Raw genomic sequence first — 72,089 nt, 5'->3', positions numbered from 1 at the left:
TTGAATAAGAAGACTAAGGAAGGAGCATAATGCTATCCATGTATTCATGCATGTTGGGCGGAAAAAGCACTCTAGGGTGGGGATCCTTGACGGTTCTATTTGACGATTCATTTGACACATTTGAATTTGATTTGAAATTTTGTGGATTTGTCAGCTTTACGGAGCTTATTTTATATTATTTATTATTTATTCTACTACTGATAGTTGTGTAAAGGTAGTAAATCTAGATGGAAATTGTGGCAGAACTTAAATTAACAGTGACACTATCGCGATTTATCGAAAAAGACTCTAAAATAGTTGGTTGTGTAGCGTGCGGTAGATCTCGGCAAAAATTGAGTGAAATAATGGAACAACTTTTCGCTAGTAAGTGACTATATAATATACATACGTGTAGTAAACCGATCATTTATGAAATTCACTTAAATTAACTAAATTATATATTTTTCTTGCATTTTAGCTTTTATTTATTACTTGTCAAACATTAGATGTCAAAGAATTTAGATACGTTAATTTGACTTACCTGCTTCAGTAGCGTATCGGACTTATCTATTTTTATTAGAAATATATATTTTTATAACAATTTCAATAACTAGCAACATTTATTCACAACGTAAAATAAAACAACGAAATTATTGAGTCTACCCCACGTCAACCCTACATCATAGTTTTATATTTTTTAAATAAAATTAGAACGACACTGATAAACCGGAATTTAAGTCGGCCATATTTGAGGCCCATCGCGGTGTACCTAAGATTTTTGATATGCTCCTTCCTTAGTCTTCTTATTCAAAGGTTACCGGTACCAGTGGTTGTTATAGCGCAAACCGTCAACAGCAAAACAAACAACTAAGTGACAGTTTTGAATTTCTCGTTCGCTTTTTCAAGTTTATATACCATAGAAAGCCAGAATGTTGTCGGAAAGCTCTGATAATGAAGACTACTTTAATATTGGTACTCCACCAGAACTTACAGAAGCTCCAGAAAGAGCAGAAGCCAGTTTACTTCCAGAGAAAAGTAGGGGGCGATATCAAATATAGCATTGAAAGTATACGAAAAATGGTGTGCCGAAAGAAATGCTAAGAATATTGCCTCGGAGACAGTCTCGATGGCATATTTTAGCGACATGGCAAGGCATTAATAATAGCCATCTACTTTTTGGGCTACGTATACAGCATGATACTTAAGGGAAAAAACTGACATATCAAAATATGACAAACTCGTCACTTTTTTTTAAACGCCAGAATGTAGGTTTTAAGCCAAAGAAGTATAGCATTTTACCAGCAAAACTTGGATGATTTTGTCACGAAAGCACTTCAAGAATTCCTTCCTATTAAAGTAAGGCTTTTGTTTTAAATGTTTTCTTTTTCTGTTAACAATATCGATTAACGCGTATAATAAGTCAAATTTGACCATTCGTTTCAACAAATAAATGTATTAAAATCTTTAATTATTATTGTTAATCTTCTTGTTTATTTTTGTTGATGTTAGATAAGTATTTAAAAAAGATATTACAAGAATATTTTGCTTAATTAAATGAGGCGAGAAATAAGAGAAACCGAGTGAGGGAAATGGATGAAGGAAGTGCGCGAGGGAAACCAACCCGTATAGCAATATCGAACAAAAGTAATATCATTCAAACAGCAGAAGGGCATTAATTTCAGATAACGTCATAAAGAAATACTACTGTTATTTATACTTATTTCAGATAAATCACCTTCGCCTATAGGACGAATAAATCTATCTTAAAGTATACGAAGTATCGGAAGTTACACTCTTTCTACTCACATTTTTCACAATTCGTTAAATTTGCCACGACCGATAAGGGATGGAAAACAACAAGAAAGTAAAGAAAAAAAGGCGTGCCACACTGCAACTGGAAAAGCAAATCGAACAGCGAGAGGAAAAACTTATTTGCAGACGGGAAAATTTCGAAGAGATTTTGTAAGTTAGCTTAAAGTTTCCCGTTAAAAAATTAAAAGTTGAAAAAGTGACTGGCAATGATTTAAACTCAGTTATAATTACGTTTAAGTCAAAAAATCTTCATTTTATACAGGGTGGTCCGAATTGTATTCCGGAAACTTCGGCGGCATATTCTGCACCATTTCAGAGATAGAGGGTGTAGAAGTTTAATTTTTATTTTGACTTTTTCCAAATAATTTCTGAAGTATCCCGTGTTTGGGAGTTTTTTGACTTGAAAAGTTTGATTTTGATGTCAATATGACTCCTATTTGTAGGGGGCGCCACCTACATATTTTTAACTGGTTTTAAGAGTAATAACTTTTCTCCGAACCTGCCCAAGTAGCATTTTCACGACTTGCGACCACATGTTTCCTAAACACAACGTTGGATTAGTTACAAAATACAGTTAGCTCCGTACCTTAGGTATTAAAATAAATGTAAACGTTGTTGTAACGTTGTGCCGACGTTGAACTAGTACTACAACAAAGTAAAAGCTTCTGCGACGTCGAATAAACGTTGTCTTGTAACCTTTTTTGCTTAAGTGATCTTTACGTTTTCCAACGTCACTTTCAGGACCTATTCCAACGTTATGCAAACGTCGTCTGTTTTACTAATTCCAACGTTGTTTAGATTTCCTTATTCTTACGTTGGTAGGACGTCGAGCCGCTACCTTTTTGAAACTGTATTGAACCATAACCTTAAATCTTAAATTTTCACTTCATTCTTTTGTTCAGTTAGACAGTTCAGGGCCCGTATTCAGTAACTTTGACATCAAAACGTTACGTTTTCAACGCATTGAGCGCAAGGATTCGATCAGCGAAACGCAAGGCAGTCGATTTTGGTATTCTCGTCGCCATGCGAATCGTGTTCTGGATACGCGTTAAGCACATATTGGCAACATCACATTTTCTAATGTAGGTAATAGTCAAAAGTTGATAACTGACGGATGTAACAATGAAAAATGTCAATGTTACGTGAATTTCATAACCTATTAGCTTTTTTCGTTTTCCTGTTATTACCGATTCTGAACCGTCCTAGAATTGTGATGCGTCTGCGCAGAAGGAAATATGAAGACATTATTTCATTTGCGCATGCGCTGGAAAGTTCTAGGACGATTCAGAATCGATAATAACAGGAAAACGAACAGACCTATTGTTGCGTTATGTCAAGCTATTTTTCTATGGATATGTCATTATTCTTATTATACGAGGGAAGTGTTGAAGACGCTTCTTAGTATTTTCGATGTTTTGAACAATATTTATAGCTGCTTAAGTTGTAAATTAGCAATTACTTATAGAGGAATTTATAGAAGAAGTAGTAATTGAATAAGAAAATGTTTCGTTCCTAAAATAGCAAGTCCTGCTTTTTGAATACATTAACTTGAATTATTTGACCCTAAACAATACGCGGAAACAATTTTTTCGACTGCGAATAAACTATTCTCATTTTACTAAAAGAAAAATTCAAGAAATTTTTTAAAACTTCTTTAATTTTAAGGCCCATATTAGTATTTTTCAAAGTAGAAACAATACGTTTATCAATAAAGTTGTTTGCGTTTAACTTTTTTGCCTTGGGTAACGAGTTACAGAGTCGGTTAAAGTGTTTCAATAATTATGATCTTCAAACATCCTCCACACTTAAATACTTTTGTTTTGTTTTCCTTTACTGCCATCTGACATATGTCTCTAACTAAATCATAAAAATAATATTTTTACTACAATTATTCCAATTTAGGATAAAACGTGACTTAGACGCCATATTATTATAGTTTTGTATTTCTGTAAATTAGGATTTTAAACAACGTTGCAGTTTGTACTAAACTGGACTGCTAGCCAACGTCGGTATCCAACGTCGTTTCGACCCAAAAATTATTCTCCAAACTAGTGCAGACTAGGGTTGGCACGAGGTTGTGCCGACGTTGCGCCCCGACGTTTGGTCGCGTGACACAACGTTGTCCCGACGTCTAAATGCTGCTTGGGTGTATAAAAGTACTGACTACTTTTCTGTATTTTTTTTAATGACGACTTTGAAAGGTTATAATTTATTTTCATTTGGGTCAAAATTATTTTTAAATGGTGTAGTTTGAAAAAATAAGTCTAAAAACGTTCTATTCTTTTTTAATCTTTCTATAATTATTAGTGTTAATTTTGGTCAAATTTTATAAAATAAATTAGTAAATGATATCTAGAGATTGACTTCGCCAAAATTATTTTCGATTGTCATTCCGCAGCAGTTTTTGAGCCGTTTTTTTTCTCGATAATACGGTACTATCACACACAATGCGTAGTATAATTTTCATATACAATATGTCCCCGGATTGTCTTTAGTAGAGGAAAATCTTTTTTATTATTGACTTCTGCTTATTCTAAATTGGTTAATCCCGTATATATACTATTACAAATTTCCATACTGTTTTAGAGAAAACTAAAAAAAACATGAAAATGTAGTAGAATTTTTGCTAAGTCAATTTCATTTTCATTCTTTGATAGATTGTTATTCATAAAATTTTAATTAAAGTCATATTTTCTGCTGTTTTGAAATATTAAAAAAGCACAAAATTTATTTAGTTCTATGCTACGTAAAAGGTGATAATGGTTATTGGAAAATATCCTACTCTTTGATCCTACTTTAACAACGCAAAAAAATATGACAATCAAAATCAGGGGTGGGAAAGTGAAATAGCAAAAGCGGTTCCACCGTTTCCACGGAAATCTCAAATAAAATAGTTCCAGCCCTAGCCACTAGGTGGTAGTGCAATTAATTTTTAGGTTAAGAAGTTGCTACTAGTTATTGCCAGATGGCGTTAAATCAGAATTTTTTTGTAGCTTCCATAGTTTCCAACGGCCATTGTCATATTATTGTCAAATTCTCAAAAAATATTGTCGTTGTCATAGCGCCAATCATAATATTATCAAATAAATGATTATCAAAATGTTTTTCGAACTATAATTTGTTATATGTGTTTTAATTAGACAATTCCTTTTGTTTGTGGCCCTAAAAATATAATGTAAGTCTTTTATTTTTGCCATCATTTAGGTACCTATTTATATTTACTCCATTTACAAAACTTTGGGCGTATTACGTTGGTCTTGTTTTATTATAATAGGCGATGTTTAAATATTTGACTTATAAATAAAAACTTTAAATAATAAATAATATTTCACATGTTTGGCTTTAATTTTATTTAATAATTGTATAAATTATACTGTTAAATCTTATTTTTTACACATCACAACGATACTTGTTATTAGTATTGTTGAATTTGTGTAAAAAATAATATTTAATAATCAAATTTAATTATTTTAGAGTAAGATTCAATAAATACGCTCATTTAAAAAACCCGCGCTTCGATTCATTTAAAACAAGCCCTACTCAATAGATGGCGCCACTTCTGTAGGACAACTTTTCAGTATGGCAGAGTCCATTCTTTTACTAGCTAGGTATATTCTTTGATCAAAATTAATAATAACCATCTATCACAGAATGAATTCGAAATTATATTACCATAGAAACGCCTTTTGATTTTTAGGACAAAAGGCAAAAAATCTACTACATTTTTATGTTTTTTTTTGGTTTTCCCTAAAACAGTATGGAAATTTATAATAGTATATACGGGATTGACCATTTTAGAATAAGCAAAAATTTTTATGATATATTTTTCTGAAAATGTCAATAATACAAAAGATTTTCCTCTTGTAAAGATAATCCGAGGACATACTGTATAGACTCTCATTTTAATGAAAAATATATTGGATTTTGAAGCATTTTTTTTGGATTTAACCTCTCAAAACGTCAGTTTGACGTCAGGTCTCAAGACGGTCCTTATATTTTTACTTTGAAAATTTCTAAAAAATGATTTTTTGCTAAAATTTTGAGAACCACTGGATCTTTTTTGGATTTTCTTTCTTGTAAATTTAATTTATTACCTATGTTGCCATATTATCAACAAATTATGTTTTTTTAACTAAAAACTAAATGAATTTCTAAAAAAATCAAATTTTCAAAAACATATTTGCAAAAAAAACATAATCGTATATCTGAAGTCACCTTGTATACATAATACTCTTTAGGAAATCGTACGGTATCCTCCATCCCTAATCACATCTCAATTTACACCTGGTGTAGTGCAATTTTCGCACAATAGCAAATACACTGTATATTCGCTTCTGCTTTTGTCAATACCTAATTTCATATTACTCAAATTACGTTGCAATAGATTCAGCTGATGTTGCAAATGCCCAATCGTCAATCAGATATCAAAGAACCACTTAGATTATTGTTTACTGTAAATGTTATATACAAACCTACCCCCCGTAGATATTACTGTATGTTATAATACTTATTTGGGAATAATAGTTCACTAAAATAAAGACAATTACAGAAATAAACCGTTTTTTTTCTGGTATAACATATTCAAATTACCAAAAAAATCCTTTATGGGTATTTCGTCACTGCACTGCAAGAAAATCTAACAAAGAAAAAAATATGCTTCGGAAAGTTATCTCTTTCCGTCGTCGGAAGCAAAAAAAATACAAAGAATAAAGAAAAATACTATTTGAAATATTTAAATTCAACTATTCGAGAAGACTTTACTTTTTTAAAACAGATACGTCTACAAGAAACCGTTGACGTTCTGTTAAACTGACATTTTTAACTTGATATTTAAACTTCAAAATTAACAATTACTACCTGATAACAATTACTTAATAAGGTAAAACCAAAAAGCCCCAAACTTTCTGTACGATTATTTTTAAATTTTACGTATGTTATGTTTATTTATCTTGTTGTATCTATTGTCTTTTAAAATCAAAGAAGCGATTGCCATACATTACTAACATCTACAGATGCATGAGCAATACATTTATTTTTGGTAGATTGAATTAAAAAAGCCCCTTTTATTTTTCTTTTAGAGGCTATCGCTTCTTTCATTATAATTTTGGACTTATTAAAATTTATTCTGTGCCCTGTGTCCCAAGAATGCTGACAAATCTTAGATTTGTGAAAATCTCCCTTTCTTAAATAATCTTTATGTTCTTTAATTCTGACACTTAAGGGTCGAGATGTTTCACCAATGTAAAATTTATCGCATTCACAGGGTATTTGGTATTTTACATTTTTTGTTTGTTGGTCTGTATTCATAGGTTTAGTATGTGATAAAATGGATCTAAGTGTATTTTGTGTTTTGAAAGACGTACCTATGTTATATTGTTTTCCTATCCTTCTTATTTTTTCCGAAACGCCTCGTATGTATGGACTTGTAAGTTGTATATATTGTGCATATCATTGTGTCTATGATTTGGGGTTTGTATTTCGTTTAATGTTTTGTCAATAAAATATGGTGGATAGTCGGTTTTTATTAATGTATTTTTATGTGGTTTATATCTCTATTTAGTGAAATGTCGTCTGTACATATTATTTTTGCCCTATCATATAAACTTTTTATAACACCTTTTTCACACTTATACTCTGATTAGATGTGAAATTTAAGTATCTATCTGTGTTTGTGGGTCACATCATAATACGACCACCAACAAACTCCATAAGATTACGCTTGGTGTCATTGATGACGTACAACGAAAGTTGTTTTAATTTCTCTTTAGAACAATAATTGTATTGTATAAGCCATTTATTGGCATAGAAGTGTTATCAATCACATACCATACCTTACAAAAGAACTTAAATAAAAGCTTGTAATAAAGATAGTATTTCGTCATAATCACAATAAAAATTGTCTCCTTTTCAAAGAAAATATAAAAAACCGTTACTGGAAATTTACCGATTAAGAGCAAACCAGAGTAAATCAAATAATGATTTTTATTGAGCCCATAAAGTTAAGGGTAAAGGATGGCCAAGGCCTGTATACGAGACCCCGAAAGATATTAAATAGTTCTTGTATCGGTTTAATGATGGATATTTTATTAGGGCGGTAAATCTCAGCGAAAGAAAGAAGCTTTCCATAGAGGTATCTGAAGGAAATTTAAGAGAGAAATAAATAAAATTGGGTCTCACAATGCAATGAAAAGTTACTTTTAGGCTTTTCTTTTATTCCCACTCCAATTTCCTTGAATACAGGGTGGTCCGAGTTGTATTCGTGAAATTTTAATTTTTTTTAAATTAATCATAAATTTTTCTGCAAAAAAAAGGATGATAAAAAAGTTTCTGTTGAACTTTTGCCACAAAAACATTTCAAATTTATGATTTCAGTCTAATAACTATTTAGTCAACAGGTTTAATTTATGTCAATGATGACAAGTATTGATAATTTTGATTCTAAATATCTCGAGAACCATTAAATTAAATTAAAGAAAAATATTTGCTCTGCTTTTTCAGAGGTTAAAATTTTTTGTGACTTACGGGAATCCATTTTTAATTAATATGTAAGACATGTTAATCTAAATAAACAATTCTATTCTATAAATAAAAAGCGACAACAAACGGCAAATGGACAGACCGCTTCCGGGTCGGCATGAGCCAATCATAATAATTGTAATAAAAATACCACACATTTGCCATCCAAAACATCGGCCGGCGCGGCGTCAAGTCAACACTTTAAACATAAACATATTGATAACAACTAGACCTACGTCGAAGTAAGGAATATTTAAGTATCGAGTTTCGAGTCTGCCGGCGCAAAAGTAACGAATTAGCTTAGTAACGAGTAACGAGTGCTAAATTCAAATAGTAAGCGTTACTTCGAGTCCTCGTAAAGTAACTGTTACTTTGTAACGATTACTTAGAATTCTTATATCACTAGTTAGGTGGTCTTGTGTCTCTGTACTCCTTAGGACCACAGGCGCCACAGTTATTAAATAAATAAATAAATAAATAAATGCCTTTATTGTCAAAAAATTTTTCATTTTGTAGACAAAGGTAAACTAACAAACAAAGTAAAAAAACAAGGTACACAAACAAACAAACAAAAGATAATACAAAACATTATACAAATAATACTGTCAGTCTTATTGTTAAAATAAACATTTATAAATGTTTATAATGTCAAAGACCAAAAAATGAAAATAATATTCAAAAATATTTAGCTAGTTTATAGTAAAATATCAATGACCTCTAAATAAATTCATTTCGATGTCATTAGTAAATATAGCAATAGTAAACATTAGACCAGTGTTTACAAGATCAAATTTGATTTTCAAAATATAATTCATTTACGGCGTAGAAAGCCTTGTCTAGTAAATAAGAGTTCAATGCTCTGCGAAATGAAAAAAATGATGTTATGGATTTGATTTCAAATGGCAGGTGATTGTGCATTTTTTTCGAGTTGTATAATATTGAACTTTTAACTAACTCTGAGCGTGGGGTAGGTAGATAAAGATCTTGCTCCGCGTTCCTGAGTGGATAAGTGTGAGATGGCCTTTCTTGAGAAGCTGATACATGTTTACGTATTAGGCAAACGGATTCAAATATAAATAAGGAAGGAAGAGTCAATATTTTTAATTCTCTAAAAAAGCCCCGGCAATGAGTTCTGCTGTTTAGTCCCAGTGAATATCGAACAGCTCTCTTCTGGAGCTTGAAAATGCGGTCAAATTGAGCCGCACAACACGTACCCCAGAATGGAAGGGCATACCTGAGGTGCGACTCAAAAAGTGCATAATAAACAGTTCTAGCCACTGACAAGTTAAGCTCCTTAGAAACAGACCTTAATGCAAAACAGGCAGAGCTCAATTTTTTCGACAAAGCTTCGATATGTATGTCCCATTTCAGAGAATTGTCCACAACAAGCCCTAAGAATTTTACGGATTTTACGACGTCAATGGTGGTGTTGTCAAGTACAAAAGGCTGCAACGAGTTTTTATACGACAAAGCCTTAGTTTTAGAAATGTTGAGACTCAGGAGGTTCGAATCGCACCAAGATTTAATGGTGATTAAGTCATTTGATATAATCCTATGAAGTGCCGCGATGTCCTTGTTGCTCCAAGTGAAGCTAGTGTCGTCCGCAAAAAGACATATTTTGCCACTGATGTTTATGTTAGCATGTCGTTAATAAAAAAGAAGAAACAAAATAGGGCCTAGTACTGAGCCTTGTGGTACTCCACATTCTATTGGCTTGCTAGAAGACAACGTGGTATCCACCCTCACAAGTTGACTTCTGTTGCTCAGATACGACTTAAACCATTCGAGAGATGATCCCCTGAACCCATAGTGCTGCAGTTTATTAATTAAGATCTTATGATTTACACAATCGAACGCCTTAGATAAATCACAGAAAATTGTTGCTGTAGAGTGATGGTTGTTTCGGCTGGAGTAACAGTTAACAGACAATACCTATGTCACGTGTTAGTCACGTATCTTCAACCAATTTTATACTGCATGTAATTAACATAGTAAATTCCACCTATTTCTTTTACTGAAATATTTATTGGAGAACCAATTTTCAAAGGACAAAAATTATTGTCGAAGAATCAGCTTAATGAAGCAGGCAGCTGAACTTTTAGATTTATGTTCGTAAACTTCCCCAAACATCAAATAACCACGCCGTATACAAACTATCTCTAATTTAGACATAAATTTCCGCAAAGTTGAAGAAGAATTTCAACGAGATACAGCAAAGTTTCCGAAGTCGCAGTTTAGGGGTGTGTTTCTTGGGTCGTCGGTCGTTATCTCTAACTGGGAATTTTTCTGCTGTTCGTTTGGAATTTTAATGCAAACAATACGCATGTATTACAAGCTGTAAATGTCTAACTACCACAATACAGCATCACTGTCTTACACGTTAAACCTCAAGAGGTCGCGCGCGGACTCGCAGGCCGCAGGTACCTATTTTTCCCGATAATTCGAAAATCTGGAAACATCAGATGCTGCGCTGCCTAGTATCTTCCTGTCTCCCTTAGGGTAGTTAGTATCATTTTATACTCATATACAGTGTCATTCCGCGCGCCACCTTTTGTGATACTATTTTTACACCAATAATTTTATATTGTTGAATAAGGAAAGTTATTTTATTGATTTGTTTTAATTGAAAATGAGCAAATTGTAATAAAAAAAATAAATAATCGATTTTTTTTTTATTAAATGTAATATAATTTATTTTTTAGATGTACTCTGCAAGAAATATTGGCAACAGCTCATGCAAAAATGTTTGAACGAAGATGAAGAATTAACTATTGAACATGGCGATGAAAAGGAAGAACGAGAAGTGAATATTATAGAAAGGCAAGGGCCCAAAATAAATTCTGATACTGAAAAATAAATTTCAGATTCTGAAGCACTAATTACAGTATTACCAGTGGATCGGCACTACAGAATTGTGATAGGCGGAAAAACAGACCAACTCTTTACTCTTTGTACAGTGTCACAATTTCGTATGTTTTGATATTTTGTGATCACTGGTTACGGATTGATTTTTTCATTAATATTACTTATTTTTGTTTTTGAATAATATTTATTAATTTGTTTTTTTTTGTGTGTTTTATGTTATATATTTTATGTTTATGTTTGCTATTCGTAATTAAGCAAGTCAATAAATAATTGTTATTTTGATTATCATAAAACTGCACGATGCAGAAAAATCTTATTATTTCATATAGACATAACGTAAGGCACTCTAAAAGGCAACACATAAAAAATCTTCTTCCCTTTATCCCGCCTATATACCATATTTTTGATAAAAATCGAAGAAAACACTATTAATAGACAATGTGAAGTCAACAAGTCCCTTAATGACGAAGAATTTAAAATATAATAAAGCATTGTGTCAAGTTTCCTTCTCCAGCTTGTTTTATTTTAATTAAGTAACATTAAAAAACTTTAACTCTCATTTTCTCCATAATTATCTTCTAGGACTTGATCCAGTTCACTTCTGAACCCCTCATATATTAATACTAAAATATCTTGAAAATACTAGCAACAAAAAATATTAGCTGTCCTTATTTCTTGAAAGTACATTTGTTGTTTGTTCACTTCTGTATTTTTTTTTTAAAAAGAAGGAAAAGATTAAACGGCTCAGCCCTCAACAACTCGCAACCGTATACACCAGTGTACACCAGTGCAGACACACAAACACACCTACACTAGTGTGGCGGAAGAACGCCAGCGACAACACCGTAAGAAGAAAGCCGAGCAGCGACAGGTCTTCTGTGAAGAAGAGAGGCCTGAAAGTCATCGTATCTGGCAAGTGAGATGGGACAGCTCGAGGAAAGGTCGGTGGACACATCGGCTAATCCCGGATGTCACCAAATGGATCACCCGTGTGCACGGGGAGGTTGGATTCTACATCACCCAACTCTTGACTGGGCATGGATGCTTTCGAGCATACTTGCACAGATTCAAGAGAAGTGACTCTCCGAACTGTCACCATTGCCGCGTGGTGACGAAGATGCGGAGCACGTGTTCTTCCGATGCCCTCTGTACGAGGAGATAAGGACGGAACTCGAGAGAAATCTAGGCTTGTCCATCAGCCCAGAAAATATAGTGGACTGCATGCTGAAGAGTCAATCGGCATGGAACAAGGTAGCAGGGTATGCTGAGACCATACTCAAGGATTTTCGCACTACCTACGAAGAATAGACAGCAGTAACACCAAATAAGAACGCCCCGGCGAAGTAGTATTTACAAAGAGTGCCGCCGGGGAAAGAACGTTCCTGGAGAGAGGACAGAGGTGCAGGTTAGGTTTTAGTGAGGTAAAAATCCCACATAACTCGTCTGACACATAGGAGGTTTTACCAGGCGAGTACCTGTTGCAGGTTTCCCCCTTCACCTCTTAAATCTAAAAAAAACCTACACTAGTGTACACTGATGTTACTGCCTTCAGGCCTCATCAGTACGGTAAGGAATCAGGAAGCGATGAGACCGATCCCAAAACACAAAATAAACCAGGAAGCAACCGATGCAACGAGGCACCGTGTGCAACCCAGGAGATGGAAAAAATGATGAAGAAACGAAAATCAATGATGGAGATAATAAAAGAAGCAAACGGGAGCCTAAAGCCCCAATTTGCAGCCCAGAACCAGAGTCGCCCAGGATTGTGGGTTTCGTCCAGAACTGAACAAGAAAGAAATAGTGAGGGAAATGTATAAAAAAGAAAGAAAATATTAAACGACTCAGCCCTAAACAACTCGCAACCAACTGGTTTTTTTGTGTTTTGGGATCGGTTTCATCGCTTCCTGATTCCTTACCGTACTGATGACGCCTGAAGGCAGTAATATCAGTGTACACTAGTGTAGGTGTCTGCACTGGTGTACACTGGTGTATACGGTTGCGAGTTTTTGAGGGCTGAGCCGTTTAATATGTTCCTTCTTTTTTATACATTTCCCTCACTATTTCTTTCTTGTTCATATTTATTTTTTTACACAAGACTGATGTCAAAGCTCTGTTACTCAGCATTTTTGATTAAGAACTTCACTTTCTCTATCAATAATGTAATAGGATAATATTGTGATTAACTAAATTTCCTAAATATTGATATTTTTAAATGTAGCATATTAACAAATTACAAGTCAATTAGACTTTATAAAAATATAAAAATAAATAAATAGTATACCCTGTGTGTGTATCCCAAATAGTGAGAAATATTCTGCATTTCAGTCACGTATCTTTCTAACAGATGTTCAGTTTACAAAAGTAACAGAAAGAGTTTTTCAGTTATTTTTCGTTTTGTTCCAAAACTAGTCGATTTTTTTAGAGAATATGTTACCGTTGGACAGAGTGTTTTACTTTGGCAGTTTATTTTTTAAAATTTCATCGTGTATTTATTTAAATAAAACACAATACAAACTTTTGAAAATATTTATTAATTTTAATGATATAGTATACCAACTTTTAGAGTGGGCATGTTATACAGGATTAATCGAGGGGTTGTTCTTTTACCCAAACTTTAAAACACCCTGTGGAATAATTTCGTGTGTAAATTTTCCTAAAATAAAATTTTACGGTCAGAACCTTGACTCCTGAGCATTTTGTTTTTTTGATTCATGTCAATACATGCTTTGGTTAATTTTTAAGAACGAAATGAACTGATAACGATAAAATTACATTTTTTTTTAATTATCCTTACTTTTTGATTTAATTTTTAATATGACGAGATGGTTTTGGCATTTTGGTCACTATTGTCGTAATGTCATATTACACTGCATTGGATACTCCTTTGAATAAGAAGACTAAGGAAGGAGCATAATGCTATCCATGTATTCATGCATGGTGGGCGGAAAAAGCGCCATAAAAGCACTCTAGGGTGGGGATCCTTGACAGTTCTGTTTGACGATTCATTTGACACATTTGAATTTGATTTGAAATTTTGTGGATTTGTCAGTCTTTACGGAGCTTATTTTATGTTATTTATTATTTATTCTACTACTGATAGTTGTATAAAGGCAGTAAATCTAGATGGAAATTGTGGCAGAACTTAAATTAACAGTGACACTATCGCGATTTATTGAAAAAGACTCTAAAATAGTTGTGTAGCGTGCGGTAGATCTCGGCAAAAATTGAGTGAAACAATGGAACAACTTTTCGCTCTAGTAAGTGACTATATAATATACATTCGTGTAGTAAACCGATCATTTATGAAATTCACTTAAATTAACTAAATTATATATTTTTCTTGCATTTTAGCTTTTATTTATTACTTGTCAAAGATTAGATGTCAAAGAATTTAGATACGTTAATTTGACTTACCTGCTTCAGTAGCGTATCGGATGTTTGTGGTAATAAATACTTATTATAACTTATCTATTTTTATTAGAATTATATATTTTTATAACAATTTTAATAACTACCAACATTTATTCACAACGTAAAATAAAACAACAAATTATTGAGTCTACCCCATGTCTACCCTACATCATAGTTTTACATTTTTTAAATAAAATTAGAACGACACTGATTAACCGAAATTTAAGTCGGCCATATTTGAGGCCCATCGCGGTGTACCTAAGATTTTTGATATTCTCCTTCCTTAGTCTTCTTATTCAAAGGGATACTCTATACTAAATTTAAAAAAAAACGTTAAAGACCAACTCATATTGCGTTATGTTTTCCCGTTCAGCTTTAAAAACCAAGCGAAGTTCATTTAATGAAGCTGGTACTGCTTCGCGACCTCTAGAAGCATTTGCCAAACGTCGAACATAATGGGCAGTTCTTAGTAGTATATAGCTCACAATAATCACCAAAGCCACCTTGGCACATTGAAAAATAACTTCAAAAAAGGAATAATAATTGAAAAAATTGCAATTTGTCGATGGCAAGCTCATTTCGCTCTTAAAAATTAACCAAGGCATGTATTGACATGATCCAAAAAACAAAATGCTCAGAAAACATAGTCCTAACCGAAAAATTATATTTTAGAAAAATTTACAAACGAAATTATTGCACAGGGTGTTTTAAAGTTAGGATAAAAAAACAACCCCTCGATTAACCCTGTATAATATGCCAAATACTGAAGTTTATAAAAAACTGAGATTACGAATTAAAGTTGATATAATTATATACAGATTGCTAAAAAATTCATGAAAATTGGGCTAAAAATAACAAAAATATAACACTTTAAAAAAATTTGACCAAAATTTTCTCCGTTGCGTTTTTTTTTGTATCTGAGTATATTTAAATTGCTTTCTTTATTTTCATTTCATCCACGAAAATATCCTCAGTCGCATATTTTGAAAGTTTTATCCGAAATAAAAGGATAAAAGGTAAAGTTATTCCAGACCTACGGGAAATATTTTGGCGTTTCTCTAAATCCCTATTCGAGTCCATCCGAGTATGAATTTTGGCTATGTCTATGCTCACGTATATTACAGATATATAAAAAATATTGCTGCCAGATTTTATATTAAATAAAAAGAAAAAAAAAAGTCTGCAATCCGGCAGCCCTACAGAAACAATATTAAAATACCATTATCATACAGAAAACTTTATCTTTCGACCTTTTCCAGACATTTTTTCGAAAGAAAACAGTTTTAAGGAATAATAAAAATGTTTCCACAAGGAATTAGATATGAAAAGAGATTTGCACTTTTACATGTATCATAAAAAAGAGTCCTTTTATAGATGTAATAAATCTCCGTCATAAAAATGCCATAAAGCTATTTCAATAAAACCATCTATGGGTCATCGAACAAATAAAGCTTGAACCAATGCCCTCTATAAAAGATCAGCCTACGGGCGGACTTTTGTTTACTTCATCAGCTGTACATACTTAGATATTGGGTTAGATTCTGTATTCATATTTTGTCGGTTGATTTTTGGTATTATTTGTTATTGTAGTGCAAACAACGAATTATTTTGGTGTTTAAGTGACATAAAGTACTACCAGATATATGGTTACTATGATGGTCAATCTGTTTCTCATAAAAAAACACGAAATATTACACGTTTTGTCAAGTGCTTTAACCTAAAAGTGCCCATAAATTTTTTATTTATCGTGATTTTTGTGTGTGTTTTTTAAGACTCAACAATTCATCAATAAAGCTTAAGTGGAGTGTGTTTTTGGTGCTATGCCTCATCTTTGTTGTGTTCCTGGTGGAAAGGATAGTTATACTAGGCAGCTTAAAGTATCCGGAAGAGCAAGAAAAGTGGGTACGAGTTATAAATCAAGACAATTCTATTGAAAATATCTTTAATAAATTTAAAAATAATATTCTCCCAGAATGGTATTAAAGAAATCTGGACAATTATGTTTATTTTATTCATATTGTGGAATCTCCACTCCAAGTGTTGTTGGTTCAGCTTCGATAGATTCAAACACGTAAGATAAACACGTAAGTAGGTATTATGATCTAGGGAAAAATAAAGAATATGTGTATTAAAGATCACGAAAAAGATTATTATTTTGAGTTCAAAATTAAAAAAGATTTTTGTAAAGACAAGAATGATAAAGTTTAAAAGAAGAATGTGTTTTTGTTTGATAATATAATGTATGTAAGACAATTCAATTGAAAATATCTTTAATAAATTTAAATATAATATTCTCCCAGGATGGTATTAAAGAAAACTGGACAATTATGTTTATTTTATTCATATTGTGGAATCTCCACTCCAAGTGTTGTTGGTTCAGCTTCGATAGATTCAAACACGTAAGATAAACACGTAAGTAGGTATTATGATCTAGGGAAAAATAAAGAATATGTGTATTAAAGATCATGAAAAAGATTATTATTTTGAGTTCAAAATTAAAAAAGATTTTTGTAAAGACAAGAATGATAAAGTTTAAAAGAAGAATGTGTTTTTGTTTGATAATATAATGTATGTAAGACAATTCAGTTGAAAATATCTTTAATAAATTTAAATATAATATTCTCCCAGGATGGTATTAAAGAAAACTGGACAATTATGTTTATTTTATTCATATTGTGGAATCTCCACTCCAAGTGTTGTTGGTTCAGCTTCGATAGATTCAAACACGTAAGATAAACACGTAAGTAGGTATTATGATCTAGGGAAAAATAAAGAATATGTGTATTAAAGATCATGAAAAAGATTATTATTTTGAGTTCAAAATTAAAAATGATTTTTGTAAAGACAAGAATGATAAAGTTTAAAAGAAGAATGTGTTTTTGTTTGATAATATAATGTATGTAAGACAATTCAATTGAAAATATCTTTAATAAATTTAATTATAATATTCTCCCAGAATGATATTAAAGAAATCTGGACAATTATGTTTATTTTATTCATATTGTGGAATCTCCACTCCAAGTGTTGTTGGTTCAGCTTCGATAGATTCAAACACGTAAGTAGGTATTATGATCTAGGGAAAAATAAAGAATATGTGTATTAAAGATCACGAAAAAGATTATTATTTTGAGTTCAAAATTAAAAAAGATTTTTGTAAAGACAAGAATGATAAAGTTTAAAAAGAAGAATGTGTTTTTGTTTGATAATATAATGTATGTAAGACAATTCAATTGAAAATATCTTTAATAAATTTAAATATAATATTCTCCCAGGATTGTATTAAAGAAAACTGGACAATTATGTTTATTTTATTCATATTGTGGAATCTCCACTCCAAGTGTTGTTGGTTCAGCTTCGATAGATTCAAACACGTAAGTAGCTATTATGATCTAGGGAAAAATAAAGAATATGTGTATTAAAGATCACGAAAAAGATTATTATTTTGAGTTCAAAATTAAAAAAGATTTTTGTAAAGACAAGAATGATAAAGTTTAAAAGAAGAATGTGTTTTTGTTTGATAATATAATGTGTGTAAATTTAAATTAAAATAAAACTATTTGTTCAGTAATTTTTACTGAATAGTGTCGATTATTTATAATACCAAATTAATATCAAATATTTAAGTGATGGCTGAATACAATATGAATAAAATAACAATAAAATTGGTATATTTGCAATACAAAATTAAGTTTTAAGAATAAAGGTGTTACTAAAAATACTAAGAAATTCATATTTCTTTGTTTTAATTGGTCGAATGTTATTTACATTTTATTTAAGGATTATACCGTATCATCGAAAAAAAAATCGGCGTCTAGTTGGCTTGGAAATGAACATCGATGACATTCCCTAAATAATTGTACACATAAAAAAATTAACTAGAATTTTACAATCTTGAAAAATTTGATATTCTTGAACCTTGTTTCTAAATATTCATTATTTTTATTTGGTTTAAAAAAAAAACGTTTCGGCTAAGATTATAGCCTTCATCAGTGTTGTGTCATATGAAAAAAATAGTGTAGAATATAATCCAAAAAATTACATATAAAATATTCACACCACGCACCACATAATGTTTACTGCGTACTCCATAGTCTCCATAGTCAATGTAGATAATTTTACTGTTAAGAATAATGATTCTAAAAAATATGTGGTCATCTTTTGATAATTTTATATTAGTTTATTAATTGCAGTAAACATTATGTGGTGTGAATATTTCATATGTAATTTTTTGGATTATATTCGACACTATTTTCATATGACACAACACTGATGAAGGCTATAGTTAGCCAAAACGTTTTTTTTTAAACCAAATAAAAATAATGAAAACCCAAATGAAAACTTAAATCAGCGCTTTTCCCGAACCTAAAAATCCCAAGAAAATCAAAAATTTTAGAATAATTTTACATATAAAATGCCAGCGATCTTCATTTCATAGCCATCGCTGACGCCTTTTTTTAGATGATGTTGTATTATTTGTAAATATAATTTTTCGGACATTGATACTTGCAAAATATACATATAAATTTTGTGAATGCAAATAATAATACATCACTATTAGTAGATATTGAATGTTTTTTGTTAAATTAGATCGATTTTCAAACCCCAAAATTTAAAATATATTTACATTTTACCCAATACCTTATGTAATACATTATTTGTATATTGTAAAACATTTGCTGCATTTGTATGGTTCATAGTTTATTTGCCAAAGTATTTATTACTATAAATAGGTATATATGTTGTAGTTATTAACTGTATATTATGTATATTTCATGTGAACTATATAATTTTTAAAATACAAACCAAAAATCTGAGGAATAATTATGTTTTTCATGTATTCTACAACATATTTATTAATCCGTAGTATCTAACTAGCGTGACGTCATAAATCTCGCCCCAAGGCTGCTCTATTAGAGACGGCATTGCTTGAACGACCTATCGGAAAATGGTTAAGTCTCGCATTAAATATGTAACTATACAGGGTGTTCCTTAAGAGTCCGAAAAAGTAGCAAAATAAGCGTTGGGCATTTAACGTTTTATGTAAAACTGGCTCTGTATTTGTAAACAAATGAGGAAGGAAATTAAAGATAAAGGATTATACAATATTCGCATTGTAGCACATTTTTTGACAACTTCTTTATTTTTAAGATTTTGATGGACAAACACTAACAAAATATTTTTTATGTTTGGACTAAATTTTCTCGAAAATATAGACATAATTTAAAATTCCGTTACAATACGGAAATAGATTGAAGTTTTGTGATTACAGTGATGTATAATTTATGTTTTTTTTTCTTGGAATAGGCTCAAGGAGTCCGAGTAGACCGAATGTTTTTCTCCAATTTCTTTTTCTGTCTACTTCTACTGGATAAAAGTGTCGATGTGCTACAATAAAAATATAAGTGAAAAATCGTGACCTGAGTTTCAGGACCGTTTCAGATAATAACTTGCTTAGCAGATGATCATTACGGAAGATAATAACGGGTAGGGTTGCAGCTGAATAAAAATACACATTACATACACTATCAGGAAAAGTAGAGAAACTTTTTAAAACTCGTCGGCTTTCAAAAACCTCCAATATTTAAAATAATGTTTGTTTTAAACATATTTCCTTTTAGTAATACCATCATTTTTCGCCACATTCCAAATAATTTATCTTATCAGGTGTTTATTTATAATATGGACACAAATATTTTGGAAGGGACATAAATAAAGAAACCAACATAAAAATTGGCCATACTTAGTAGTTATTTGTTTAAGGTGAAAACTGTTGATATTGTGATTAACATTTTTACTAAATATACCACGCGGAAAATATTTGCCTGAGGATCTTCGCGAAAAAATAATCAACGCACATCGGAATGGTGTACGGCAAATTTACATAATCAAAATGTTTAATTTGCATAAAAAACGATTTTCAATTTCAAAACTCGCAATTCCTTAAAGACTATTGAAAAAAGTGGTCGGCCAAGGAAAACAACGAAAAAAATTGAAATGATAATTAAAAAAATCGCCTTAACTAATCCGCGTAAATCGGCAAATCAAATTTTGAGTGGACTACCTAGTGTCAATATAAGCTCTAAGACCATATAAAGAAGGCTAAGGAACGCAGAATTATTTAGTAGAAGAGCAGCCAAAAAAACACTCATCAGAAGGCCCGACTTACCTTTGCAAAAAAATATTTGCACTGGTCGATGAATGACTGGAAAAAGGTCCTGTTTTCAGATGAAAGCAAATTCAATACATATTCGGATTCGATGGCATATTGTGGATACATCGCCCAGAAGGGAATGTATTTGATCCAAAGTATACCAAGGCCACTGTAAAGCATGGTGGTAATAGAAGGAGCAATGGATCGGTTTATGTATTTGGGCATCTTAAAGAAAGTGATGATTCCGTTTGCTGATGATAACTTGCTTTTAACCTGGATATTTCAGCAAGATAATGATCCAAAGCATAAATCGAAAGTCTTACAAGAATGTTTTTTGTCTGAACAAATTAGGATTATGGACTTTCCTGCCCAAAGTCCAGATCTTAACCCCACTAAAAACCTGTGGGAAGAACTAGATCGCCGGGTAAGACGAAGACACATTAGCAATAAGAAAGATTTGATAAGAATTTTGAAAGCGGCCTGGAATTCCGTTGAACCAGATACCATAAGAAAACTATATAGGACTCCATGCCAAAGCGATGTCGTGAAGTTATAGCAAATCACGGTTACTTTACCCATTATTAATTTGATTAGGTTAGCAACATGGATTCTCTATTTTTGCCCCTAAAGTTTTTTATCTAACTGAATAAAATCTTAAGTTTCCATGAGACATGTTATTAGTTCATTTAAAAAAGAACTATTTAAATATCTTTAATTTTAATAATGCATAAAATGACCTCAGTCTCTACGTTAACAAAAAAGACACAAATTTAAAAAGTTTCTCTACTTTTGTCTGGTTAGGTACCTAACCTAACCTATCAATGTTTTTTCTTTAAATATGAGTAATCATTTTCCCAGCAATAATATTCATCGTTCTGTTACGTACAGTTTGACACAATGACTAAAGAATATAAGGACATGTAACGCCCCTGTACGGGCTGTAGTAGAATTTGTGACGTTAGACGCCATTCGTTTGATGCCAAACAGTGAGTCATCATCCAGTCACCAGCGACAATTTTAGCGATTTTTAATAGTTTGTTGTGTGTAGTGAACTTTGTATAAACTTTGTTACAATGGTGAATTGTGTAGCTTTCAAGTGTAAAAGCCACAGCGACAAGAAAGAGCCAGGAGTTACGTTTCATAGGTAAATAAACAGTCCACTCCAACTTTTTAGCGTTTTCTTATTGAATTCGATAATTATTCTTCAATTTCAATTAACATCTATATGTACTTGATATGTGCTATACATCGATACTAGTTTTGTATCTTTTATTAACATTTTAGTACGTTTTTTTCGTAATTAGTTAGGATGATACACCATAGGCGTAGTCAAAACAATTATCAAAAAATATAAATATTGCTTCAAACAGCTAGGTTAAGAAAAATATGTGCCACGGCACTGTTTGATGCCAGCGTCACAATTTGCTGTCGGGTGTTATTTGTCCTTGGATTCTTTAGTCATTGGTTTGACAAATATAGGAAGAGACTTGGGGATAGCACCGGTCGCGCACACGATAGAGAGAGAACGCATTCGGCGGAAGAGAGATGCAGTTACGCTACGACAAATCTGATTAAAGCAAACTTGTGTGCTGTCCACTGCGCATCGAGGGGCGTCTCTTATTTTATATTTCTCACGTCTCTAGCTATACTTGTTAAGTTGTACATCTAATGCTTATTTTGTTTGGTAGGTTCAAAAAACAACAATTGTTTTAAAAATTCAAACTATAAAATATTTATATTCTAAACAACTTAAAAATGAAGAATAATGATTCACCTAAATTAAACTTCCATATCGATCTAGGTGAATGAAATCATTAAGGTTAATTCTCACTATACCTTCCGTATCAGCTACCTTCCGTTTACTTAAAATATTATATCATGTAAATGAATAGGACAATTCACGCTATCCGGGAAAATTAGTAGATCTCCGTCAGTTAAAACATCTACCTGAAATTTAGAACTTAGATGTGCAAAAATTATTTATTATAAAACTGCATTTATTATTATATTGCTGTTTTCCTTGTAGTAGGCAACTGTAACTAGTCCCAAAATATAACTTTATTGCTGAAAATATTTTATGATATTTATGGCATGGTATTGTCAATGTTTTATTACATCCTTGTTTGATGTACAGGGTGGTCCGAATTGTTTTCGAGAAACTTCGTCTCGGAAATACAAGGTGTCGAAGTTTAATTTTTATTAAGGGTTTTTCCAAATAATTTCTCAACTATAGTCGATATTTGGATAAAAATTGTTATCTGGGTGTTTTTGACATGAGAAATTTGATTTTGGGTGTCAATATGGCTCCTACTGGTAGGGATCTCCACCTACATGTATTCTAACTGTTTGGAAAAGTAATTACTTTTCGTCCATAGGTACCTGTATAAAACTACTGAGTGAAAAAATATACATTTTAATACATACATATCTATGAACTTTTTTTACTTAATTGTTTTTGGTAGAACCTAACACCACTGCACATTATCGTCGGTAGTTATGCCAATGCGACAATGATTAGAATGGTCATTGACTTTTTGTGAGTTCCTCTTTTGAAAAGTGGAACTCACAATAGATCTGTAAGGTCGCGGTGATTAACTCTCCTCCTAAACCTTCTACATTGTAGATTTTCTTTAAGTGGCAAAAAACAGAATCCTTTTCAAGAGATAATAACTTATGCTAAAACGAGAAAGAAATATATTACATAAAATGTTCAGCACCAACCCTGAAAAACTCGATGTATCGCCTATTGGAAAACTAAGTCAATTTGCCATACGCAGCACAATCGAAGATGTGTAAATGGATCCAGACCTCTGCTCCCTGGACCACGTCCTAAAACAACACAATAGGATTAGCTGATGGCATGCTCCTTAAAATCGCTAGGCTCGACAACAAATTGGGCACGGTTTTGGAATGGAAATGGGCATCGAGAAGAAAAAAAATATAGAGAAACTATTTTTGTTTGTCTCTTTTTTTTCTATCAGTATGGTTCATTTTGAATTAGCTTTTATAGAGTTTGCACAAAAATCTGCGTGTAATGGGATTGTTTTTGACGTAACATAAATTAACTGTCAAATCTTACATTTGTTTTTAGAACTGTTCTTGATTTATTAAACATTTGCGAATAGTATATTGTGCAACTAGTGCGAAAAGTTGTCGATTGCCCACAAGAGCTAAGTTGAGTGAAATATTTCACAAAGGATAAAAAAATGAATATTTTAATTTTCTTTCCTACGCTAGAATTCGAGTTTTCGTTTAAGAATCATGATCATATTATTTCTTCATGTCTTAGGCTTCTAAGAATTAGAGAAAGTTTAATTTTACTATAAAAATAAAATTGAAAAAATAGGTTTTTTTGAAAATCTCGAAAACCGTTTGAGTTAGAGCTAAAAAATTATGTGAATTATTTTGATTCCACACCAAATCGATCCCCTGAGTGCGAGTCAAAAAAGCCGCGGGGCAGTGTTACCAGATTGGGCGATTTATCACAAATTGGGCGATTTTTCGATTGCTCTGGCGAACTGAATTTTAGGAAAATCGCAAGTCGCCATTTGGGCGATTTTGGCTAAGATACTTGTGGCACCAGTCAATCAATGCTTTGCCAATATTGACTTAATAATTCTTGTGATTATTATAGACATCGATTCCCGAAACGACGAAAATCGCAATTACATATTCGTAGATCGATATTCGAAGATATCGATTTATATTGCTCATCTATCAACGCGCACCGCTGACGTTTGTGACTTTCAGTTTAGTTCCTCATATGCTTTGAATAAGAAGACTAAGGAAGGAGCATAATGCTATCCATGTATTCATGCATGGTGGGCGGAAAAGCCACCATAAAAGCTCTCTAGGGTGGGGATCCTTGACAGTTCTGTTTGACGATTCATTTGACACATTTGAATTTGATTTGAAATTTTGTGGATTTGCCAGTCTTTACGGAGCTTATTTTATGTTATTTATTATTTATTCTACTACTGATAGTTGTATAAAGGTAGTAAATCTAGATGAAAATTGTGGCAGTACTTAAATTAACAGTGACACTATCGCGATTTATCGAAAAAGACTCTAAAATAGTTGGTTGTGTAGCGTGCGGTAGATCTCGGCAAAAATTGAGTGAAATAATGGAACAACTTTTCGCTAGTAAGTGACTATATAATATACATACGTGTAGTAAACCGATCATTTATGAAATTCACTTAAATTAACTAAATTATATATTTTTCTAGCATTTTTGCTTTTATTTATTACTTGTCAAAGATTAGATGTCAAAGAATTTAGATACGTTAATTTGACTTACCTGCTTCAGTAGCGTATCGGATGTTTGTGTTAATAAATACTTATTATAACTTATCTATTTTTATTAGAATTATATATTTTTATAACAATTTTAATAACTACCAACATTTATTCACAACGTAAAATAAAACAACAAATTATTGAGTTATTACTACCCCCACGTCTACCCTACATCATAGTTTTACTTTTTTAAAATAAAATTAGAACGACACTGATAAACCGGAATTTAAGTCGGCCATATTTGAGGCCCATCGCGGTGTACCTAAGATTTTTGATATGCTCCTTCCTTAGTCTTCTTATTCAAAGCTCATATGCTTACGCTCCTTATTTTATATTTCTCTATGCTCATATGGTTTAGTTCTCAGTATGTTCTCAGCACGTTTGCAGTCTTCCATTTTTCCCCTTTGTGACGTCATCAAACCACTTAAAATATTAGTCATATTTTGAATTGTGATAGGTATAATTTTTGTATAATAAAGACTTTTATTTTATTTTAGCGACTTTCGCCACCCCTAGTGGCAACCAGCCAAAATAATAACTGGTAACACTGCCGCGGGGGCAGATTTCCCATATTAGTCAGGCATGCCAGTCGGGAAGTATATCTCTTCACATCGCCGTCGCCAGCAGTAAAAGAAACACAAAGAACAAAGAAAAAAATATTTTAAATATCTAACTACAACAACTATTATTGAAGGGAACAATTTAGTTTTTTTTTAAATAAAATAAATAAACAAAATATATACAGTCTTTAATAAGTGCATATATTTTCAGGGCTCGATAAAAGAAACATAGTTTCCCTTTACCGTCCAAAATAACCGAGATATTTAAGTTTGAATATTTAAAAAAAATGATTTTTTTTAACTGAAAATTAAAAAAAAAATCCTAATTTTCAATTTTTTTTCTAGATGTTTCTGGGAGGTCGAAATACCGGGTGAGTCTCAAAAGTGGCTCACTCCTATAACTTTTTTATTTTCTTTAGTTAAAAAAACGAGATTTGGTATGTTAGTATATGACATAAATTAGGATTGACGTATTCCATTGTTTTCGGTCACTTCCGGTTTCACCGGAAATGACTACAACTTTTGATTTTTAAGTAACACCCCCGGTATTTTTTTACTTTATTCGATAGAAAATGTCACTCAATATCATATGTCAACTTTTGACATTTTCGCATATGGTTTATTTGAAATTATAACTTGCCGTTCGTAACGAAAATTTGACTCAAAATACCATGTGTGTGGTATCAAATTATTCGTAAAAAAATGTTTTTTCCAAATATACTTATGAGCCACCCTCGTTCCATTTGAAAAAATTGAGGTACGATTAAAAATACGATTTGAGCATTTTCTAGCTTGCCAGGACAAGACACTAAAAACATTAGACGATCAAATCGATTTTTCCAAGACTCCTTGATGAAGAATTAGTGTTTTTAACATAGTCATGGCACTCTAGATTGAATTTTAAAATACAATTTTTGATTAAGCGAGAATGTCAAAAGTTGACATAATATGATATGTCATTCTATTCAGAATGTCATTTTCTATCGAATAAAGTAAAAAAATACCGAGGGTGCCGAGGGGTAGTCATTGCCGGTAAAATAGGAAGTGACCAAAAACAATTGAATACACCAATCAATCCTAATTTATGTCATATACTAACATACCAAATGTCGTTTTTTTATCTAAAAAAATAAAAAAGTTATAAGGGTGAGCTACTTTTGAGACGCACCCGGTACACTACCCTTAAAAATATTTGCACTTATTTAAGACTCACCCTGTATATTTTATATTAATATTATACTAATAAATATAGGTTATTTGTATTATTCCCTTCTTATAAATTTAGGACTACCTGAAAAGTATTATAAAATGGATATCCGAAATTCACAGTTCTTAATTGTGGCCACAAAACCTTCGAATCATCGAACAAAGCAGTTTAAAAATTCGTCAGTGAGTTAAAAAGTATTTTTTCCTCGTTACTTGAAAAAAATGAAGGCTGAAATTAGCCAGGAAGAGGCCGAATGTCGCGAAGTGAGGATCAAGATTCGACGAATGCCGTTCCTTTTGCAAAACTCAAAGAACATGGCAGCCATGTGCAGAAAACCGGGAAACTTATCGAAATCGGATCAAAGGAGGGTACTGGAATTAACTGAGCCGTTTAATTACGATCACGAACACAATCGTGGATTAAAACAAGCTGTTATCACGGTGTTTGGGTTACCGAAAAAGGTGAAATTCTAGTGAAAGTAAGTTTAGGGGAAATATTCTTTAAATAAGAAGACTAAGGAAGGAGCATATCAAAAATCTTAGGTACACCGCGATGAGATTCAAATATGGCCGACTTAAATTCCGGTTTATCAGTGTCGTTCTAATTTTATTTAAAAAATGTAAAACTATGATGTAGGGTAGACGTGGGGTAGACTCAATAATTTGTTGTTTTATTTTACGTTGTGAATAAATGTTAATAGCTATTAAAATTGTTATAAAAATATATAATTCTAATAAAAATAGATAAGTTATAATAAGTATTTATTAACACAAACATCCGATACGCTACTGAAGCAGGTAAGTCAAATTAACGTATCTAAATTCTTTGACATCTAATCTTTAACAAGTAATAAATAAAAGCTAAAATATAAGAAAAATATATAATTCAGTTAATTTAAGTGAATTTCATAAATGATCGGTTTACTACACGTATGTATATTATATAGTCACTTGCTAGCGAAAAGTTGTTCCATTATTTCACTCTATTTTTGCCGAGATCTACCGCACGCTACACGACCAACTATTTCAGAGTCTTTTTCGATAAATCGCGATAATGTCACTGTTAATTTAAGTTCTGCCACAATTTCCATCTAGATTTACTACCTTTATACAACTATCAGTAGTAGAATAAATAATAAATAACATAAAAAAAGACTGACAAATCCACAAAATTTCAAATCAAATTCAAATGTGTCAAATGAATCGTGAAACAGAACTGTCAAGGATCCCCACTCTAGAGAGCTTTTTCCGCCCACCATGCATGAATACATGGATAGCATTATGCTCCTTCCTTAGTCTTCTTATTCAAAGGAAATATTGGATGAAGGTACCAGTTGTTGTATTTACAATCTCGGGGTTTGTGTATATTTATAGGTTTCTCTCTGTAAGGATGGCAGTGATTAACCTCCCTCTCATCTATTTATTTAATATAAATTTTCAAAAAAATATTAATAGTATATTACATACCGAGATTAACTAAATCTTGAGATAATAATGAAAACATTCCTCCGAGGTTTGTATACTATTTTATTTACAACCACATCATTAATTAAAAAATAGGAACAGTGTTTTATTTTGAAAAAAAATTAATATGCGAAAATTTTTCGTTTTCAGTTTTGGCCACGGGGGTGTCACTTGTATGGGAAAACAGGCATCAGTCAAATTTAAACATGCCAGGACCAACGACAAAGAAAGCAACATCTGCCAGGCATTGGCTTTCTTTGTCACTCACATTGCTTAAATCATGATACCGCGGCCATTTTGTCAACAAAGAAGCTGGCCGGGCTGTCCTGGCAAGTGATTTAAAACAATTTTGCTTTTTTACAATATTAAATTACCATTTGGATGTATTTAATGCGATTATTCAATTAACTGGTAAGTCAGAAATTACACACAAATACTTTATTCGTAAATACAACTAAGATGTAAACGTAGTTTTGTATTTTTAGATTTCAACTTTTGCAAAGACCCGCCGATAGAACTTGCCTGGCAGCGTACCTGTTTAACTAAACGTATTATTTCCTGATAATAATATCAAAACACGTAAGTACCTCTATAATTTATGATGACAAATGATTTTGATTATGTTTTATGTTATTTAAATACTTTCTAACCTCAAATAATAGTAAGATCCTTGTTTATATCGCACAGCCCGTTCAAAACTGTATTGTCTTCAAAAAATGTTTACAAAACAAACAATTATTACAAAAACAATGTCCTTTTAATCTGATTTATACCTCAGAAGGATGCCAGTAAAATTTTATTAAATCAACATTATATTATTTGGCCATTAATATCCAAAAAGGAGCATATTGCCTTAACTTAAATTTTCTTTTACTTCTCTTGACAATGTTCTCTATATTCTCTATTTTGAGTTAGTAAACTTTTGAACGGGATGTGCGATATATAAAATACATAATATATCCAAGGGTATGATCTGATAAAAGTATTTTTTGATGCATTTTTTGGTTTTTTATGCACGTTGGCTTGGTTTATGTTTTATTCAGCTTATATTTATTTGGTTAACAGTTTTTTTGCCTTTGGAATGGCATGCATTGAGGCTAGATAGTGTTTCATTAGATCATTAAAGGAATTTAAATTAGCATATATTTTTTGTCATATTAGTGTGTTATCATGATACAGGTAGTTGTATCATAGTGCCTTATGCATGTTATTTACCTATTATATACTTATGTAATGTATGTAATGTATCAGTAAAGATGATAACATACTACTAAAATGTCTTTTTAATAGTATGTTTATCTTTCCAATTCGCTAGTTATTTGCAAAATGTATTTTGAACTAATTTAAGTCATTAATTGATCATCTTTCTTTTTCAGATTCCGGGATATTCTTTTTCATTGTTAAAAAAATATATATATTTCAATATTATTGTAATATAAATCGCAGCTCTAAAAAATAAATAATATTGTTTACTAATGTGTAATTTATTTACTATGAATTTTCTCTGAAAATAATAAGTCTTTAATAATATCATTGATTTGCTGTGTAAAGTTAATAGACATATTTTTTAATACATTAAATTATATTAAAATAATAAAAAATATGTTTATTAACTTTAAACAGTAAGTCAGTGATACTAATAAAAATATATTTTTTTAAATTTCCCCTCTTTTAAGCCCCGCCCCTCCAATTCCCCTCAATTTAGCTAGTACTGCCAGGCGACACCAGGTGGCGTCTGTTTCCATTTTTTAACATGAAGTTAGCATTTCTTTAATGTACCTATTCTCTGGTTTTGGCATTTCCATATCTATAGTTACCGGTACCAGTGGTTGTTATGGCGCAAACCTTCAACAGCAAAACAAACAACTAAGTGACAGTTTTGAATTTCTCGTTCGCTTTTTCAAGTTTATATAACATAGAAAGCCAGAATGTTGCCGGCAAGTTCTGATAATGAAGACTACTTTAATATTAGTACTCCACCAGAACTTACAGAAGCTGCACAAAGAGCAGAAGCCAATTTACTTCCAGAGAAAAGTAGGGGGCGATATGAAATAGCACTGAAAATATACGAAAAATGTTGTGCCGAAAGAAATGCTAAGAATATTGCTTTGGAGACAGTCTTGATGGCATATTTTAGCCACATGGTAAGGCAGAAAAAGTCATCTACTCTTTGGGCTACGTACAGTATGATACGGACAATACTAGAATTAAGGGAAACGACTAACATATCAAAATATCACAAACTCGTCGCTTTTTTAAAACGCCAGAATGTAGGTTTTAAGCCAAAGAAGTCTAGCATTTTTACCAGGCAAAACTTTTCAACAAATAAATGTATTAAAATCTGCAATTATTATTGTTAATCTTCTTGTTTATTTTTGTTGATGTTAGATAAGTATTTAATAAAGATATTACAAGAATATTTTTCTTAATTAAATGAAGCGAGAAATAAGAAAAACTGGGTGAGGGAAATGGGGAGGAAGAGGGAATCATTTTTAAAAATTATGATATCTACTATACAGGGTGATTCCTGTAAGTCGGTCATGCTTTCGATGAATGATAGATATAGACGTCAAAATATTAATTTTGATATAACACACTATGAGTCGGAAATGCCTCTCACGCAAGATACAGGGTGTTAAAGTTTTTGAAAAATTAAAGATATTCTTTAATAGTTTTTTAACAGTTGAAGGTATCGTTATAAAATTTCATTATAGGAATCTACCAAACAGAGACACTTTAAATGTAAAAAGAGGAGGTTTTAGTTTCAATCAGTGGCGTAGATGTGATACGCATCGGGTAATTTTTTCAAAAAAAGTACGCCACTGATAAAAATAAAAATTTCGGAGTTTTTTTATTTACTCGGTTTATTTCCAAGAAAAAATGTCTCTTGCAACTTTCTCCTATCTAACACCATTTTGTCACAATTTAAAAATAAATAAATTTTTTAATGAGAATCTTGAATACAGCGAATTATTATAACTAGATGGCAGAAGTACCTTTTGGGTAAGTACTTTTTACTATTAGCTCTAAATAAATTTTTAAAAAATTATAAATTTAAACTAGAATTTTTCTTTATTGTTAATAATAAAATTCGTAGTTTTAAGGTTCTCATTAAAAAAATATTTATTTTTAAATTGTGACAAAATGGTGTTAGATAGAAGAAAGTTGCAAGAGACATTTTTTCTTGGAAATAAACCGAGTAAATAAAAAAGCTCCGAAATTTTTATTTTTATCAGTGGTGTACTATTTTTTTTTGAAAATATTACCTAATTCTTATCACAGCTACGCCACTGGTTGAAACTAAAACTTCCTCTTTTTACATTTAAAGTGTCTCTGTTAGGCAGACTCCTATAATAAAATTTTATAACAATACCTTCAACTGTTCAAAAACTATTATTAAAGAATATCTTTAATTTTTCAAAAACTTTAACACCCTGTATGTTGCGTAAGAGGCATTTCCGACCTATAGTGTGCTATATCAAAATTAATACTTTGACGTCCCTTATCATTCCTGGAAAGCATGACCGACTTACAGGAATCACCCTGTATAGAGTAATTCACGGCGATGAAAATTTGGATTTTTACATAAAGGCACTTACTCCATCTTTCTAAAATATTTTCAGCACTTCAGTGTTGCCGCATCATTCGAAAAGTAGTAGTATCTTCATATTTTAAATGAAACACCCAGTATATTATTACATTTTTGGAAACTACTTTCATTTCTCATAACTTTTTTATTACTACTATCTGGGGGCACGGCAGTAGAGATAGTAGCAAAAAACGTGTCGATATCGCGTCTTTTAAACATAGAAAATTATAATGTCAGTGAAAGATATGATACAGACATTCTAGACACTGTTTTCGCTTTTTTGTCATCATTAATATAAGAATTATTACTCTAATTACAAAATTATTGATTATTCTCTTTTATCCTCAGTTAAAAATAAAGATTTATGTTTTATAATGTAAAATACCTAGTTTGTTTTAATATTATTAGGTAAAATAGGAAATATTTTACGTTTTTATGCAGCATTATGTTTTTTTTTCATTTTATCTATTAATTCTTTTTTAAAAATTTTTAATACACCTCACCTCGGCAACATAAAGTCGAAAATATAGTTTATGTTTCGATCCTTAGCAGTTACGTATCATTTTCGACGTTATATTGGTTTTAATGATTTTTTTTCATGACAAACACGGATAATAGAATGATAACCTGTATCAAAAAACAAAGCGTAGATGAGTATGCTTCTACAGATTTTTACATTTTTACATTTTTACATTTTACTTCTAGAGATTTTTACAAATTGTAAGTTTGGCGTTCGTTGAAGGACTATTAGAGCTACAATTTAAAAATATTTTTACAAGATACAGAGTGTCCCAAATAAATAAAAAAATATCAAAGTTGTATTTTTTTTAAATGGAACACCCTGTATATTATTACATTTTTAGTTTCTACGATTAAAATAAAGGTAAATTTGATTATGGTTTATTATACTTAAACCTTACCGTTTTTGATATATTTTCAATTTTGTGAAATTGCAGTAAAAATTTTAAAGCTTCATTTCTCCAAGGGTATTGTAATCGGGAGATTAATATATTTAACAGAAATTGATATTTTAAAATATAATTCTAACTAGCTTGACCAACAATGTCTTCTCTGGGCCGAAATCAACAACCTCTGCCATTCGACTGTTTCCAAAGCCTACTACTCCGCTACTCGCAAACATCAGCGGACACGGGGTGCAGGCACGGCGTGAAAATGACTGCCTATCATAAAAATCATAGGCGTCGATAACATTCGGCCATTCCTGACTTTTGCGTGTCCTCACTCCTCTGAATCACACTAAAAGGACATAAATAATCAGTACCTTTTAAATGGCATTTTTAAATGCTGAAATAAAAGTATTTATTAGTTTTTTTGCTGCTGAGCCATATCTTTATCAGCTAATTGCTACCATTGTTACATCACACTAAAAGGACAAAAATAATCAGAATCATTTAAAGGACATTTTTAAATGCTGAAATAAAAATATATTATGTTAGATTGTTTGCTGCTGATACTAGACAATTGATACAAAACCAATTGACAAAACCTTATCAGCTAATTGTTACCATTATTACAACACACTAAAAGGAGAAACATAATCAGAATCATTTAAAGGACATTTTTAAAAGCTGAAATAAAAATATAGTTAGATTGTTCACTGCTCATACTGGAGCTACGTCTTATTTGCTACTTAAATAAATAAAAATAAAATATCGTAACTCACTTAGAAACAATACTCAAAAACTCATGATGGACAAATAAATTATTCAGGGATAAAATTTCAAGGTAAAATAAACAAATTATTTATTATATATTGGTGTTACACGCAATCTGCAGCTTGCGTGCAACAAAATAATGTTAAATCTCAACTCTAAAATCTTAAATCTAAAATCTAAATCTAAAATGTAAATTGTAAAATCTAAATCTAACTATGGGCCCACGCCTATTCCAGCCACTGGAAAAGAGAGCAATCCGGGTCGAACTAACCAGACCGAATACCGGGACTCATCCCTATTCGCAAGTCTTGTCCGCCCTACTCACAAAGCGCCCAGGTGGTAAACTCATACCTTAGCAACCACCACACGCCTTTTCCAGCTATCATACTAACGTATACCTTGAAAAAGAGAGTACCGGGTAAAACTAACCCTACTCCTTTTTTCCAATCCTAATCCACGTTTGAATCTACCATAACCAAATCCATAGCTTGCCAAACCTAGCTATTCCACAGTACTTTTGTTCTTTGACCGTGCATACCATCCTACGATGTTTCTAACTTCATATCAACCAATCCTCAGCTGCTTAGAAATTCAAATGAATCTGTCTACCTTGGAGATTGATTGGATCCTATTAGCTGTGTCGAAGTGATCCTTAGCAGATCTAACGCTGAATATAGTTCGCTACGCATCCAATTTTTCTTTTATTCTGCTTGATATTTCGCATAATTCGCTACTAATTTACGCCGAAACTCGCTAACGTCGATCATTTACGCCCGGAGGGATAAACGCAACTTGTCCAGATACGCTCATTTTGCTCCTAGTGCTTAGATTCCACACAATCCAAACTGAATGTTTGAAACATTTTCAACCTAGATATCGTAATGCAACTTGTTACACATACTAGAGATTATGCCTCTCTACTTGTCCCATTCCACGTGGATGTCAAACAGTATTCAGGTAGTGAGATATGGCTTGTTTATATTGAGAATATTCGTTTTTTTAGGTAAAAGGGTATCCCTAAATGATTACTTTATTCGGGGTTGTAAAACTCATATATTCACGCATAAAGATTTAAGTACATACCTAGGTAGCTTAGTTTATGTATTTTGAATTAAAATAATATTACCGCTTTATTTATTTTTGTTTACGCATAATATGAAAAGTGTATGCATTTTATATAAGATTAAGATAATCGGATTTGCTAGTTGTATTATACATTTTTGTTAACTATATACGTATACATAATTTTTACCGAAACAATATGTTATTTCCGAGAATATTTATTTTATGTCGTTCTTTAGTAGTTTGTTTTCAAGATATCTACAGCGTGTTGTGAAAATTACTATATAATAGTACTCTGGCGCCTAGACTTTTACCCATCTGGACATGTACTTTTATTTCTAATTAAAAGAAATTACACTTTTATTAAAAAGTAGCCCTGTATACCTACTTTAATAAACGCATCGTTCTCATCTTCTAACAATTTTACACAACTTAAAATAGTTGTAATAATAAATAATAAATAATTATTTAAAATAAATTTTTAGACACTCTGTATAAGGTAGCATTATTTTTATTATTGCAACACAATAACTGATCAGTAAATAAACTTCAGTAAATATTTAGTATTAAAAACTTTGATACCCTTGGAGAAATGAAGCCTTAAAATTTTTACTGCAATTTCACAAAATTGAAAATATTTCAAAACCGGTAAGGTTTAAGTATAATAAACCTTAATCAAATTTACTTTTATTTTAATCGTAGAAACTAAAAATGTAATAATGTACAGGGTGTTCCGTTTAAAAAATACAACTTTGATATTTTTTACTTATTTGGGACACTCTGTATCTTGTAAAAATATTTTTAAATTGTAGCTCTAATAGTCCTTCAACGAACCCCAAACTTACAATTTGTAAAAATCTCATCGTTTAACTACAATACTCCGTGTCGTATGTGGTGAACAACCCTGTATATCAATGAAGTATTCATGGGACTATACAATAGAGCTATAAACATATAACTCAAATATTCTTTTTTTGCAGGGAAAACAGGTATTATAATTAAAGGCAGATGCTCATTGAATATTGAGCAAGGTGCGACGAATGCCATTTGTTTTACAAAACACAAAAAAAATTATCGCCATGATCAAATACCCCCCCCCCCCCCACGATTGTGTTCATGATTGTGTTTTAATCATGAACACAATCGTGGAATAAAAGAAAAGCTGTTATCACGGAGTTTGGGTTACCGAAAAAAGTGAAATTCAAGTAAATGTGATTTTAGGAAACATTGGATGAAGGTGCCAGTTTAAGAAATTTGATTAATTGTATTGATAATGTGGATATTTTATTTATCTTGTGTATAAAATTTTTGTTATCAAAAATATAGATGAAATATCTATTTATGAAATTTAATAATATAATATTTATGTAAATAAATCTGAAGTTTAGCCACTTATACACTTTATTTTTTTGTCTACTCGATATACGTAGATTTAAAAATATTATTGGTTTATTTTTAGACATACAAAAAATTGTTTACTGCATTTTATTAACTCTAATAACTTGTTGACATGTTATTTTCTTCTTTGGCCAAATTTATTCATGAAATTCAATCTGATTTAATTTCTTTTTTTACAAATTCGCTGTCGTTTTTTTATTTTGTTATAAAACAAAGTTCTATACCGGATGCGTCTCAAAAGTGGCTCACCCCTATAACTTTTTTATATTTTCCAGATAAAAAAACGAGATTTGGTATGTTACTATACGACATAAATTAGGATTGATTGACGTATTCAATTCTTTCCGGTCACTTCCTGTTTCACCGGAAATAACTACAACTTTTGATTTTTAAACGGTACCCCTCTGTATTTTTTTTTACTTTATTTAATAGAAAATGGTATTCTGAACAGAATGATATATCATATGTCAACTTTTGATATTTCATTTGTCCACCAATCTAGAGTGTCATTTTTTTTCAGTTTCAGTGTCTTGTCCTGGCAGGTTTAAAGCAACCCAAATCGTATTTTTAATCATATATCTCAATTTTTTCAACTGGAACGGGGGTGGCTCATTATCATATTTGGAAGAAGCATTTTTATACGAATAATTTGGTACTACACACTTGACATTTCTAGTCATTCTCTAGTAAAATTGTCGTTTTGAAAACAACGTTTTCATGTTGCAATTTCAAATAAATCATATTCAAAAATGTCAAAAGTTGACATATGATACGTCATTCTATTCAGAGTGTCATTTTCTATCGAATAAAGTAACAAAATACCGAGGGTGCCACTTAAAAATCAAAAGTTGTAGTCATTTCCGGTGAAACAGCAAATGACCGAAAACGATTGAATACGCCAATCAATCCCAATTTATGTCATATACTAACATATCAAATTTCGTTTTTTTATCTAAAAAAATTAAAAAGTTATAGGGGATGAACCACTTTTGAGAAGCACCCGGTATATAACTGGTTTTACACGAAGATACTTATAGACGCTTAATATCAACATATTTATAATAAACTTACAATAGTACCGCTATAACCATAAAACAATATTATTAGTGCTAAAATACGATTAAGCGCTAAAATAACAAAAATAAAAATTATTCTATATGCAATTCAAGACATTTTGCTAATTCTGTCGAAAATTCGCATCCATCTTCTGTATCAGTGGTTATTAATCTAGCAAAGCATCTTCTTGCGTCTCTTAATGCTTTGATTCTGTTTATGTCACTGCCTGAAATATGATCCTGAAGCCATTTTATAACCATCGATTCCGATGGTGTTCTGTCCTCATCTAACTAAAATTTGTGAAAATTTATTTATTTTGTTGAAGTAGATATCATTATTTGTCAAACTCACCAACTGCAAGTACCCAAATATGCATTGACTAACACACTAAAAAAATAGGATTATAATAAAAATCTTTTATTTGTTAATTATTCTACCTCATCATCGTCATCATCATCATCTTTTTTGTCATCAGAATCAGAATGGTTATATCTCTTCAAGCGATGCATATTATACATGTTATATGGATTTCGGTTGGCGTCGTCATTATTGTTTCCTATAAACGAAATAAAAATCGTTCCTTAAAGAGATAATTGAAAGGATTATTATTTTAACTAATTCAGAGTGCCGGCAAACATTTTAATAAACTATACAGGGCGAGTCTTAAATAAGTGCAAATATATCCAGATCTCTATAAAACAAAAACGGAAAACTAATATGATTGCTCATCCTCATAAGACGTACGTTCGCCTCTTCCCGCGCTTCAGCTGACAGTTGTGACGTCATTGTAGTCATTGTCATGATAGTGTGTATTATTGGTTGCCTATGATAAACTTATAAAAATAACAGCTGAGAAATTTTGAGTTACCTAATTATTTTGTCAATTTTAAATGTAAAAAAAGTGTTTTAAAGTTTTTAGAGTTATAGAGTGTATAAATACGTTCATTTTGTGTTGTGGATTGTGACTAAGTACTTACTAAGTGCATACGATTATTGTTTATTAATTATTTTAAAGCTAAATATGGAAGTACTCTAAAAAGAATGCAGTTAATTTTCTATACTGGATACATATAAAGTGTTTAAATAAATAAACTAAATAATAAACGTTTTGCATCCGGCAACCAATAATACACACACTGTCATGACAAGGACTACAATGACGCAACAAAGCGAGGAGCTTTCGCATGCACCTGGCAGACACTTTCGGCTGAATGAGCAGTCCTATTAGGATAACTGTTCTTGTCTATAAAAGAAACATATCGTTGGTGAAATGTGTTAACCTGCTAAACATACACACACCGGAAAAATCTAGGGATATCATTTTATTAAAGTTAAAAATAAATGTTTTGAATAAACAACCACATATTTGTAGGCCGATTCTTTCTACTTCGATTGAAACGAAGTAGTCACACTAGTTATTTCTAAATTTGGGATATTTGCAGAAGTGTTTGTGCATTTTTTGTCAAATGTATTAAAAGCACCTAGCATCAATTGTTCGAATTTAACCTGTACTGGCTATGTTTTTATGATAACTGGCCAGAATTCATTCAAATAATTCTGTTTAGTATTAAACGACATTATGGAGCGTAGACATCTTAACAGAGACGAAATGCTAAGGGCCATGGGTATGCTCGAAGCTGGAATGCGCCAAATCGACGTAGCTAGAGCATTAAATACAACACAAAGTGTAATATCGCGATTAAAGGCTGATTCATGGTACACCGTGACGGGCCGGGGCCGTGCGACGGTGAAGGCACGGCCAAACATTGTCAAATGGTATTTATACCTATGCATTCATGCTAAGCCGAGCACGGGCCGAGCTTCGCCGGAACCCGTCCGTGCCCCGTCCGAGAAATGTCGGTGTACATTTTTCCTCGGATCCGCTACGGTCCGGCCCCGTTGCGGCAAACATAAATGAGTCGCCCGGGCTAAATACTTCGTTCGCCTACGGGCCTATAGCGACTGTTTTCTAGCAGTGTTGCCGCACCCAACTTTTAGCGCGTACTACATTATAAACTAAAAATGTACCACTTTGGTACAATTTTTTAAAGCACAACAAAATACATCTGCAAATGACTTTAACCGGTTTGGTCGCTGTGAATTTCTACATAAAAAAACTTCCTGGAGAAAGACACAAATCGAGACGAAAAACATGAAATAGAAATTCAGAAAACCCAATTATAAGTATGTATAGGTTGAAGAAATCTAAGTAATTCTAATACTACACACAATACTTGGAAAACTTAAATTTTATTAAAAAAAAAAACGCAAATATAGAAGCATGTCAGAAACAGTAAATTTTCAAGTTTTTTCTTCGGGTTATTTAATATAGGCAACGCTATGGACATTACAACGTTTATAATACGTCGTTAATTAATGCCGATTTTCTCCGAATGGTATCGGTAAGCGCGTTTAATGCAATATCAACGACAATAATTATTAAATATCTATTCATTTTCGGTGCGCGTGGAAAATAATTATTGTACCAAATCATCCTGGATTTGAAAATGTAGTACCACTGTACCAAATAGAATTAAAAGTATCAAATTTGGTACAAATGTACCACTGCGGCAACACTGTTTTCTAGAATATAATCGGCACGGACACGATCCCCGTTGTCCACTCGGTGCAACATATATTGAAGGCCCGGACGTGGCCCGGTGTCTACTGCACGGAACGTGCCCGGCTCGGGTACGGCCCGGTGTACCATGAATCAGCCTTAAGTGCACGATACCGTAAAAGTGGTGATGTTGCTGAAAGGCACACAGGGCGACATCGCATTACTACCCCTCAGCAAGATCATTTTTTACAATTAAATGCTCGACGCCGACCGACTCTTACAGCACCAGAGCTTAGTTTAATTCTCCAGAAAACACATAACGTAACCGTTAGTCCTGACACTGTTCGCAATAGATTAAGATAGGTCAACTTAAGAAGCAGACGCCCCTGGAGAGCTCAACCCTTAACGAGAGGAAATCGAGAGGTACGATATTTGTGGGCTCAAGATCATGTTCAGTGGTCGAATGAACAATGGGCCAATGTTCTCTTCACGGATGAGTCACGCTTGAATTCATCCGGATTCAAGAAGGCTTAGGGTGTGGAGAGAACCGGGAAATCTTATTCGGTTGGATCATGTTCAGGAAGTGCACCCTTATCAAGGTGGAACAGTTATGGTCTGGGGAGGAGTCCAGTTAGTCCGAAAACCCGATCTCGTTTTTCTTGAAAGGTTTCTAACAGGAATCATATATCGTGATTTAATTCTTGAACCTGTCGTGTTACCATATGCCAATGATTTTGGGAGAAACTTCATTCTCATGCATGACAATGCACGGCCTCATACAGCCAGAGTGGTAAGTGAGTTTATCAATGCTCATCAATTAAACATCTTACCCTGGCCGGCACAATCTCCTGACTTCAACCCCATCGAGCACGTATGGGACGCGGTCCAAAGAAGAATTTTGAGAATGGGTATGCCTCGTGAAACTCGTAGGGATCTGGTTCGGGCCGTGAATGCAGCGTGGCAGGCTGTACCTCAAGAAGAGATGGACAACCTGATCAGGAGCATGGAGAGACGATGTAGGGCTGTAACGAACAGTAGAGGAGGCCATACCCTTTATTAAGTAAAAATGGTTTTATCTTTTTTTTTAATTCACAGTTTAGAATAAAAAAAATGTGTGTATTTTTTTGAGTTCAATAAAAATCAAGGTAAATTTGAAAAATTCGGTAAATTTCGCATTTTTATTTCCAGTACGTCCTGTAAACTATTTGTTTATTTTAATTTTATTATGTCAGAAATGCAAATAATAAAATTACTGACTATGGCTGGATAAAATTGTAATATCCCTAGACTTTTCCGGTGTGTGGATAGTCTCTTTGTCGTTTTTCAAGTAATTCCAAAATAACCGAGTTGTTTTATTTTGAAATTATCAAAAAAAAATATTTTGCTAAATATATAAAAAATATTTTGCTTAAATTTTGAAAAGCACTGGATAACATAGTAAATGTATATTTTTTTACTGAGTAATTTTGTACAGGTACCAGTTAAAAATATGTAGGTGGCGCCTTCTACAAGTAGGAGCCATGTTGATATAAAAATCAAATTTCTTATAACAAAAAACTGCCAAACAATAATTTTCATCCAAATATTGACGTTACTTCAAAAATTATTTGAAAAAAGAAATTAAAATAAAAATAAAACTTCTATACCTTGTATCTCCGATACAAAACATTTTAGGACATAATTTTATAGGAATTTTTTACTTATTTTTACCTGCAGAATATGCTGCCAAAGTTTCCGGAATACAGTTCGGACCTCCCTGTATATTAGAAATCAATTAAATGATATACCTAACGACTCGACTGTATGAATGATTTATAGATTGATTTAAATTAAAATTACTTTAACCACAATAAACATTCCAAAGTAATTACCATTATAATTATTATTTCTTCCATAATTCCTATCGTTGTTGTTTGGACCACATTGTGACGTTCTCTGATTATTATTGGAACCGGAAGAGTATCCATTGTATCCATTGTAAGGATTATTATTTTGACTCTCTTCATAGTTGAAAGAGTTTCCTTGTGGAGCATATGGATTACCAGCGCCATAATTATTTCTCCGAGAGTTGTAATTTGAGGAATCAGGATATCCTCCGTAGTTCTGATTGGATGATCCATATGGAGTTGTCATACCAGGGTAATTGAAATTTTGACGTTGATTGAAACGTTCTCCTTGCTTGTATCGGTTGGTATTTTGAGACCCTTGATTATATTGGGAATTCCAATTCTGACTTCTGCTAAAACATACATTTATTGAGAGTTTTAACACATCAAAATATACAGTCTTAAAATTCATAAAAAACAGTTCGTGTTATAATTTTCCAAATTTTCAAACCGTTTTTAGGGCTGTCTCCAGTAAGTGTGATTTCAGAGCTTTGCGAAATGCGAGAAAGAATGAAAGCGACTTGATATTCAAAGGCAGATGATTGTACATTTTTTTGGCATTTGAGCCTAGCTCGGGGTTGGCAGATCAAGATCGAGCTCCGCATTCCTAAGTGGATGATTGCGAGACGGCCTTTCGGGAATAGCAGATATGTGCTTGCGGATTAAGCAAACGGATTCAAAAATGAATAAAGAAGGAAGAGTCAGTATTTTGAAATTTTTAAAGAAATTCTGGAAGTGAGTTCTACTGTTCAGTCCCAATAAATATCGATCTGCTCTATTTTGAAGATTGAAAATACGATCGAATTTTGTTGCGCAGCAAGTACGCCAGAATGGAAGGGCATAACGAACATGTGACTCAAAAAGGGCATAATAGGCTATTCTAGAGGTTGATAAGTCAAGTTCCTTAGAATCTGATCTTAGCGCAAAACAGGCAGCACTTAGTTTCTTTGATTAAGCTTCGATGTGCAAGTCCCATTTTAACGAGTTGTCTATAATAAGTCCTAAGAATTTCACAGAGTCCACGACGTCAATAGTGGTGTTATTAAGTACAAAAGGTACACTGGATATAGTATTGTTACGTTTTTCGTCGGTTCCGTGTGGATAGAAAGTCTCAATTCATTTAAACACTATTTATTTAACACTAATTAACAAAACTAATAACGATAAACGACTTATAGAACTATTTACAAACGATTTATAACTAAGAATTTATTTTGAATTTTAGCGCGTCAACTGTATATTTATAACTGCCCCCTGTAGGCCACGGCCGCCGGCTTTTATACCGGCAGGTAAAGAACTCTAGAATTGTCCATAGATCGTTAGGGGCGTAGAGAAGGTTTTCGAATGTTCTCGTATGTACTCGTCCATTCCAGTGGGACTCGATTCTTCTCGAACGAATGAATCATTGCGGTGTCTATGCGATGTTAAGGTCATCCGAGGGCGGGCCATATTGTGAGGTTAGGTCGAGTCCACACCGGCCCGCAACAGTATTATATAGTGCCTAACATCTGGGCCGCTCCAAGTGAAACTAGCATCGTCCGCAAAGAAGCAGATTTTACCGCTAATGTCTCTAGATTTGCAATATCGTTGATAAACACCAGAAAAAAATAGGGTACCGTACTGATCCCTGAGGGGCACCACATTCTATAGGCTTACAAGAAGACATAGAGGTATCATTCCTCACAAGCTGCCTTCTGTTGCCAAGATATGACTTAAGCCATTCGAGCGGCACTCCAATGAAACCATAGTATTGCAATATGCTACATAAGATATTATGATTTACACAGTCAAAAGCCGTAGAGAAATCACAGAAAATTGTAGCTGTAGAAGATGGTTATTCAGGCTAGAGTATACATTATTAAAAAGGTCGAACATAGCATCGTTTGTGCAACTGTTACTTAGAAAACCAAATTGATGGGTAGTAAGTATTTTATACTCAAGGAGAAAAGATAGAAACCTTTTTTTAACCAATTTTTCAATGATCTTAGATAATGTGGGCAGGAGAGCCATTGGGCGATAGTTCGAAGCTTGATCTTTATCTCCTCCTTTATGCAGAGGAATAATTATTGCTGTCTTAAGGCAGTTTGTAAAAACTCCTTTTTGGAATGACTCGTTAATTAAAGTAGCAATTGTTAAAATTTCAATCGATTTTGAAAATATGGGCCTTCAGTAAACTCTTGCATGTTATTGCACCCAGCTCTTGGACTATTAGTTGAATGCTACGCCAAGGATGAAGCTAGTTATTGAAAGGGGTGATACTGACAGGGAGCCGAAAATATGGCATAACTCAAAATAAATAATAACCATCTATCAAGAAATAAAAACGAAATGGTATTGTTACATAATAAAAAAAATATAACTTATACTAACTAGTGAACACTAGAAAGTTAAATAAATAAACAGTTGCAATTTTTTTTATAAAAAATGCATTTCTCTCAAAATGTTAATAATAAAAAAGTACTTCCTTTTATAAAGAGAATCCGGAGACATACTGTATTTAAAACGTTTTTTTTTTTCATGAATAAATACTGAAAATATATGATACTAGCGCGTACCCGCGACTTCGTTCGCGTCGATTTAATCATTTGTAATGGTGATGATAAAGCAAAGCAAGAATTTCCATTAACATACAAACAGGATAAAAATTTTCTCACCCTTATGTCAGCATGAGAAAAAACACAATATGGTGATATTATTATATAACTTTCTTCTGTAGTTTCATCTCGTTGGAATTTGAATTTCGAAAAATCCGCTTGCCAAAAATAAGCTTTTTACGTCAAGCAGTTTAAGCAGAATCGTGGTTAATCAATTACCCAACTTTTTGGAACACCCTGTATGATTTTTTAAAAAATTTCAAAATATGTAAAAAAACAAAATAAATTTATGCGTGTCCAAGCGTTTTCCCGAAAGACTGACCGTTTTTTAAATAACAAATATTGTAATATTTGAGGGGCGTTTTCACCCTCTTGGAATTTGAGATTCGAGAAACCCTTCCTTATCGAACCTCTACACCCCACTGTCAATCCGTTTGCCAAAAATCAGCTTTAAACGTCAAGCAGTTTAAGCAGAATCGTGATTAATCAATGGTCATATTTTATGAAACACCCTGTATAAATTTTTAAAAAATCTTAAAATATGTAAAACAACAAAATAAAATATACGTGTTTAAGAGTTTTTCCGAAAAACTCACCGGTTTGTAAATAAAAAATATTCTAATATTTGAGGGGTGGTTTCACCCCCTAAGAATTCGAGTTTCGAAGAATCCCTTCTTATCGAACCTCTACATCCTAAAGTCAATCCATTTTCCAAAAATCAGCTTTTTACGTCAAGCGCTTTAAGCAGGATCGTAATTAATCGATGACCAGATTTTTCGAAACACCCTGTATATATTTTTGAAAAATCTTAAAATATGTAAAAAACAAAATAAAATATACGTGTTTAAGCGTTTTTTTTTCGGAAACTTGACCGTTTTTTAAATAAAAATATTGTAATATTTGGGGGGTGGTTTCACCCCCTTGGAACTGGGATTTCGAAAAATCCCTTCTTATCGAACCTCTACACCCTAGAATCAACCTGTATGACAAAATTGAGCTTCTTACGTTGAGTGGTTTGAGCAGGATCGTGATTAATCAGCGAGTCAGTCACTTAAGGAGTTTATACAGGGTGTTTCAAAACAAATGCGAAAAACTTCAGGGGGTGATTCCTTGTTCAAAATAAAGGGTAGTTTGCTTCATAAACGTTGGGTCAAAAGTCAACTATTAGGAAGATATCGCGGTACAAAGATGGCGGAAAAATAATGTTTTCATTTTTTATCTTGAAAACGAAAAGAGATAGACTAATGAAATTTTATGGAAGCATTACTGTTATGAAAACACACTTTCTGGTAATTTTCTCTTATCAAACACATGCAAAAATTAATTTGGATAGTTTAGTTTGTTTAGAAACTTTTTTATCTCTTGTGTTTTTTTGATAAAACTCACCGATTTGAAATTATAAAATAAAATGTAAAGCATTACCCCATCAGGACAAAAAACATTTTTAATTTTTTAATATGTACTTTTTTTTATTATTTTGTACTTTCATGAATTAAAATACTTCTTCTTCTTAAAGTGCCTTCTCCATTCAGTGAAGATCGGCAACAACCACGGCAAATTCCTCTCTATTTTTCGCTCTTTTCAGCAAAGTATGTGAGTCCAGGCCTGTCCAATCCCTGATGTTCTTCAGCCAGGAGCATTGCCGGCGTCCGGGTCCGCGTTTTCCCTTAATTTTACCCTCGATGATGAGCTGAAGGAATTCATCTTGCTATGTCTCATGATATGGCCCAAATAGGCTGCTTTCCTCTTTTTTATTATGTCGAGGAGTTCTCGGTCCTTGTTCAGTTGGTTTAGAACTCGTTCATTTGAATTAAAATACAGAATTAAAAATTGTCTTGCTAAATAATTTTTAAGAGGTTATCGTTCAGAAGAAAATGTAACGATATTATTACGAAATAAAACTGTTTGGCAGCAGCCTACTAGATTCTTTATACAAAATGTTTTTTGTCCTGACATGTAATGCTTTACTTTTTATTTTTTAATTTCAAATCGGTGAGTTTTACCAAAAAAACACAAGAGATAAAAAAGTGTCTAAACAAACTAAACTATCCAAATTTTTTTTTTGCATGTATTTATAAGATTTTTCTTTAAATTTCGTTAACAAGAATGATAAGGGTAGTTTATTTCAACCCCTTCCACTTATTTTAAAAAAGTGAAAAAATTACCAGAAAGTGTGTTTTCATAACAGTAATGCTTCCAAAAAATTTCATTAGTCTATCTCTTTTCGTTTTCAAGATAAAAAATAAAAACATTATTTTTCCGCCATCTTGTACCGCGATATCTCCCTAATGGTTGACTTTTGACCCAACGTTTATGAAGCAAACTACCCTTTATTTTGAACAAGGAATCAGCCCCTGAAGTTTTTCGCATTTGTTTTGAAACACCCTGTATATTAGTATAGATTTAGAATTCAAAATTATTAGACGCTTGCTTACCCATATCTGTTAGAATTTCTACTATTCCTGTCATTATTTCTGCTGTCATAAACAGAGCCACCATTACCTTGATTGAAGTTTATATCGTAATTATTTTCGTTCTCAGAGTCGTTTCTTTTACTGCCGCATTGTTTCAAGAACTTTCTAGCCTCGACTCTAAGGATGTTCTCGTCTTCATTCCCGTCGTTTCTCGTAGAGCGATTCTGGGATCGGTAGTTTGTGTTGTTCCTCAATCCGAGTTTTATAGTTTCTTTCTCGTCGCCCAAACAATTCCTCAACAAACTCAAACTCATTAAGAAAATCAGGCAGAGATATAGTTTCGATTTATAAACCATTGTGACTAAGATGTTCTTTAAAAAAACTGACTGATCAAGATCATAATTTTTATTGTAGATAATTTGTAAATAGATTCATATTTATAGTTGCAGCAATTAGTCTGGGCAAATAAATAGATGATACTTTTTTTGTCAAATGAAGAGATTGAAAAGGTCGGGAGCTTATTTTTTCGGTATTGTTTTGTATCCGAAACAAATTGTAACAAGCGCAATTATCATCCTCTGTAACTGATATATCCGTTATGTTTTTTGTTAGTAAAGTACTTAATATTAATTCGTTTAATTGAATTTATATTACGAATTCTGGTATTTCAAAATGCTTTAATATTTAGAATCAGTTTATATTTAAAATTGGGAAAAAAGGGTTGATTGAAAGGCCGTGAATTTTTTTTCAAACGTCACGAAAGTATTAATTTTTGCGACGTGATTGATAATATAAAAAAGTCATTTTAACGCCTAGGCAGAAAAGTACGAATAGTATATTACATACCGAGAAAGAAAGTGTTTCATTATTGTCGAGAGATTAACTAAATCTCGAGACAATAATGAAAACTTTCCTCCGAGGTTTGTACACTATTTTATTTACAACCACATCATTAATTAAAAAATAGGGACCAGTATTTTATTTTGAAAAAAAAAAATACGAAAATTTGTCGTTTTCTGTTTTGGCATTTCCATATCTATAGTTACCGGTTCCAGTGGTTATTATGGCGCAAACCTTCAACAGCAAAACAAACTACAAGAATGTTGTCGGAAAGTTCTGATAATGAAGACTACTTGAATATTGGTACTCCACCAGAACTTACAGAAGCTGCAAAAAGAGCAGAAGCCAGTTTACTTCCAGAGAAGATAAGTCCTTCCACAAGCCATCTACTCTTTGGGCTACGTACAGCACGATAAAGACAATGCTAGAATTAAGGGAAAATTCAAACTCTTTACCTCCTTTCGTTGACATTAGAAGACCTGGTTAGGAGTTAAGTTTTTGCAGCAGTGAATCGTATTCTTTGAATAAGAAGACTAAGGAAGGAGCATATCAAAAATCTTAGGTACACCGCGATGGGCCTCAAATATGGCCGATTTAAATTCCGGTTTATCAGTGTCGTTCTAATTTTATTTAAAAAATGTAAAACTATGATGTAGGGTAGAGGTGGGGTAGACTCAATAATTTGTTGTTTTAATTTACGTTGTGAATAAATATTGGTAGTTATTAAAATTGTTATAAAAATATATAATTCTAATAAAAATAGATAAGTTATAATAAGTATTTATTACCACAAACATCCGATACGCTACTGAAGCAGGTAAGTCAAATTAACATATCTAAATTCTTTGACATCTAATCTTTGACAAGTAATAAATAAAAGCTAAAATGCAAGAAAAATATATAATTTAGTTAATTTAAGTGAATTTCATAAATGATCGGTTTACTACACGTATGTATATTATATAGTCACTTACTAGCGAATAGTTGTTCCATTATTTCACTCAATTTTTGCCGAGATCTACTGCACGCTACACAACCAACTATTTTAGAGTCTTTTTCGATAAATCGCGATAGTGTCACTGTTAATTTAATCTATCTATCTATCTTAATTTCCATCTAGATTTACTACCTTTATAGAACTATCAGTAGTAGAATAAATAATAAATAAGATAAAATAAGCTCTGTAAAGACTAACAAATCCACAAAATTTCAAATCAAATTCAAATGTGTCAAATGAATCGTCAAACAGAACTGTCAAGGATCCCCACCCTAGAGAGCTTTTATGGCGCTTTTTCCGCCCACCATGCATGAATACATGGATAGCATTAAGCTCCTTCCTTAGTCTTCTTATTCAAAGATCGTATTCGATCACATAACCTCACATCAACATCAACCACAACCACAGAAGCTAACTGTCACGCCTGTCAATCGTAATATTTGCGCCTATAAATTAAATCAGGATAATGTTTCTATTTCTGTTAAGATTATACCATATTTCTGTCATATTATACCAGATTATACTCTCCTTTTTTATGATTATCGCCTACTCTAGAGAAAAAAACGAGATAAATAGAAAAAATTAAATTTAAAATTTCTAATGTCATTTTAGAGACGTCCTAAAGATGTTTTATTTCGTCATCTTGTAACGTTTTTAGTTCGTTACATGTCTTTGATTATGATATATGATGTCTGGCGTATCATCACCGGATTCCCTATCGTTCAGGCCAGATAATTTATTTGACGCGCTTGGCGTAATTTTTACGTTCTCTAGTCCACAACCCTGTTATCGTTTTGTGGAGGCGCTGTCAATCTCGCGTCTGTCAACTCTCTCCGTGCTTAACCTCACTTTGTATTGATTTCAACAAATAAATGTATTAAAATCTTCAATTATTATTGTTAATCTTCTTGTTTATTTTTGTTGATGTTAGATAAGTAGGTATTTAATACAGATAAAGTAAAGATTTCAGTTAACGTCTCCTTTTTGCTGCCAGGGCCAATCTGGACGGGGCCTACTTTGTTTACGCGGGATCCGAACCGCGGTCCTCGGCCATATCATGGTCAGTGGCCTACCGACTTAGGAAGTGTCTAAATTAACTCTTACTCAGGAGATATCCGATCTTATCCGGCCTCGAACCAGCGTGAATGAGCAGTGTGTATCAATAGATCACTTCTCCCTTGGACAACAGCACGATACAGAGTTTCGAACCGGTCACCCGTCCATCCACCAGTATCGCCTTACGTCGCTTAACTTCGGATGCTTCGGTTCTAATGGGAACCGTTGTTTCAACGTAGCTAGGCAGTTTCCCTTAATAAAGATTGTGTGAGACAGTGAGAAAAATGAGCGAGGGAAAAAATGTAGATAATTTGACACTTTCAAATTTTTTAAAAGTCAGTAATGTCAGTATATGTAGAGGTATAAATTTATGTAGAGGTGGGGGTAATTTTCATCCTTCCTGTACTTTTTCTTGTTTTTTTTCGTGAAAGTCAAATGTTAAAGCACTTAGCAAAACATAGACACTCAAAATTTCATTCAAATCGGAATAACGGTTAATAAAATATCTGAAAAATGTGTTTATTATTATATTTTTAAAGTTTGGTGCTCTCTACAAACGAAGCACTTTTATATAGAGATAAATTGTGTCCAATGGACTTATTTGGATTCCAAAAATACGTAGTAGTATATTGGAACACCCTGTATTTAAGTCTTTATTTGACTTGATGTCTGATTTACACCAGTTGTTAGTTAAATAAATGCAGACTTATGAAAAAAAATAATAGTAACAATGATATATAAATAAATTCCCATTTAGTACTTTTTTTTTTTAGTACCCAAATTTTAATAACAATCACCTAAATAATATAAATTAATACTGAATTATGAATATTTTCATATTCAGAAAAAACTTTTAGTTGGATACTTGATATTCATGACCTATGATTCCTTTTCTTTCTGTACGAGTATTTATTCAAGTAATAATTTAATAACAATCTCATATAAATTTTATATTTTGATATTTTTTTAAACCAGACAATACTTTCAATAAATATATTTATGTAGCCTGTTAAAATTCATTAAGAAGCAATTTTTAGCCTAAAATACCTATTGTAAAATTTAAAATTAAATATGTTATATATAATTATAAGTTTGATCGGTTTGTACTGTGTGACAAAATATGTAGTTTATAAAACCAATGCCAGGTGTAAAAGTTATGTGTGTTTGATGGGGAAAACAGCTCTAATAACAGGTGGAAATTCAGGTAGGTTTTTTTACATATTAGTGTTTTTTTGTGTGAAGCATTCAACAGCAGAGCATATTAAACCACTTTTTGTTTATACAGGGTGTTCCTTAATGACATGCTCACATTTAAGGAGGTGTTTCTTGAACCTTCTCTAAGAAAAAACTAAACATCTTAACTTTTCAGACATAGGGTGGTAAAATTTTCTATTTTTTTCAAAATTTTTATTCTTTCCATTAAATTTACGCATGAAATTGAGAACAACGACAGATTACCATTTCTAGATGTATTAGTTATTAGAAATACTAATAATTGCCTGGAATTTGATATCTATAGGAAAAATACCACCACACGCAGATATATTCCTAATGAATCACATCATAGTGTTGAACATAAAATGGCTAGTTTATATTTCTTAGTTCATAGATTACTTAGTTCCCAACTTTCCAACGAAAGATATGAAATAGAAAGAGATTATATTAGGAACGTAGCTGAGTGTAATGGATATTCTCCTTCACTAGTTGATAAATTAATTAGAAAACGTAGGTTAATGATTTCTGAAAATTCGACTTTTCAAGTGGAGAAAGATACGTCTAAATATTTTTCAATACCGTTTGATAGAGAGTTATCCCGTGGTCTAAAAGGAATTTTTAAGAATGTCAATTATAAACTTGTGTATAGTGCTAATAATAAATTACAACAATTATTAGGTAATCCAAAGGATAAAACACCTCCACTGGAAAGGTCGGGTATTTATGAAATTTCTTGTAAAGATTGTAATCAGAAATATGTTGGGCAAACTAGAAGATCAATATTAACTAGATTCAAGGAACATTTAGCTCAGATAAGATATGGTAGACCGGATAAATCTTGCGTTGCCGAACATATTGTTGATAAAGTACATTGTATAGATCTTAATAATTTAAAATTAATTAAACAAGTCTCAAATTACAGGCAATTAGATGCATATGAAAGCATCAGAATTAATAAATGTAAAGATAGTATGAATAAAAGTTCTTTGTTCCTACTACTCTAGTGGCGGAAATCTAACTGTTACGCTCAATGGGCTTTGACTCAGTTGGCTAGATTTTGCCACGCTCACTCGGTGACCACTGAGCGAGTATATAAACGCTCAACTTGTAGATTGTACTTTAGTTTATAATCATCTGCTGATGATGCTAACATGGTTAGCGAAACGCGCGTCCAGTGTAAAAGTAAAAGTGTTTTGGCGTATTGTGGTGATTTAGTGTTTTATTTTGCTGTGTAACACCAAAGGTTCCAACCCTCAACTGTAATAAAGATAAAAAATGTTTAAAAATGAATGGTGATTTTGAAAATAATTTTTATTTTAAGAGAAGTAAGTGGTGTACCTCTTTTTCTCCAAAAATATTCAATGTAAAACCCGTATGGACGGTACTGGTTAAAATAAATTAATTCTTTGGTACACCAAAAATACCTTTTTGGTGTACTTTAGGTGAACAAAAAATAATATACATGTACTGATTTCTTTCGAAAATCGACTATGGAACTATGAACCCTTCCTGGACACAAACGGTACATTATGGGACAGGAAATTGTAGAGAGAAACAAGCCTTATAACATAGGATACAACATTTTAATGAACAGTGCTTTCCATAAAATCAATAAAATGGAAAATATACGAAATAATATACATGTACTGATTTCTTTCGAAAATCGACTATGGAACTATGAACCCTTCCTGGACACAAACGGTACATTATGGGACAGGAAATTGTAGAGAGAAACAAGCCCTATAACATAGGATACAACATTTTAATGAACAGTGCTTTCCATAAAATCAATAAAATGAAAAATATAGAAATAATATACATGTACTGATTTCTTTCGAAAATCGACTATGGAACTATGAACCCTTCCTGGACACAAACGGTACATTATGTGACAGGAAATTGTAGAGAGAAACAAGCCCTATAACATAGGATACAACATTTTAATGAACAGTGCTTTCCATAAAATCAATAAAATGAAAAATATACGAAATAATATACATGTACTGATTTCTTTCGAAAATCGACAACTATGAAACTATGAACCCTTCCCGGACACAAACGGTACATTCTGAGACAGGAAATTGTAGAGAGAAACAAGCCCTATAACATAGTATACAACATTTTAATGAACAGTGCTTTCCATAAAATCAAGAAAATGAAAAATATACGAAATAATATACATGTACTGATTTCTTTCGAAAATCGACAACTATGAAACTATGAACCCTTCCCGGACACAAACGGTACATTCTGAGACAGGAAATTGTAGAGAGAAACAAGCCCTATAACATAGTATACAACATTTTAATGAACAGTGCTTTCCATAAAATCAAGAAAATGAAAAATATACGAAATAATATACATGTACTGATTTCTTTCGAAAATCGACAACTGTGAAACTATGAACCCTTCCCGGACACAAACGGTACATTGTGAGAATTAGGAAATTGTGGAGAGAAACAAGCCCTATAACATAGGATACAAAATTTTAATGAACAGTGCTTTCCATAAAATCAATAAAATGAAAAATATACAAAATAATATACATGTACTGATTTCTTTCGAAAATCGACAACTGTGAAACTATGAACCCTTCCCGGACACAAACGGTACATTGTGAGACAGGAAATTGTAGAGAGAAACAAGCCCTATAACATAGGATACAACATTTTAATGAACAGTGCTTTCCATAAAATCAATAAAATGAAAAATATACGAAATAATATACCTGTACTGATTTCTTTCGAAAATCGACAACTATGAAACTATGAACCCTTCCCGGACACAAACGGTACATTGTGAGACAGGAAATTGTAGAGAGAAACAAGCCCTATAACATAGGATATAACATTTTAATGAATAGTGGTTTCCATAAAATCAAGAAAATGAAAAATATACGAAATAATATACATGTACTGATTTCTTTCGAAAATCGACAACTGTGAAACTATTAACCCTTCCCGGACACAAACGGTACATTGTGAGACAGGAAATTGTAGAGAGAAACAAGCCCTATAACATAGGATACAACATTTTAATGAACAGTGCTTTCCATAAAATCAATAAAATGAAAAATATACGAAATAATATACATGTACTGTACTTAAATAGGCTGGTTTTGTAAAATAATACCATCTAAAAACGATATTTTTCGTTTGGTAGAGCTTAAATGTTCAGAAAATTTAGTCTAGAAATAAAAAATATATATATTCTATTAAAATATATAGTATTTACACCCTGTATAATATATTTGAGAGCTTTAACTAATTACTAGTTACTCCTACTCTCGGGAAAATTAAAAACCTATAAATCTTCTGTACGTGAACTAATAAACTGAATAATAAATATTTTACATTAAATTAACAATTCCATTTTAGGTATTGGCTTGGAATTAGCTAAATCCCTGGCTTGCAGAGGATGTACCATAATTATAGCGGACAAAAACGACGCTTCATCAACCGTAAAAAGAATGATTAAGGAAACTCATAATCCGAATATATTTTGTGAAACTGTGGATTTTGCCTCATTCAAATCGGTCAGGAAGTTTGCGGAAGAGTTCAAAAGGAAATATGACAAACTACATATTTTAGTAAATAACGCTGGAGTGGGATATCTTCCCACGATTACAGAAGATGGACTAGAAGGCACAATGCAAGTGAATTATTTCAGCCATTTCCTGTTAACTCATCTTTTGTTAGGTAATTACTGCAGAATGTTATTTCTTTTCCTAAAATTTAAGATAAGTATCTATAATCTTTGAAAAAGTTTGGTTTGGTTAGATTAGGTTCATTATTTCATATACAGGGTGTGGTCCCAACTGTATTCCGGAAACTTTGGCAACATATTCTGCAGATAAAAAGAAGTAAAAAAGTTCGTATAAATGTTTGTCCTAAAATGCTTAGATTCGGAGATATAGGCTGTAGAAGTTTCATTTTTATTTCGACTTTTTCCAAATAATTTTTGAAGTAATGTCAATATTTAGATGAAAATCGGTGTCTGGGGGTCTTTTTTGACATGAGAAATTTGATTTTGAGGTCAATATGACTCCTACATGTAGTGGGCGCCACCTACATATTTTTAACTGTTCTGAAGAGTAATAGCTTTTTGTCCGTACCTGTATAATACCACTGAGTAAAAAAAAATATATTCACTACGTTTTTTACATAAAAAAGGTCTCTCGGTAAAAATCGTTAAGAGATATTTGGAATCCAAATTATCAATTCATCTCATCATTAACATGTGTGTCCACGGATTGACTCCCAAAGAGGGAAATGAGGAGATGAAATGCGTAAAGGTAAACAAGGATTTAAAAGTTATTCAAAAAGAAATTAAGTAAAAATATAAAATATTTCTGAACTAGAAGTTCAAAATACCTAATTGTTATTATTATTTTCTAGTTTTCAGTGCACATAAGATAAAACCGTTTAACTTAAAAGTTTTTTTACCGATTTTTTATTTTCTAGTTTTTAGTATTTAACGGAAATGCCTATGGAATATTCCTCATTTTATTTAATTCATTTAGTGCATCATTATTACATGGTTTTTTACCTGATAATTTATTACAATCTAATTCCTCAATATATAGCCCTTCCAGAGACTTGACTCGACTTAGAGCCACGTATGCTTGCCCTTCCTCAAACAATTTTGAGCTCAAATACACTACTGCATGGTCGACTGTGCTGCCCTGCATTTTATGGACGGTGGATGCCCATGACAAAATTAAGGGTAACATCCTTCTTTCAGCCGTACCATAATTGAATTTTGCTGGAAACTGTATGGTTTTCGGGTGTATAACGTGTATGCCCTCTCTGCCAAAGTCAATCCAAACTGATGGTACATCTGTTTCGTACATTTAACCATTTACCAATCCTTTTGTAATATCAATGTTGGACCGCAACATTTTCACAAATTCATCACCTATTTTTTTTTATCTGTCCTTCTAACGTCACACAATCTTGGACACAACTGTTCTGGACACGACTACTCATGCCCTCACCTAATACGCCATTTTGTAACGACGTCCATCTTGGATTTTAAATTTTGTCACAATCACAGTATTCTACTAGTGTAGCCCTTTCATTTGATACCCATATTGAGGGGGTTGTGGAAAAATATGAAATCCGCCATTTTGTACCGGCGGCCATCTTAGATTTACAACGTTATTGATATTACTATATTGTATTGTCATCGGAACTAAAGGTGTGTACCAAATTTCAGATCAATCTGACAACAGGAAGGTACTTAAATTTCAATTTCTAATTTTGACCCAAACAAATAAATAAATACCGTACGGGTCGAGCTAAATAAAACCGTTAAAAAAAATACAAAATTTTCAAATTTCAGTCAAATTAACTATCTACTCAACATGTTTATTTCGAGGGGTAAACCGCGAGACCAATGCGGTGTACAACCCCAAACCAATGCGGACCAATTGTGTGGACTAATGGTGCCGATTAAGTGACAATGTTAACAAATGGAGGAAATTGGCCAATTTTGCAGAGCCAATGGAACCAATTAAGGGGAAATTGACAAATTTTGCAAAGCCAATGGAGCCAATTAAGGGGAAATTAGGGACCAATTATGAACCAATTAAAGGCTAATGTAAAATGACTAACTAAAAAACTAACTAACTTCAAAACAGTTAAAACACATGTAGGTGGCGCCCCCTATAAATAGGAGTCACATTGGCATCAAAATCAAATTTGTCATGTCAAAAAACTCCCAGACACTAATTTTGATCCAAATAATGACGTTACTTCACAAATTATTTGGAAAAAAACGAAATTAAAATGAAACTTCTACACCCTGTATCTCTGAAACTAAGCATTTTAGAACATACATTTATAAGAAATTTATTACTTATTTTTATCTGCAGAATATGCTTCCGAAGTTTCCGGAATACAGTTCGGACCATCCTGTATGAAGTGTACCTGCCTTATCTTGCACTGGACTTTTATAGAGAAATGCAATATCTAGATTGATTCTTTTTTGCACAGGAATATTATACAATGAGATTTGTCATTGTACTTTTCTCTGATTGTACTAAAATACGTGATCTTTCCATAGACTTAAAATAAAATATATTTTATTTTATTTATATATAAATTTATTTTTTATTTAGACAATAAAATATATTTTAAGTCTATGGATCTTACTCTCGATATTTTTTTTCTCAAAAATATTTTCAAATTTCAGTTTCACCCTTAGGCAGCCCAATAAACCATCCCTCAACGTATCTATCACTGCCATCTATCCGAACACAGAAAACCTAAAACCTTACTACAGTTTTCTATTCCGTTTTTCAGAACTACTCATAAAATCAGGGCCAAGTCGAATAATCTATACCAGTTCCTTGGCAGCATATAAAACCAATTTATTAAAGAAACCTTTAGTTGGAAACGAAATTCAGCCCGATGTTCAGCAGTATATGCCCTACGCAAATTCAAAAACAGCTGGCGCTATTATGTCGAAAATTTTATCCAAAAAACTGAGAAATACTGGAGTAACAACAAATGTTTACCATCCTGGAATAATATATACTAATATTTTTAATGAAATATATAATCTTCCTTTCGGTTTGGACCTAATTTATGTAAATCTCCTGAAATTGTGGACCTTGTTATTCGGCAAGGTATAAATCATCATGTAATATACAGGATGTACCAGAAATAAGTGCAAGTATTTTAGTGGATGGTAGATCTCGATAAAAGAAACGTATTTTATCTTTAAGGTTTTCCAAATAAGTCCAAAATAACGGAGTTATTTTACTTTGAAATTTCCAAAAAAAAATGATTTTTTGCTCAAATTTTGAGACCCACTGGATCTTTTCTGGATTTTCTTTCTTTTAAATTTGCTACCTTACTACCTATGTTGCCATATTATCAAGAAATTATGCTTTTTAACCAAAAATTTAAAAAAAATCCGAATTTTCAATTTTTTTCTCTCGCGAAAAAAACCCTCATAGGCGTGTTTCTGGGGTCGAACTATACATACTACCCGTTAAAATACTTGCACTTATTTCTGGGACACCTTGTATAAACTATTATATTATTAATAAAAAATTTAAACCTTTTCATAGAATATTGAAGAAGGAATACAAACAATGTTACATTTGACTACATCTGATGAAGTGGAAAATATATCAGGGGAATATTTCGCAGAATGCAGACCAGTCTGGCAACCTAAACCAGTAAATAATACGATAATATGTGAAGATATTTGGACTTTAAGCGAAGAATATGTGAAGTTAACTCCTGATGAAAAAGTCGAAGGTGTATTAAAAAACCTCTCAGTAAAAAAGACTGAAAATGATTATCTTTGAAATATTTTCGAATAATCTTGTGTTGTTAATATACAGGGTGTTCTAAAAAACATGTGCCATCTCTCGTGGGGAGATTCCTCACGTAAAAATAAGATTCTACTTTGTTTCGTAGCTACAGCGTGCTAAAGTCTTAATAATTATAATTTTCTTCCAAGTACTTTTAATGACTCGAATTAAATTTTGAGTGTAAAAACTGCTATAAGTGCTACACATTTTAATGTATATGTTGGTATGAAAAATAAATCTTATTTTTATGTGAATCTCTCTACCTCGGCACATGTTTTTTTTTGAAACACCCTGTATGTATACTATTTTGATAAAGCACAAAGTATTTTTACTGAATATAATAAATTTGCTAGCCTTATAAAAAAAATGTATATATGCAGTGTATGTAGTAATTAGGTATTATTACAACAAATTTGATTAATAGCATTAGAAATTTTAAATGACATGTTTTCTATGATAAACAATAATATTTTTTCTCCTATATTGTTCCAATACAATTTACTAAACAAGTTGAATTTTTTTTATTACTTTAGACCTAATAGAATAGTTTTTCAATTTGTCCCATACCAGTTATTTTATTCAAATATCTATTACCTCTTGAAATTCATTAAGAAGCTGCTACTATTTGTTTAAAATATCATCTCTGTTGGTAAATTTAATATGTTTTATATAATTCTGAGTTTGATAGGCTTATATTGCGTGATAAAATATATAGTTCATACAACCAATGCCAGGTGTAAAAGTTACGTGTGTTTGATGGGCAAAACGGCGCTAATAACAGGTGGCTATTCAGGTAAGTTATTCTCTTTCGTGTTAGTGAATTATTGCGTAATCCAGTTAGCGTGGTGTTGATGTGCGTATTTAATACAGGATGGGCCGCTGAAAACTTACAATTAGCGATGGGAACTATCGAATGAATTAAACTATCGAATGGTTACTGAATGAATGATTTCAACTATCGAATGGTTTTATTCGAATAAAATCATTTATTCATTTGTATACTAAAGCCTATGTGACAACCTCGCCGTGCGACTAAATGGTTATCGTTGAGCCACGACTATCGAATGCTTTTGATAAATGAAATTTAGTATTCGTTTGAATTTTGTGTGCGCCAGTGCATTATTAGTTCTTCCAAATTTTTATAACTTCGCCGTATAAATACTGTGCTATTTTTGCGTTTATTAAAATATTTAAAATACTAAAATAGTAGTTTTTGTTTTAATTTTATTGACGATTGTGTGCGTGTGCTGGTGGTCAAAATTTTTCTGAAAATTTGTGTGATTTTCCGTAGCCCGATCTTTCAATTATTTAATTTTATATGGTATATGGTGGGAAATTTTGAGAAGTAGCAATTTTTAAGAGAGATGAGATGAACTTACAATTAATTTTAAAAATACATATCTGTATTTTAGATGTTTTAATAATATGAATTAGTTGAACTTAATAATCGTATTTAAGTAATGTGGTTAAGTAAATGGGGTTATCGAACTCAAACTATGAGATGAGAAAATTAAATTGAAAGTTTTACACGTGCCAATTTAAAAAAAAAAGTTAACAATGTTTGTATTTTGTTTATGCTAATTCTCTTACATGTAGTTTTTTGGGAAGAAATATTTCATTTATTTTTTAAATTAAATGCAAATGTAAATATTATTTTTAAATAGTAATATAAGGCACCTAATATAAATAATTTTGATTTCTAATTTTTTATTTATATTTTCCTTCCATTACACTGCATGCTTAGAAAATTAATAAATGTTTATATTTTATGATTTTAAAATTTGTTGTTAATATAACAAATTAGTTCTGTAATTATTATTATTTAATAAACCAACGTTGCCAAAAAATTTAGAGACTATATTATTTTTAAATAGGATCTAATATAAATAATTTTGACATCTAATTTGTTTTTTATATTTTGCTACTACTTAAAAAATGTTTATATTAAATGATTTTAAATTTTGTTGTTAATAGGTATAACAAATTATTACTGTTATTATTATTTATTAAACCAGTCTTTGCTTAAAAACTTTAAAAATCATTTTCCTACATCCAAAATAACAAGTATTATTGCAGTGTAACAAAAAAATATTAATAAAAAAAATGCAAAATATATAGACATAATATCCCTAACTAACTAAAGTCAAACAATAATATTCTTTGCTAATATCAACTAATACCAAAATATGGCAACAGCGCCCTTCATAATGTATTTTCTGTGTAAATAATAGCACCTCAATAAAAAAATAATGTGTCCTTATTTTTATCTGACTCCGCAAAAAATCAAAGATGCCGGCTTCTTTCATAGCATTGCCACCGACCGCTGTCGGGTTTCTCGGAAAGAAACCTACGTCGCGTCGCCGGGCGACAACTAAAATCCAGTTAATATTTTATTATAATCGATCCTGACGAATAAATGAATGAATTTTATAACGAATGAATTTTATAAATGAATGGTTTTTGCTGCCGAATTACTAGAATACAATATTTCAAAGCAGATGACGCATCTATTCGATAATTTTTATTCGAATAGTTTTCAACGAATGTTTTCTTACTAGCTATCGAATTATTCGAATGAATTGCAACTATCGAATGTTTCGATAGTATTCATTCGATAGTTCCCACTACTACTTACAATGGCTATAATTTTTAAACCAAAAAAGATATCAAAAAAATAAAAAATACCTTTTCTATAATATCGAGGGGGAATACATATGACGTATTTTTTGAACCACCCCGACCTACCCCTAAGGCGGCACCACTACTCACTGGAAAATCTTAAATGGCAATACCTCACTTGTGGCGCCTTTTTGGAAAGCCCATGAAAAATGCTACACATAGCCATCTGGAAAGTTTTGAGAGAAAAAGGAATACCCGAAAAAATAATCCGCATGATTAAAATGCTTTATCATGATGCTACAAGCTGTGTATTACATAAAGGTTAAGTGGGGGAGAAATTTTCTATTGCAGTAGGTGTAAAACAGGGCTGTATACTTTCGCCGCTACTCTTTAACATCGTTCTGGATGTAGCACTAAATAGAGCATTTAAAGAACCACTAGGGATACAATGGGGACTCTTAAGCAGGCTAGAAGACCTGGATTACGCAGACGATCTATGCATCTTTTCCCATTCACATTCGGATATGTCTCAAAAACTTCTTAGACTCCAAGAGGAAGCTAATAATGTCGGTCTTCAAATCAACGTGGCGAAAACCAAAGAAATGAGGTCAAATACTCCCAACAACCAAGATCTATACCTCTCCAACCGAGCCATCGAAAGAGTTGATGAATTTCAGTACCTGGGAAGTATGGTTCACAGCGATGGGGGCACAGAGAAAAATATAGAGGAAAGGATTTTGAAGGCACAAAGAGCTTTTGGCATGCTTACACCTGTGTGGAACTCCTCTATATATAGCAAAAAAACTAAAGTCCAGCTCTTCAATAGCAATGTCAAATCTATTTTGCTTTATGGATGCGAAACATGGAAGGTTACGCGTGGTCTCATGGATCGCCTACAGGTGTTTGTTAACAAGTGTCTTCGAAGAATATTGATAATTTTCTGGCCCAATCAAATTAACAACGAAGAACTGTGGAGAAGAACATCACAAAATCGAATAGATATCGCAATTAAGAAAAGAAAGTGGGGCTGGATTGGGCACATTTTGCCCAGACCCCACAGAGATATCGCTAGACAGGCACTTGAATGTAATCCACAGGGAAGACGTGCCAGGGGAAGATCAAGGAATACCTGGAGAAAAACAGTAACCTCTGAAGCCCAAGAGGTCGGGAAAACATGGGGAGAGATCAAATAGACAGCTCAGAATAGGATCAGATGGAAACATCTCTTAGAAGCCCTATGTCCCACGAAGGGATGACGGGAACATGCTAAACCGATGATCATAAAGTTTTTCACCCTGCGTGTACCCACATAATATACTATTATGTAAGTTGGCTTAGTCGAATTTATATTTTGAATAACACAAGCAACACCAATAGTAATGGTATAATATATTACGATTGATTAAAAACGATTAAACAACGGAAAAGACAAACACAGTAAAATACGAAATAAAATTTGAAAAAAAATACAACTAAAAGTTTATCTATATTCACACAACTGTAAGCATCTAATTTCAGGTTTGGGCTCGGAATTGGCCAAATCCCTAGCTTCCAGAGGATGTACTATTGTAATAGCTGACAAAAACGATTCTTCATCAACCGTTAAAAGGTTAATTAGAGAAACTCATAATCCGAACATATTTTATGAACATGTGAATTTCGCCTCATTCAAATCGGTCAGAAAGTTTGCCAAAGAGTTCAAAAAGAAATTCAGTAAACTGCACATTTTAGTAAATAACGCTGGACTGGCATATCTACCCATAATCACAGAAGATGGCTTAGAAGGCACAATGCAAGTGAACTATTTCAGCCATTTTCTATTGACTCATCTTTTGTTAGGTAAGATCAACTTCAATATTATTATAGTTTCACTAAAATTGGAACAATTGCTTACATCGACTAACCTTTAGTTACATGAAGATCACAAGGTATTATAGTGTACAGGGTGGGTCAAATTAGACGCTTTTAAAGGGAAACACCCTTTTCTATAGGAGATACATGAAAATTAATATCGGTGTCTGGAGCTCAATTTTCATAAAAAACATGATGGTGAAAACCGCACATAAATATCTGTTACCGTTTCGGAGTTACTGGGTGTTTTTCAAAAATGTGCATTTTTAACAAATCGCTGTAACTTTTTTGCTATAGAAAATTTTGTATTTCTATGCAAACATTTCCAAAGCACCTTTTTACGTCGAATTTAATGGTTTAAGTATAATTTTTTTAAAATTAATAATTTAAGAGTTATCGACAGAAAAATCGATTATTTTATTTGGGACACCCTCTATATTTTTAATTAACTGAAAAGAATTTAAAATTACCTTTCCAAAAATATAGCACACTTGATATTTTGTTATAATCCCCTTCGATATACAGAATTTTTAAAAGTTCGCCACTTTTAACTAGTAGGCTTTGGACCCCTTATTGATGATATGCCCTTAGAATGGAACTCGAAAACATATCGTCCTATTTCTGCCAAAAGTCACTAACTATGTTTTGAAGCGGAGAATCGATTGCAAAAGTCATTAACTACGATTTCTGGCTATTTATGTTTTATTTTAATACCGAATAGTTACTAACTATAACATCTTTATGCAATGCAATTCATCTTTAGACGCATTTTTCTCGGAAGTAATAAAAAGTAAGTTAGTGACTTTTGGCAGCAATGGGACGATATTTTTCCAGCAAGACGACGCGACGCACTGCCTCTGAACGCTGAAGTTATCAGAAAATTTTTGCAGCCCATTTCAAAAATAATTTAATAGCTAACCAAGATCCAACCGTTGGCCGTCGAGGCCGCCTGACTTAGTGCCCATGGATCTAATCCTATGGATATATTTGCGGAAGAATAAAGGTTTCTTATTCTTCCGTATAATCTAGACAAGAATTAGAAATACTTAGCAGTTATGAGAGGGTATCTTTCAACCCCATTGAGTTAATGAATACCGCGAGAAATGTTCAAAAACTGTCCCGTCTGTCCACAACAGAAGACGGTCGATATGTCGAACACCTGTAGCAAAATTTCATGTCTTGGTTTGCTATTTATTTTTATTGTTATTAGATATAGTTTAAATGTGTTGATGTTGGTTAAATATATTTTAAATTGTTATAAAATTCTGCATCTCTCATAGCAAATATTATTTTCGTTTTAATTGATGCTCACAGCTAGAATTTTTTTGCATTACAGCCGGTGCCGTTCAAAGCCTACTTATTTAAAGCGGGCGAATTTTTATATATTCTATATGTCGAAGAGGAATCCAGCAAAATATCAAGTGTGTTATATTTTTGGAAAGGTAATTTTAAATTCTTTTCAATAAATTAAAAATATACAGGGTGTCCCATATAAAAAATCAAGTTTTCTGTTGATAATTCTTAAATTATTAATTTTAAAAATTATACTTAAACCATAAATTCTACGTAACAAGGTGCTTTGGAAATGTTTTCATAAAAATACAAAATTTTCCATAGCAAAAAGTTACAGCGATTTGTTAAAAATGCATATTTTTGAAAAACACCCCGTAACTCCGAAACGGTAACAGATATCGATATGCGGTTTTCACCATCATGTTTTTGACAAAAATTGAGCTCCAGACACCGATATTAGTTTTTGTCTATCTCCCATAGAAAAGGGTGTTTCCATTTAAAAGCGTCGAATTTGATCCACCCTGTACATTTTTAAAAAATCCCTGTAACTTTTTTTCTATGGAAAAATGTTGTATTTTTATGAAAACATTTCCAAAGCACCTTTTTACGTAGAATTTAATGGTTTAACAGGACACCCTGTATATTTTTAATCCATGGAAGAGAATTTAAAAATACCTTTCCAAAAATATAGCATACTTGATATTTTGCTCGATTAAGTAGGCTTTGAACGACGCCGGCTGTAATGCAAAAAAATTCTAGCTGTGAGCAGCAGTTAAAACGAAAATAATATTTGCAATGAGAGATGCAGAATTTTATAACAATTTAAACTAAATTTAACAACATCAACACATTTAAATTATATCTAATAACAATAAAAATTAATAGCAAACCAAGTCATGAGATTTTGCTACAGGTGTTTGACATGTCGACCCTCTTCTGTTATGGACAGACAGAACCGTTTTTGAACATTTCTCGCGGAATTCATTAACTCAGTAGGGGTGACAGATACCCTCGCATAACCACTAAGTACTTCTAATTCTTGTCTAGCTTATACGGGCAATTCTTCCGCAAAGATAAAAATCCATAGGCGCTAAGTCCGGCGGCCTCGACGGCCAACGGCTGGGATCTTGGTTAGCTAATCAATTATTCTGGAAATTGGCTGCAAAAGTTAGCTGATAACTTCAGCGTTCTGAGGCGGTGCTTCGTCGAAAAATATGTTTTCGCGTTCCATTCGGGGCGGATCATCAATAAAGGGTCCAAAGCCTACCCAAGCAGCATTTGGACGTTGGGACAACGTTGTGTCACGCGACCAAACGTCGGGGCGCAACGTCGGCATAACCTCGTGCCAACCCTAGTCTGCACTAGTTTGGAGAATAATTTTTGGGTCGAAACGACGTTGGATACCGACGTTGGCTAGAAGCCTAATTTAATACAAACTGCAACGTTGTTTAAAATCCTAATTCACAGAAATACAAAACTAATATGGCGTCTAGGTCGCGTTTTATCCTAAATTGGGATAATTATAGTAAAAATATTATTTTTATGATTTAGTTAGAGACATATGTCAGATGGCAGTGAAGGAAAACAAAACAAAAGTATTTAAGTGTGGAGGATGTTTGAAGATCATAATTATTGAAACACTTTAACCGACTCTGTAACTCGTTACCCAAGGCAAAAAAGTTAAACGCAAACAACTTTATTGATAAATCTATTGTTTCTACTTTGAAAAATACTAATGGGCCTTAAAATTAAAGAAGTTTTAAAAATTTTCTTGAATTTTTTTTTTAGTACAATGAGAATAATTTATTCGCAGTCGAAAAAATTGTTTCCGCGTGTTTTTTAGGGTCAAATATTTCAAGTTAATGTATTCAAAAAGCAAGAATTGCTATTTTAGGAACGAAACATTTTCTTATTTAACAACATGGCGGCTTTCACTTTGTTGTTTTGGAGATTAAGATGGAGTAGTTCGAGTAGTCGCATACTGGACTAATAAAATCGCAGTTCAGCCTTAACAGGTAGTATACTAGTCGCAAGATTGCCTAATTTAGTCATCCTAGAGTCTAGCTTGTGCCGCTCTCTATAATCTAAATAAACGAGGGAGTGGATAAACTATCGGTAATATATGTCGATGTATATTTAAATTTAGTTTTATATGTACCTTTCTTATGTCCCATTTTAATTAAGTTTTTTTATAAAAACAAAAACAGCACTGAACTGTCTGACTGAACAGAACAATGAAGTGAAAATTTAAGATTTAAGGTTATGGTTCAATACAGTTGCAAAAAGGTAGTGACTCGACGTCCTACCAACGTAAGAATAACGAAATCTAAACAACGTTGGAATTAGTAAAACAGACGACGTTTGCATAACGTTGAAATAGGTCCTGAAACTGACGTCGGAAAACTCTATATTGTCCAACGTTGTAACTACGTTGTCCGAATCACCTAAAGATCACTTAAGCAAAAAAGGGTACAAAACAACGTTTATTCGACGTCGCAGAAGCTTCTACTTTGCTGTAGTACTAGTCCAACGTCGGTACAACGTTATAAAAACGTTTAAATTTATTTTAATACCCAAGGTAGGGAGCTAACTATTTTTTGTAACTAATCCAACGTTGTGTTTAGTAAACATGTGGTCGCAAGTCGTGAAAATGCTACTTGGGTAGTAGTTAAAAGTGGCGAACTTTTAAAAATTCTGTATTTCAAAAGGGATTATAACAAAATATCAAGTGTGCTATATTTTTGCTAAATATACAGGGCGTCCCAAATAAAAAATCAATTTTTCTGTTGATAACTCTTAAATTATTAATTTAAAAATAATATCTCCTACAGAAAAGGGTATGTCGAATTTGTGACATCTTCATCTATACTATTTACTCTCATCTATGCATTAACACAACATGTAAAATCATCAAATCTACCAATTGATTTTTATTTATTTTTCCAGATTTACTTCTAAAATCGGCGCCAAGTCGAATAATATACACTAGTTCCTTGGCAGCTTATCGAACTAATTTCTTGGAGAAACCTCTAGTTGGAAATGAAATACAGACTGATGGTCAGAAGTATATGCCCTATTCGAATTCAAAGGCTGCCGGTGCTGTTATGTCGAAAGTTTTATCCAAAAAACTGAAAAATTCTAGAGTAACATCTAACGTTTACCATCCCGGCATTATTTACACTAATATTCTCAAAGAAGCATCCCTTCCTTTGGGTTTGGACTTACTTTATCTATATACCCTGAAATTGTGGACAATGTGTTTCGGAAAAGTATGAAATATCGGGTAATATTTGAGAAGTATTACAATACACTTTATAATATTTTTTATAATAGGATGTGGATGAAGGAATACAGACAGTGTTGCACTTAGCAACGTCTGATGAAGTCGAACAGATATCAGGACAGTTTTTCATAGAATGTCGACCAGTTTGGCAACCAAAACCAATCTATGATTCGAAAAAATGTGAAGAAGTCTGGACTGCAAGTGAAAAGTATGTCAAGTTAAAACCCGAAGAAAAAGTTGATGTTATATTAAAAAATTTTAGTAAAAACGACTAAAAATTCTCTTTTACAATAAATAAAATATTGTTTTATTAGAAGTAAAAATGAATTTTTTTTTGGCGAAGATGTACGTTTGGCATTACAGGGGCGGCACAAAAAGGCATTTTTACACCGAATAGAACATGTTATTTTTTGCTGTAGGTTGGACTAATAGTAATAATAACTAACGGTAATAATATTTAATCATAAATAAGGTAAAATATATAATTTATTAATTTAATCAATTGTAATTAATAAAGTTGCGTTTATCTCATCAAGGAGGCCGAATTCGACAAAATATCAAGAGGTAACTTTTAATTGGTATTAAACGGCCTACACAATTCTGATATGAAAAGAAGAAAGTCAGTAGCGCACATGTTTTTTTTAAATATTCCAGTGACAACCCATATGCACGTCCCTGATGAATTTATCGACACTTTTTAGCATTAAAATATGTAACACTTTTACCACAGAATATCTAGCTACGCAACAGAAAAATACTCGAAATGAAAGAGCTAAAATTGCACAAATAGAATACTAGATGGCGCGACAATATCATAATCAGAATATAATTAGAAATGTGTTCTTTTTTTATAAATTGGATTAGGATCGAAAGAAATCAACAGAAGTCCTTTGTTTTAAATTTGTCGACGTTTCGCAAAATTTATTTGCATCTTCAGGACACTACAAAGTTAAGAGAGCAGAAAATACAATCAAATAAAAGTTTTTTCAAAAATTTAACAAACAACCCAAAACACATATCATGGAATTCCACACATATACAATTGGTAAAACTACCCTAATGTTAACAATTAAATAAAATATATGTATATGTTACTCACATTTAAATCTGGACTTTCTTAGTCATATCCATTAATACACGGATGGTATAGAGGGGAGTGGTATATATCCCTTTTTTCCTTTTAAAACACATAACACACTTACATAAAAAAAAACATATAACACAATTATGTATAGAGAAATATCACGAAAATCTTTTCCTTTCACAGACAAGCAGTGCAGATGTACCTACGTTGACCGTATACAGAGAGCAACTAATTCTAGTTGATAAAATACTAATATAATTTTTACCTGGAGATAAAGAACAGTTGAAAAAAGAAACATATAAAAATATTATTTGGATTTAAACCATTATTTTGAAGTTATATTATTTAATTTTTGAAAGAATATTAAAATATGCTGTACTCAGGTTTTCTACGTCTGTTCTTTTATTAACGCAATTTTTGTTTTTTTGGATTTCTATCATCTCTGCAAATAATCTTTTCTTATAATTAGATTGTGTTTGTAAAATAGTGGTATTGTCAAAATCGAAGTTATGGCCTGTCTCTATTTTGTGTTCTACTAATGCGGTAGGATTAGATTTCAAAAGAAAGTTCCTTTGATCATTTTTATGTTCATTCAATCTTTGTTTTAAATATCTACCGGTCTGCCCAACATAGCTTTTAGGACATTGAGTACAAGGAATGTTATATATTATGCCGGATTTCAGTTCTTTTTTATTCTTTGATTTTGTTTTTGAAAAGAACCGTCTCTTTATGGTGTTATGACTCCTTGTTGTAATTTTTATTTTTTCCTGTTTTTTTGTAGTATGACCCTTAAATGTGTTTTTAATTTGTTCTGACAGACAGTCGATATAAGGTATTTTACAATAAACTTCTCTATCATTTTGGTTAGTAGATTTTACAACGGTTTTCTTGTTAAGAATTTTTTTAATCATAGATATTGGATAATTATTTTTAATCAACATGCTTTCGATATATTTTAAATTTTTATTATGAAAATTAATTGATGATAGTGATGTAGCTCTGATTTTCAGGTTATTAATAACATTAATTTTTTGTTTCAAAGAATGTTCGGAGGAATAATTGAGAAATCTCTCAGAGAATGTCGGCTTGTGATACCAATCTGTCTCTATTAATTGATTGTGTCTAATTAGTCTCACGTCAAGGAATGCTATGCTGTTGTTTATTTCTTTCTCCAATGTAAATTGTAGTTTAGGGTGATAACAATTAAATATGTCTAATATACTTTGTTCTTGATTAATAGGAATTGAAGTTATAATATCATCAACATAACGTTTAAAAAACGGCAATTGAAAAGGAAGTTTTTTAATACATTGATCCTGTAAATCCTGCATAACTAAATCAGAACAAATCGGTGATAAACAATTACCCATTCCCAGTCCATATATCTGTTGATAAAACTCATCTTGGTATTGAAAGTAGTTGTTATCAAAAATAAATGTTAACAGTTCAACAAATCTATGTAAGGGAATTTTTATTTCATTTTCTATAAGATGCCATTTCTTATTAACTATATTAATTACTATATCTGTAGGAATGTTAGTAAAAAGTGATATAACGTCCAAAGATATGAGTTGATAATCTTTAGGTAATTTAATGCTTTTTATATCATTAACAAATTCAAATGAATTTCGGACATAACTGTCGTTCTTGACAAACATACCATTTAAAAGAGATGCTAAAAAACCTGTCAGAGAGTACAGAGGTGATCCCACAAACGATACTATGGGTCTGAAAGGTCGATTATTTTTATGTATTTTTGGCTGAAAATAAATCTTCGGTGGATTAGCAGCACCAGTTTTTAATTTCTTACCTTGCTCGTTGTCAATAAAACCTTCTCTTACTAAAGTGTCAATAATTTTTTTGTTTTTATTTTGAACTGTTATCGTTGGATCTTTTTTTAATTTTTTATATGTCGTTTCATCTCTTAGAATATTTTGAGATTTTTCTAGATATTCAGTTCTATTAATGATAACGGTAGTATTACCCTTATCTGCCTTTAATACTAATATATTATCTTTATTCTTACTAAGAAAAATAGCCGTTTGTTTTATCATGTTTTGAAATTGCTTTCTTTGAAAACTTAAAGGCTTATTGGAACGAACAAAGTTTGTTGTAATATTTATACATTGATTTCGTATTTGAATGCTCGTCTCGTCTTCGAACATATCTAAAATATACTCTAAATCTATAATTAGGTCTTTTAAAGGTTCATTTCCTTTATCGTAAGGTAAATTAAAAATTTTCTCCTAAACTTAGTATATACTGTACCTCATTTGGTACATCTACATCACTGTGATTTACAATCCATTTATTATTTACTTCGACCCTTTGTATAGGATTTTGTAATTTAACAAGTTTATTGAACTTATTTATTTGTTTGGCTTTATATTTTTTAATTGATTACAATAAAACTTTTCTTGGCTATTCTTAAATCTATCAAGATCTGATGTATTTAAAGTGTTTTTCAGAACATTGACAGCTAATATTTTGTTAGATTCTAATTGCTTAATTTTCCAATGTATAAAAAAAAAAAAAAAATTCCCTTACATAGATTTGTTGAACTGTTAACATTTATTTTTGATAACAACTACTTTCAATACCAAGATGAGTTTTATCAACAGATATATGGACTGGGAATGGGTAATTGTTTATCACCGATTTGTTCTGATTTAGTTATGCAGGATTTACAGGATCAATGTATTAAAAAACTTCCTTTTCAATTGCCGTTTTTTAAACGTTATGTTGATGATATTATAACTTCAATTCCTATTAATCAAGAACAAAGTATATTAGACATATTTAATTGTTATCACCCTAAACTACAATTTACATTGGAGAAAGAAATAAACAACAGCATAGCATTCCTTGACGTGAGACTAATTAGACACAATCAATTAATAGAGACAGATTGGTATCACAAGCCGACATTCTCTGAGAGATTTCTCAATTATTCCTCCGAACATTCTTTGAAACAAAAAATTAATGTTATTAATAACCTGAAAATCAGAGCTACATCACTATCATCAATTAATTTTCATAATAAAAATTTAAAATATATCGAAAGCATGTTGATTAAAAATAATTATCCAATATCTATGATTAAAAAAATTCTTAACAAGAAAACCGTTGTAAAATCTACTAACCAAAATGATAGAGAAGTTTATTGTAAAATACCTTATATCGACTGTCTGTCAGAACAAATTAAAAACACATTTAAGGGTCATACTACAAAAAAACAGGAAAAAATAAAAATTACAACAAGGAGTCATAACACCATAAAGAGACGGTTCTTTTCAAAAACAAAATCAAAGAATAAAAAAGAACTGAAACCGGCATAATATATAACATTCCTTGTACTCAATGTCCTAAAAGCTATGTTGGGCAGACCGGTAGATATTTAAAACAAAGATTGAATGAACATAAAAATGATCAAAGGAACTTTCTTTTGAAATCTAATCCTACCGCATTAGTAGAACACAAAATAGAGACAGGCCATAACTTCGATTTTGACAATACCACTATTTTACAAACACAATCTAATTATAAGAAAAGATTATTTGCAGAGATGATAGAAATCCAAAAAAACAAAAATTGCGTTAATAAAAGAACAGACGTAGAAAACCTGAGTACAGCATATTTTAATATTCTTTCAAAAATTAAATAATATAACTTCAAAATAATGGTTTAAATCCAAATAATATTTTTATATGTTTCTTTTTTCAACTGTTCTTTATCTCCAGGTAAAAATTATATTAGTATTTTATCAACTAGAATTAGTTGCTCTCTGTATACGGTCAACGTAGGTACATCTGCACTGCTTGTCTGTGAAAGGAAAAGATTTTCGTGATATTTCTCTATACATAATTGTGTTATATGTTTTTTTTTATGTAAGTGTGTTATGTGTTTTAAAAGGAAAAAAGGGATATATACCACTCCCCTCTATACCATCCGTGTATTAATGGATATGACTAAGAAAGTCCAGATTTAAATGTGAGTAACATATACATATATTTTATTTAATTGTTA

The 72,089-nt window shown here is 31.9% G+C and overlaps 2 protein-coding genes across 4 annotated transcripts; one reads left to right on the top strand and one right to left on the bottom strand.

The window, feature by feature from the left end:
* Positions 1-36,901: 36,901 nt before the first annotated feature.
* On the bottom strand, positions 36,902-47,385 carry LOC115885620 (probable serine/threonine-protein kinase clkA). 2 transcript variants are annotated; one of them, XM_030904583.1, is made up of 5 exons: positions 46,520-47,385; positions 41,476-41,843; positions 37,482-37,600; positions 37,396-37,431; positions 36,902-37,334 (listed from the first exon to the last, which is right to left on the bottom strand). In XM_030904583.1, exons 1-5 carry the CDS (start codon positions 46,852-46,854, stop codon positions 37,137-37,139), a joined length of 1,056 nt encoding a protein of 351 aa, XP_030760443.1. In that variant the 5' UTR covers positions 46,855-47,385; the 3' UTR covers positions 36,902-37,136. The 2 variants fall into 2 exon arrangements, with proteins under 2 accessions (XP_030760443.1, XP_030760444.1); XM_030904584.1 differs by having other exon boundaries at positions 41,476-41,840.
* Positions 47,386-50,455: 3,070 nt separating this feature from the next.
* On the top strand, positions 50,456-67,299 carry LOC115885621 (retinol dehydrogenase 12-like). Of its 2 annotated transcripts, XM_030904585.1 has the most exons (6): positions 50,456-50,595; positions 53,984-54,304; positions 56,912-57,237; positions 57,685-58,726; positions 62,071-62,391; positions 66,643-66,698. In XM_030904585.1, the coding sequence occupies exons 1-4, from the start codon at positions 50,463-50,465 to the stop codon at positions 57,925-57,927; spliced, it is 1,023 nt and encodes a 340-aa protein (XP_030760445.1). In that variant the 5' UTR covers positions 50,456-50,462; the 3' UTR covers positions 57,928-58,726; positions 62,071-62,391; positions 66,643-66,698. The 2 variants fall into 2 exon arrangements, with proteins under 2 accessions (XP_030760445.1, XP_030760446.1); XM_030904586.1 differs by lacking the exons at positions 50,456-50,595; positions 53,984-54,304; positions 56,912-57,237 and adding an exon at positions 67,030-67,299 and having other exon boundaries at positions 58,414-58,726; positions 66,643-66,965.
* Positions 67,300-72,089: the final 4,790 nt, after the last annotated feature.

This window comes from Sitophilus oryzae, unplaced genomic scaffold, assembly GCF_002938485.1.
Source record: "Sitophilus oryzae breed Bouriz unplaced genomic scaffold, Soryzae_2.0 scaffold_402_pilon_pilon, whole genome shotgun sequence".
In the NCBI taxonomy this organism is placed as follows: Eukaryota; Metazoa; Arthropoda; class Insecta; order Coleoptera; family Curculionidae; genus Sitophilus; species Sitophilus oryzae.
Note: the sequence above shows the minus strand (reverse complement) of the source record. Positions and strands in the feature narration are given on the sequence as shown.

Bases quoted from the DNA above. Each gene is read 5' to 3' on its own strand.
- LOC115885620 (XM_030904583.1), bottom strand. From the start codon at position 46,854: ATGGTTTATAAATCGAAACTATATCTCTGCCTGATTTTCTTAATGAGT. The intron at 37,601-41,475 runs GTAATTACTTTG...TTTCGTTTATAG, and splicing joins AAGAAATAATAATTATAATG to GAAACAATAATGACGACGCC. The intron at 37,335-37,395 runs GTGAGTTTGACA...CACAAATTTTAG, and splicing joins TATTTGGGTACTTGCAGTTG to TTAGATGAGGACAGAACACC.
- LOC115885621 (XM_030904585.1), top strand. From the start codon at position 50,463: ATGTTATATATAATTATAAGTTTGATCGGTTTGTACTGTGTGACAAAA. The intron at 54,305-56,911 runs GTAATTACTGCA...TCCGTTTTTCAG, and splicing joins GTTAACTCATCTTTTGTTAG to AACTACTCATAAAATCAGGG. The intron at 57,238-57,684 runs GTATAAATCATC...ACCTTTTCATAG, and splicing joins GGACCTTGTTATTCGGCAAG to AATATTGAAGAAGGAATACA.